The sequence below is a fragment of the Ursus maritimus genome, assembly GCF_017311325.1.
Source record: "Ursus maritimus isolate PB19 chromosome X unlocalized genomic scaffold, ASM1731132v1 scaffold_X1, whole genome shotgun sequence".
Classification (NCBI taxonomy): Eukaryota; Metazoa; Chordata; class Mammalia; order Carnivora; family Ursidae; genus Ursus; species Ursus maritimus.
The window spans coordinates 11,710,689-11,782,777 of NW_024423319.1; positions in this window are offsets into that span (position 1 = coordinate 11,710,689).

The following is a 72,089-nucleotide window of genomic DNA, read 5'->3' on the forward strand; positions in this document are numbered from 1 at the left end:
CTTTATTGAGCACTTGCCATGTACCAAGTTGAACCAGATAGTCAGTCTGGGCTCTCAGAGCTTTAAACCACTAACAGCCAACCTCAGGAACTTCACAAGGCTCACACTCTCTACCCCTGACTTTCTGTGTGTCATCTAGTTTGCTATTTGTCTTAAGTGTGATGATTACAAAATCAGGGGAATCAGGATCCAGGGGAAATAAGTCACTATTCTGTTCTGTCCTTTGAGCTGCTTCTGAAAGAAGTGTGTATACCCTTGGGGCGCCTGGGTGGCACAGCGGTTAAGCGTCTGCCTTCGGCTCAGGGTGTGATCCCGGCGTGATGGGATCGAGCCCCACATCAGGCTCCTCCGCTAGGAGCCTGCTTCTTCCTCTCCCACTCCCCCTGCTTGTGTTCCCTCTCTCGCTGTCTCTATCTCTGTCAAATAAATAAATAAAATCTTTAAAAAAAATAAAAAGAAGTGTGTATACCCTTGATTACAGATTTCCTCATCTCTGCGTACATTATTCAATTTTCTCAGAAAGCTAAGGAGAAATGGTAAAACACATACAGCTTCCTGCCATCTTAAGAGTAAGCACCCATTCTATGTATGACCCCCAAAACTTATTCCCAGCCCCAACCACTTTCTAGAGCTCTAAGTTTCCGGCTTTCTTCCTGTCATTGTCACCTATTTTCTCATCTTGTGCTCCTTGGACCTATGAATGCCATCCCAGTCATCCATGCCCAAAGACTTGGCATCTTTGATTCTTCCTCCGCTCACTCCCCACCTCTAATTAATTGTCAAGTCTTCTATATTCTACCTTCAGAGTATGTCTCCCATCTGTTCCCTCTCCTCCATCTCCAACATCTGAAGGTACTGTGAGGGCTCATTTTGTTTGTCAGTCGACTGGACTAAGGAATGCCCAGATAAGTAGTAAATGTTCTTTCTGGGTGTGTCTATGAGGATGTTTCTGAATGAGATTAGCATTTGAACCAGTAGACTGAGTAACGAATATTGTTCTCACCAGTGCAAGTGGGCATCCCCCGATCTGTTGAGGGCCTGAATAGAACAAAAAGGCTGAGAACATACAAATTCACTCTCTCCATCTGGGACATCTACCTTCTCCTGCCCTCAGACATCTGTGCTCCTGATTGTCACACCTTTGGTCCAGAATTACACCATGAGCTCCCCCCCAAGTTCTCAGGCCTTCAGAACCAGGACTGAAATATACCACTGGCTTTCCCAGCTCTCCAGCTTGCAGACAGCAGCAGATTGTGGGATTTCTCAGCCTCCATATCACGTCAGCTAATTCCTATAATAAATCACCATATACAGATGTTCTGTTTCTCTGCAGAACCCTGACTAGTACAGGGAGTGAGGCTCAGAGAGGACAAATGACCTGTCCAAGTTCACACAGTTCATAAACAGTAGAGTTGATACTCTAGCGCGAGTATGTCTGACATCGAAGTACATATTCATGCATCGTGACAGGTAAGACCCTTTATTACCTCTCACTTGTCCAACCCCAATGCCTTATTAGACCTTATTTACGGTCTCTTTTCAGTCTTTACCACAAAATCTTTTCAGGTTAATCTTGCTAAATAAAGCACAGCTTTTACTAATAGCTTTTATCATTGCTCTCTACATCTTATCAGATTCTGTTTGGCATATTCCAGGAACGAAAACAAGATTAACGTGCCTTAACCACAGTAGGTGAAAGGATCTATTTTCGTCATCTGGGTATCTCTCTTCTCCTTCCTGGAATAGCATTAACTCATAAAAGGCATTCCAATAATATTTACTCCGGTAGCACCCTTTAATTCCTGATTTGTCTCTAGGTTCATAGATGTGCATTATCTCAACTAGAATGTAAACTCTTGGAGGTCAGGTGCCATGGTTTTATGTCTTTGTATCTACTTCACAGTGTCTGTGGAAATAAAGAAATTTTGAAAATACCAGAGAGATAGGGGTAAAGGAATGCCCAAAAGAGCTACTTTCTTCTTCCAGCTGTTCTGAAGGACTCTTGAGTACAGAACACACCAATGTTGCCTAGAACTTTCCAGCTGGAAAACTTGCAAGCGCTTACTGCCGTAGTTACCCCACACTGAGCATTCTGTTTGTTCCCACTCATCCCAACCTGACCTTTATCCACTGCCTTGTATATCATGAATATTAAAATAAGTTGCATATTGTTAGTTCCTTGAAGGCAAGGACTATGCGTCATTCATCTCAGTGTTCACCCTCCCCCCTAGCACCCAGGGCATTACTTTTCACATACTAGGTGAATAATAAATATTGTTTAAATAAAGTGTAACAACCGTGACAGGTTAATAGCAAACATATCACAGGCCGTGGACTTTCAGTTTGTGCTCATTTGCCATTTTTCCAAATAGATCCTATTCCCAACGGAATTCCTCATTTCCCCAAACCAGCCTTTGTCATCTCCGTTACACTTCTGTCTTTGGCATCAGTGGGACAGAGAAACCTCCAGTCACCAAGGCTACATACTTTATAGAGCTGTCTTTGATGAAAGTAAGATGTACATGGCAATGTATCAAGGCTGAAGTGTTCAACAGACATTTGGAAACTAAGGTGGAGGTGGAAGGACCACTTTTTAGAGAGGAGGACGTTGCCCTTGTTCTTCCTGCGAGAATGGAAAGAACGATAAATATGTACAGAGGCAGAGATAAGTTGAGGCTGAGGTAAGAGGACATACAAGGGACTGAGTCTGTGAAAAAGGTCATCTGCTAAGGCTGGGAGTGGACTGAGACTTGAGGAGAGAAGCGGAGATCTGAAATAACTGGTGGGAGGAACTCCCTTGGGTATCGACAAGCTTGAAATTCTGCATCAGGGATCCTGAATCAACATGACATTCTTAAATAAAGGTCCCATTGTTTGCAGTTTTTGAAAAATGACTGTAGAGACTGACTAAATTAAAAATCAGCCTGCACAATTCATGGTATAAGATGGATGTTCTTTGTGTAGACTGGCCCACTTATACAGGCCCCATTTATAGCAGAGTAGGACACAGTTCCTTTTATCCAAAAAATCATTCTAGATACAGTGTGAGATGATTCTCCTTTGCAATTCCCCCCTTGCAATAATTAGGATGGGATAGAAGGTCGATTCCTAATCATCAGTCTTATTATTAATTTTACTTGAAGACATATGCCCATAACCCATATTTTTGTTCTTCTAACCTCTAGCTTTATGTGGGTCTTTTCTTTATCTTGTTTTTTTAAATTTTTTAAAGACTGTACTTATTTATTAGAAAGAGAAAGAGAGTGACGGGAGGGGCAGAAGGGGAGGGAGAGGGAGCAGCAGACTCTGCACTGAGTGTGGAGCCCAACTCAGGGCTGGATCCCACGACCCTGAGATCATGTCCTGAGCCAAAAGCAAGAATCGGATGCTTAACTGACTGAACCACCCAGGTGCCCCTCTTCTTGTTTTAAAACAGACACAGAAAACCACATAAAACAACAGAGCTCAGTGAATTATTATGTGAATAATAGCCTTTTAACCACCATCTTGACTTAAAAAAAAAAAAAGCCACCCCAGAAACTCCTCCAAATGCCCAATCTCAAATACAGCCCCCTCTTCCCCTCCAAATATAACCACTATCCTGAATTTTGGAGTCATTTTGTCATTATATTCTTTATGGTTTCATCATCCAAGGGTGAATCACTAGGCACCACAGACTAATCTTGTCCAATTTTTTAAAACCTTGATATATCTCGTAAGCCTCTATTAATTTGTAAGCTCTCCTTCCATCCATTTCCTTTTCTGTACAATTTAAACGGCGAAAAACTCACGCCGTTCAGCAGAGTTCCCCATGGCCTGCAAGCTGCTGACCGCGTACTCCTGGTGGAGTTCACCACGATCCTCTGTATATCCTGGTGGGGTCAGGCCTGGACCAGTCTCATGGGTTCACTGGTTAGCAGCCACAGGTGCTCAATTTCAAAATGTTCACATCCTACAGTTTTATTTTCACTCTGACTACAATGGTGTTTTCTAAGCTGTAATTCACATAGCGTAAAATTAATCATTTTAAAGTATGTAGTTCCGTGGGTTGTAGTATTTTCACAATCATCCCCACAGTTTGTTGCTATCGCTGTGTGTTTGTGTAGAGCACTTCCTACACGAATTATGTAAAGTCAGCATTCTTGATGGTGTGTGGTCACTGAAGTCTCTGCTTGGCTATTTAGCGCTCCGTGAATGAGTATACAGATTTCCTTAAATGCCTGGGACCATCCAGTCTCCCAGTCGTCACCCAGAGGTTGTGTGTGCATGTTGGGGCAAACTTCCAACAGTCAGCTGGGCAGTTTTCAAATGCCTCAGTCCTCACTTCTTCCTCGTGCAGAGAACGAATGCAGCCTAAACGAGGCTTTAGGGTCTTCTCGAGCTTTTACCAAGCATGTACCAGCCCTAGAAATGAGTGTGTGCTTTAAATTCCCAGGACTATGTTGGAGATTTTCGTAGTCTCTATTGACCTCTCATCCCCCAGCTGTTTTCCTTAAGCTTTTGGATCAGCCAATGTTTGCCTCATTTGCTGTTCATTAGCTACTGTTTGTGTCATTTAACTGGCTCAGACAGAACAGAAGTTCAACAATTGTCCCTAAATAATTTTAACAAAAATCCCCAGGAAAAAAGTCTTTTTGCAATAGGTGAACTCTGGGTCAATTTTTTTTTTCACTCTCCAAGAATCATCTTTTGCCCCCATTTGGAACAATATTAGCCCCACTGAGAACACCTGACAGAATATTCCACACTCATATAACACACACAGAAATACCTGCATACCAATACTATTACTGCCTCCACCAGTATCATTGACTAGTTTAAACATTTGGCATTTGCCAAGCCCTCTCTATTCCCGTTTGTTTTATGGTTACACTACATACACAATGCCTCATCACTTACCATATTATCTCCCTTTTAACTCTCATTTAGACTTACTTGTAGAATATACTTAATATTCACCACTAATCTTTGTGTTGACATGAATATATAGAGATCCTTTGGTTATCTGAAGTTCATTCTCAGGGCATCTAGCTGGCTCAGTCAGTACAGTGCGCAACTCTTGTTCTCCATCTTGGGGTTGTAAATTCAAGCCCCACGTTGGGTGTAGAGACTACTTAAAAATTACATCTCTTTTAAAAAGTTTATTCCCCATTATTTTCCTCAGGAAGGGTTTATTATCAATATTCTTTTTTTTCCCCAACTGGTTTTGACTTAATAAGTTAATAACTTTAAAATGCCACAACATTTTGTAATTCACATAAAAGCAAAGTTATGGTATTGACTGAGCATGTGAAATTACTGTCCTCAGGGAAAAAAATTTTTTTAAACATAAAAGTATGTCCTCAGATACAGATAGTATTCAAAGGCAATGTTGTTTTACCATGCGAAATTTAGTTAATATTTAACCAATTAACTCATCCCTATTGATTATCCCCTGTAGGTTATCAATAAACATTTGGGTTATGATTATATGCTTCTTTTTCATACATTATTTTGAGGGTTTTATACTAATCTTAAAAAACTAGTGCCTAATCTTAAAAATTTTGAGGGTTTATACTAATCTTAAAAAATTAGAGGGGTGCCTGGGGGGCTTCTTATAGTTTTAAGTATCTGCCTTCGGCTCAGGTCACGATTCCAGGGTCTAGGGATCAAGTCCCGAATCAGGCTCCCTGCTGAGCAGGGAATCTGCTTCTGCCTCTCCCTCTGCCCCTTCCCCCTGTTCACGCTCTCTGACCCCCCTCTCTCAAATAAATAAAATCTTCAAAAAAAATAATGAGAGATAAATACACTGTCAATATTCTTTTAGTTCCTACGTTTTGTGAACAATTTGTGCCCATTATACTGGAAAGTCAGTTTTCCTGGATATAAAATTTTGGGCTCACGTTTGCTTTCCTTGAATACCTTAAAAGATTACTCAATTCCCACAGGGCATAAAACATTCTTGTTAGAAGTCTATGATCTGATTCTAATTTTGCTTGTAAGCCTCTCTCTCTATCCAGGATGCCTAAAGAATTTTCCTTTTTCTCTAAAGGCTAGTAATTTTACCAGAATATATTCCTGGCGTTGGCCATTCTGGGTCAATATGCTCAGTACACAGTATTTTTTTAATGTTTTTATATACATTTTATATAATGTTGTGTGTGACTGTGTTGTATTTGTTTTGTCCCCTTGCCTACTTTCCTTCTTCACGGGCTCTGATCATCTGTATGTTGAACGTTCTCTGCTTACCTTCCATATGTGCTATTTCTACTCAAGTCATTTCAGCTCTTCGTTTATTTTTTTTTTCAAGATTTTATTTATTTATTCGACAGAGATAGAGACAGCCAGGGAGAGAGGGAACACAAGCAGGGGGAGTGGGAGAGGAAGAAGCAGGCTCATAGCGGAGGACCCTGATGTGGGGCTCGATCCCACAATGCCAGGATCACGCCCTGAGCCGAAGGCAGACGCTCAACCGCTGTGCCACCCAGGCGCCCCTCTTCGTTTATTTTTTATTTTAAAAATCATCCTCAAAAATTTGCTAAGACGGAAGTGTTCTTATCACAAAAATTAATAATAAATAAAGAGGATGACAGGAAGCTTTAAGAGGTAAAAATAAAATTTTCCTCCTCTTAATCTTCTGTTTCTCTTAAAGCATTATTTGTTGTGTTTATTTGCTCTTGTATTTCTTCTAGTTTATTATTCATTTCTAGATTGAACTTTCCCCACTATTTCTAGTTATTTTTCAAGTTTGGTACCCTAATTTATGAGTTTGTCTAATTCTGATTTGTATTATTCTTTCATGTTTTGTATTATTTTTATATATTTTGGGCTTAAAATAGTATGTGGCAATATTAATGTATTTTCAGATCATGCCTTTCTGATGTGTTTCCATGTTCTGAAGGGGTATTATTTCACTCCTCATTCTCTTTTCTTATCGTAACTATATATGAGATTTTTAACATGAGACATTCTTTTGCTTATTTTAATGTCAATTTATTTTGACTCAACTTTTAGAAAGAGGAAGAATTCATAAAGATTTTCTAACTTTAGAGTCCCGAGTTCTGCTGTCTGTTAAACAATATGGCTTCTTGCTTTCTAAGATTTCTTGTATCTGTTTCCCTCCCCAACTTTTATTTGGACTTTCTCTTTCCCTCTTCTCTATTATTCCTCATATGTTCAAATTTTATTCAACTTCTAAGATTTTCTCCTCCCCTATGAAGCTCCACCATGGATGCGGAGTCCTAGTAGGTCAATTTTAATAGATCATAGGGAATACACAGCTCCAGCCCCTTCAGACCTTCTTAACATGGGCTCTTATAATTTGTTATTATTTCGTTTTTAATTTAATATTTTGTATATAATTTTCTATGTGTCTCAAAAATGTTCGTATTTATCATGTTCATTGGTTGCATGCAAGTCCATTAAGTTAAAATACAATAATTTTATAACCTTCTCTCTATTAATGGCTATTTGGGATATATCCAGTTTTCCATAATGAATAACACATAATGCTTTTCTTCTTCTGAATTATGTCCTTAAAACAAATACCCTAGAGTGAGATTATTCAATAAAAAGGTATGAACATTTTTATGACTCTTGCTAAAAACTGCCAGATTGTTCATCAAATTGACTGAAATAATTTACTGTGTCACTAAAAATGTATAAATGTTTCAATTTCCCCAAAAGCTGTCTCACTAGTTTAAATAATGTCCCTTTATTGTCGCTAATTTTAGAGTTAGAAAGTGACATTTCATCATTGTTTTAATTTGCACTTCTTTAATTGTTGGCAAGACTATACACTGTTTCCTATGTTAATTTACTAATGGTGTTTCATCTTAGGTAATGATTCTTCATATACTTTGACCATTGTCTACAGTGAATTTAATTCAAATTTATAAAAACTCAGTATATTTTGAAATGTCATCATACGTATTAAACATTTTCTATTTGTCACTTAACTTCTATCTTGGTTTCGTTGTATTTTAGTTATGTAAATTTTCTGTTTAATCACACTTATCTTTTCAATTTATTTTTCTCCTTTAATCAAACATTATCTCCCTCCATAGACTGAATAATTGCTCTATTTTCTTTTTCCCTGTAATTAAATTTTCCTAAACATTTGACACTTTAATTTTTATGTTGTTGATCATGATATATTACATGAGATATAGGTCTAAGTTAATTTCTCCCTATGGTAATGTCAAGTTATCTCAATAGCATTTATGAAAATGAACCCCTTCCCTGTTGCTTTGTTAAATTTAGCTGTACATGTATTGAACTCATGCATATTGATTAATATCTATACTTATACGTCCCAGAGGGCACCTAACTAGATTTAAACAGGCTATGTTATTTATACTTTTTGAGAAACAGGCAGTGTTGCAGTGTCATATCCTCAAACCTTACAGGGGCACAGTGCAAGTGTTCACGAGTAGCCCTTCATCCTTTCCTTCACTCTCTTCCCTTCCTTCTTTCTATGGAGAGCTCCATTCATCTCTTACCTGTATTCCCACTACAAACATGAGTTACCAGGAGACAGAGAGAGAGAGAGAGAGAGAGAGGCAGGCAGGCAGACAAAGAGGGAGGGGGCATACCTACAAAGAGATATAGGTTTCCTTATTGGTTCTGTGTCTCTGGATAACAACTGACAATGCAGTAATGTGTTCAAGATGGAGTTACCAGTCCTGCTCTCTGCCAAGTCTTGTCCTCTTGCCCCAGTCTGATGTTCCTTTGAGTCTCAGTCTAAATGTCACCTCCTTTTGAAAGAATTAACAGCTTTCTATGCTTTATGGATGGACAATGGGTGGAGGGTGAAAAGAACCACTATATGTACTCAAAATCCTTTCGCAGAAAACTCCTTCCCTCATGGCTTCCTTGTTCTCCAACATCCAACTCTTCTCTGACAGAAGAAAGAAAATAACGGTGACTGGAAAAAAGAATGCTTTGGAGAGCTTGTAGTGACAATCACACTTCCACACATTCCTTACATTAGGCAGTAGATATGCTTCCCGAGTGTGAAATGAGTCATTATAAATTTAGCTGTATTTTCTCAATGAGAGGAGTTACAATATGTACCTTCCCTGTGGCATCATTGACAAGCAATTTGTAAACCAAAACTTTGGTAAAGCAAATACATTAGGAGTGTTTCAGAGTCACCTGCGATTTTTTGAATTTTTAAGCTTCTCATGCTGCTTCCTGAGGAGGTATATGCCTGACTGCCAGAATACTTCCAGAGATAGTACAAGAGGAGAAGAGGAATATGGAAATGTGCGTCATTTTACAAAGCCCTCCAGGATAATCTTAACCTGCCTGCTAAACACACATACACACACACACACACACACTGAAAACCCCTGAAGCAAGGTACACTGATTCTATTCTATAAGTTCAGATTTTTGGCTTTACTAGGTTTTCTTAAAAGTGGAGCCCATCTGTGGAGCATACGGCCAACCAAACCCTCTGATATGCTCAAGAACGTAGACAGATATAAAGAGGTCATCAATCATTTTTAAATTAAACTGAGTCTTCAAAAACTGTATTTCCAAAAGAAGGGTTTTTACATTTGGCAGTCTTTGTTTTGCTCTGTAGTTTAACTAAGCTGGCACACTTTTGAGTTTAGGTGGCAAGAAAAATGAATGATCAAAAAACTGCTTCAGAGGCAACTTCTAAGCTCTGGATATTCAGGCTAGGACTCAGGAGACGTCACTTCCTACTAGGCAGTGGGCCCGCAATTAAGGCAAACAGCAGCTGCGTGAACACAGTATCATTTCTTAAGGACCAAGTATCCAGAGATATTTTGGACATGGAAATCTGTATTTACTGAGCTCCCATGACGACTCTGACACTATTCTACAGGTCTTAAGACATTCTGATTTTCACAGAAACCTTGAGAAGTAGGGAATATGTTGACAGATTAGAAAAATGAGGCTTGGAGGTTAGAAAGCATCCAAGTTCATACAGTAGTATGTGGTGAAGATTTGGAATCCAAGTCTTTCTGACCATAAACTGCTGCCTTTAGCCACCAAGTTTCCACAGAGCAGAAACAATCTAGCAGCATTCTAACTAGACAGGAGCAGAGGATGAGCAGCAAATGGCACCAGGGATGGTTTTAGCGATGGTGACATTTAAGCTTCTTACTGCTTTCTATTTACCAGTAGCAGTGGAATGGTGGTGCTAGGGGCAGGTCAAGAATGGAGACAGTAAAACAGAAAGCAATCACAACCCACGGTGTCGTTGTCCTCATGCCTACAATGACCTGAAGAAACAAGAAGGCCACTATCAGTCAGTGTTGAATTTGATGAAGGCCATTTCTCCTAAGAGAAAGGAGAGCAGTAAAATAAAAATTAACCAAATCAGCCTTCTTGACACCACTGCTTATCATATGCCATTTGCCTTAGGAAGAATGAAGGGGGCGTAAACAGAAGGGGGAATGAACCATGAGAGACTGTGGACTCTGGGAAACAAACTGAGGGCTTCAGAGGGGAAGGGGGTGGGGGAATGGGATAGGCTGGTGATGGGTAGTCATGAGGGCACATACTGCATGGTGCACTGGGTGTTATAGGCAAATAATGAATCATGGAACATTACATCAAAAACAAAGGGTATACTGTATGGTGACTAACATAACATAATAAAAATTATTATAAAAAAAGAAAAGAAAAGAAAAGAAAAGAATTAAACCCGGGGCACCTGGGTGGCTCAGTCAGTTAAGCGTCTGCCTTCAGCTCAGGTCATGATCTCAGGGTCCTGGGATGGAGCCCCATGTCAGGTTCCCTGCTCGTGCTTCTCCCTCTCTTTTTCCCCCCCACCCCCACTCCCACTTACGTTCTCTCTCTCAAATAAATAAAAATTTTTTTAAAGATTTTATTTATTTATTTGACAGAGATAGAGACAGCCAGCGAGAGAGGGAACACAGGTAGGGGGAGTGGGAGAGGAAGAAGCAGGCTCCCAGCAGAGGAGCCTGATGTGGGGCTCGATCCCATCACGCCGGGACCACGCCCTGAGCCGAAGGCAGACGCTCAACCACTGTGCCACCCAGGCGCCCCTCAAATAAATAAAATCTTAAGAAAAAAAAATTAAGCCCATCTCTTCTATTCTCCAATTCAGCACTGATAAAAGCACTTCAGTCATGCTCTGTCTTCTTTTGACACTCTCAACTCCATCTGAGCTTTAATCTTCCTGATTTAATCTCCCTTTCTAGAGTCTTGGGCCATGGATTCATACTTCACTTTTTATTGAACTCTCTGAAATCACAGTCCATGATGGGCTTTTGTGCACAGCTTCCCCTTTCTTTGCTCTTTTTTTTTTTTTAAAGATTTTATTTTTAATCTCTACACCCAATATGGGGCTCAAACCCACAACCCCGAGATCAAGAGTTGTGAGTTCCACTGACTGAGCCAGCTGGGCATCCCACCCCCTTTCTTTGCTTTTATAAACACTATGGTACTCCCCATCTTTCACAGTTACCATTACTTCTCTTAATTTTAGTACAATGTACCCAAGCTGAGGATCTTTGAATCTGTGTATCAGTCCCACTGTCAATACTGTACTAAAGAACATAATATTAAAGTCAAATACCTATTGGTTACACTTAGCTGGAACACTGTCCCACATCTGTGTGTGGGCTCTCTCTCTTATCTGATTAGCAGGGTGAAGCTTTAAGAATTCCTTTTGCTCAGGGGCACCTGGGTGGTTGAGTTAAATGTTTGACTTCAGCTCAGGTCATAACCTCAGGGTCCCAGGATCAAACTCTGCCAGACCCCTCATTCATCTGCTTGAGGATTCTCTCTCTCTCCCCTCCTCCCTTCAGTTTCTCTCAAATTCTCAAATGAATGAATCTTAAAAAAAAATAAAAATAAAAATAAAAAAAAGAATTCCTTTTGCTCGGATATGGAAAAGGCCATGCAGCCTAAACCTATGCCTTTCTCTTGAACAACTCACCTTTCCACCCACCAAATCCTGGCCTTCTTTTGTTATTATGTTCGTCACCATACAGTACATCGTTAGTTTCTGATGTAGTGTTCCATGCTTCATTGTTTGCATATAACACCCAGTGCTCCATGCAATACATGCCCTCCTTAATACCCATCACCATGCTGACCCCATCCCCCACCCCTCCCCTCTGAAACCCTCAGTCTGTTTTCGAGAGTCCATAGTCTCTCATGGTACATCTCCTCCTCTGTTTATCCCCCTTCATTTTCCCCTTCCGTCGCCTAATGTCCTCCATACTGTTCCTTATGTTCCACACATAACTGAAACCATATGGTAATTGCTTTTCTCTGTTTGATTTATTTCACTTAGCATAATCCCCTCTAGTTCCACCCATGTCAATGCAAATGGTGGGGGATTCATCCTTTCTGATGGCTGAGTAATATTCCATTGTATATATGGACCACATCTTTATCCATTTGTATATTGAAGGGCATCTCAGCTCTTTCCACAGTTTTCTTATTGTGGACATTGCTGCTACGAACACTGGGGTACATGTGTCCATTCTGTTCACTACATCTGTATCTTTGGGGTAAATACCTAGTACTGCAAATCCTGGCCTTCTAATTTAATCTTCCATGGGTAGTACAGAAAAACCAACCCTGAGAATTAGAGCACTTCTCCCTAGCCCCATCCTTGTCCTGACAGACCATTCTAAAGTGGCTGATGTGTAAAGATGAGTTTGAGGATGCACAGGGAAGAAATTCTAATAAAGGGGTCTTCTCTAAGAAAGAATGCGGCCTAAATTCCTATTCTGATTGGAAAGCATGAGGAAAAAGAGAATTCAAAGTGGACACACCATCACAAAGAGAGGGGTCCACCATTTGCAAAACGATGTTACCGGAAATCATGAGATAACTTCTAGAAATTAATTCATATTGCTATTTTGGCCAATACTTGCCTATTTTTGAGGTAACAAGTTCTGTTATTTATGGGATGCCTTTCTCAACCTCAAGCACATAAAGCCCTCTTTTTGAGAGTTAAAACTGCCAGCAAGGTGAATAAGAACCTTCTGGGTGCTATGCAATGGAAGGAGAACTCTAGCCATTATAAGTATAAATGAAATGTGCCATTGCTGCTGTATCTTGCTTTTATTTTTTACTGATACCATGTAAGCATCATCCAAAACAGACACCTATCAGTTCAAGAAGTTCATAGTATTCTCCCAGAAACATCACTACCTACTTGCTTTTCATCATGTTTCTCCTTGTGTCTTTGGATTTAGATTGTGAGGTACAACATCTTCCAACCCTTAACCCCTATCAGATGAGTTTTTTAGATACAGTACATACATCTAGTACAGTATTCTAATCATGAATTCTACTCATATATCAGCAAAACCTAGGAGATAATATTAACTCCAAATATGAATCTTTAAGGTCACTTTGGTCATGATCCATTCTACATACAGTGGAAATTAATATCTGAAGCCATGAGAAAGTGTCTTCACATATTTACCTTGTGAATTACTGGGTACCTTATTCCATTTTCATTCTTCTACAGCAAGCTTTTTAAATTTTTTAATGTCATAATTCTTCTTCAATGAACTATTAAGCAGAAGCTCAAAAGGCAAATGGATAAAAATTATAGTTGTTCTGGGTAAGCAGTTGGAAGAGTTCTGAAGCTTCACCTATACCAATCCCCTCCCACTCCTCTACCATCTGTGTTGAGTCCCAGAGGTATTTCCTCATACTCCACACTTCATGTGGTACAACTTGGCTTTATCTGTTTTCCTCCACAGTACCTAAATTTGATGTGTTTTTCCCATGTTTTTAATTTCAGTCCATAACATTCTCAGTCTCATCAGTGGGACTGATGTCTCCTGCATCTTGGTGACTTACGTATCCATATGACTTGGCAGGTGTAAATATCCCTACAATGTAAAAGGGTTACGTGATAGGGGCGCCTGGGTGGCGTAGTCATTAAGCGTCTGCCTTCGGCTCAGGGCGTGATCCCGGCGTTGTGGGATCGAGCCCCACATCAGGCTCCTCTGCTAGGAGCCTGCTTCGTCCTCTCCCACTCCCCCTGCTTGTGTTCCCTCTCTCGCTGGCTGTCTCTGTCAAATAAATTTAAAAAATAAAATCTTAAAAAAAATAAAAAATAAAAGGGTAATTTATCTGGTCACAACAGCTGTGACATTATTTTAATCATGCATCCTTCTGCTCTTACAAAGTTTCCATCATTTTCTTTTCCTAAATTTTTAATTATTTTGTGTTTACAACATACACAGATGTAATATATATGAAAGCTATAGGACAGAAGACGAGGTTAAAAATTGTGCAGTTACAAATTTCTTATATTTTATGTGAAATAATGCAGCATTAATTCTATGTGGACCACCGAAATTAAAGATTTGTGTTGCAATCTGTAGAGCAATCGTTGGAAAATAGCGAAGAGGTAAAATTTCAAAGTCAACAGGGAAATGAAAATGGAATACCAAAAATATTCAATGAACCTCCCCAAAAAAGGAAAAGAGAAATATATGGGAAAAAGATAGGAGACAGATAGAAAACAAAAAAGCAAAATGGTAAACCTAAGCTAAAATTAAAAACTGCACTAAACCAACCATCTAATACTATTCAGCCATTAAAAAAGAATGATATCTTTCCATTTGTGACAACGTGGATAGACCTAGAGGGCAACATGCTAAGTGAAGTTTAGTCAGACAGAGAAAGACAAATACTATACGATCTCACTTATATGCGGACTCCAACCGAGCTCACAGATACAGAGAACAGACTGGTGGTTGGCAGAGGCAAGGAGTGGGTGAAAGGGGTAGAGGGAATCAAAAGGTACCAACTTCCAGTTATAAAATAAGCAAGCCATGGAGATGTACAGCATGGTGACCACAGTTAATAATAGTGTATTGCGTATTTGGAAATCGCTAAGAGAGTAGATCGTAAAAGTTCTCATCACACGAATAACAAATTCTAAAATTATGTGTGATATGTAGTGTTAACTAAACTTACTGAGTTGACCATTTCATAATATACAGTTATCAAACCACGTTGTATATGTGGAATTAATATGTTGTACATCGACTATACCTCAATTAAAAAATAATAAAGGAGATTCGATTCACATGGCAACTAAGTACAATGCATGATCCTGAACTGTATCCTAGTAACAGGCAAAACATAGCTATATAGGACATCATTAAAATAATTGGCTAAATTTGAAAATGGACTGTGAATGAGGTAACAGGTTTGGATTGTATCAACGTCAAATTTCCTGATTTGGGTAATCGTGTTGTAGTTGTCCTTGTTCTTAGGAAATACATACTGAAGTATTTGTGGGGCACCATGTTTGTAACTAACTGACAAAAGATTCATGAAAAAAAATACACGTGTTTGTGTGTGTGCGTGTGTGTGTGTATAACTGTGTGTGTGTCTTGTGTACAGATATACTCTAGAGGAAAAGAGTATATATGGGGCAAAATGTAAATAGTTGACAGATCTGAGTAAAGGATGCAGGCTACACGGTAGTTCCTCACAATGATTTTATATTTGTAAAATTTTGTTAAAATAAAAAATTTAAATGAAATAGCCAACCAAACGTTCCCTGCAATGCAGCAGAGAAGGGTGCTCCTACTATGGTTTTCTCCCGGGAAGGTAAAGCATGAACGTGAGTCATCATTTGACAGTTATATTTTCACCGTAAATTAATACATTGATTTTTCTATTTCAGTTTGAGCTTTGGTGCCATAGTCAGCTCTCGTGGAGCTCAACTGTTAAAAGAATGAGCTGCTCCAGGAGACTGTGGATCTTCTTTACTCCAATATTTCCTGAGCACATCCTCTGTCCTACTTTCGTTCCAAAGCCAAGTAATTCACCCAGGAGGCAGGGCCTGCATGGCTTAGTATAAGACCACGTATCAGTCTCAACCATCCTCACGAGACACAATCCACCTCCGCGCTCCATTTTTTTGGCACAAGACAAAGTGAGATCATGTCATTTAGGTTTCTCACTTCTTCAACGGGTTGCAAAAACAGGCTTTCCCAATTGGCAAGTCTACAGCATCAATTGCCAAAACATTTTGTTGCCACATGCTGTGTGTTGCAATAGCTGCTGCAACTTTGTTGACTCACTGAGTGATTTCTCCCAGTACCGTTTAGAAAACACAGAATTCTTTTTAAGATCTCAAAATCCTTGAAGGAGGATCACTCTCTAAACCCTGATTTCCTCCTGTGCACTTGTTAACCCTGAAACTGTGTGCACGCACACACACACGTAAAACATCTTCCTCACCTCACGCTAAAAGATGATTGTGTTATGGGTGGCAATTTGTGTTTTTGGGTTTTTTGGTATTTTCAAGATTTTATTTATTTGACAGAGAGAGAGACAGCCAGCAAGAGAGGGAACACAAGCAGGGGGAGTGGGAGAGGGAGAAGCAGGCTCCCAGCAGAGCAGGGAGCCTGATGCGGGGCTCGATCCCAGGACTCCGGGATCACGCCCGGAGCTGAAGGCAGACGCTTAACGACTGAGCCACCCAGGCGCCCCTATGGGTGGTAATTTGTGAGAGACTATGCTATTTCCTTGGCTTTGATATTCCATACACTTTACCTCTTTTTAATTTTTCAGCTGCTTGTAAGTGGGCCCCTTGATTCCCACATACCCTAGCTGAAACAGTCCTGTCACTTACCATCCACTTTTCTCTATCTTCTTAACCTGCTTTGTTTTTCATCTTATCACTACCTGATGATACCATAAATATTTGTTTATTGTTTTTCTCCTATCCAGTGAAATAAAACCTCTCTTATAGGAAGTTTTCACTGCTGTATCTCAGAACCCAGAAGAGAGTGTCCAATATATATTCAGTAATCAAGAAATGTTTGTTAAGTGAATGGATGACTAGACAGTGGTAGAGCAATGCCTTGTCATCAATGCATACTACAGGTGAAAAGCGTATCTTCATCCAAGACCTTGTTTGATCCTTATAATAATCCTGTGAGGTAGACAGAAAGGGTGGTATTACCCTCATTTTATGAATTAGGAAGCTGAATTCATATACCCCATAATACTGGAGACACTAAGGGATAATGCCCAAGTTCACAGAACAAGTCACAGAGTTGAAATATATATATCATGGTTTTCCAAGCTTTGAGGCCAAGTACTTTCCACCCCCCTACTGGGCCTTACATAAACCTCTCTAGTCTCAGGATAAACTTGGTGGATGAATGGTGATGGAGCAACCCACAAGCCCTAGGATCATTCTTCCTTCAAGTAACTAGATGATGATATCCTCTTCCACCTGGGACCAAACGTGCCCCTTCACTCAAAGTGAAATATGAAGTGATATATGAGAGGGCCACAGCTTTTTGCCTCAAATCCAAGCCATGGGGGTTTATCTAATTAGAGGGGACTGGGGCTCCTAAAAGTGATCAGAAACTTAGTTTTGGTTTGTTTTTTAAAGATTTTATGTATTTATTTCAGAGAGAGAGAGAGAGTATGAGATGGGGGGGGCGGGGGAGGAGCAAGCAGACTCCACACTGAGTCTGGAGCCCAACGTGGGGTTTAATCTCACGACCCTGAGGTCATGCCCTGAGCCAAAACCAAGAGTCGGACGCTTAACCGACTGAGGCCCCCAGGTGCCCCCAGGAGCTTAGTTTTTATAAGTAGCAGGTTTGGGTGCACCCACCATCTCATGGCAAATATGCCAGCAGAAATGATTCCTGGAGGAACGTGTGTGTACGACAGACTCTTCTTTTGTCATTAACATAAAAAAAGATAAATTTAGAGTATTTTATGACTGTTTATGGTAACATCTTAATTAACCAAAGGTATCTAAAAATGACATATTTAAGACAGGTAAGTTTTTCATATAAGCAAATGTGAACCCTTTTAATCCGAACCTTATCTATTTAATCAGTTTGATAAAAATCATTCCAACATCCACTGTATATTTCCAGGCAGTCTTAAATTAACATAATTAATGATTTATTAAAAGAGCTGGGCACCTGAGTGGCTCAGTTAGTTAAGTGTCCAACTCTTGGTTTCAGCTCAGGTCATGATCTCAGGGTTGTGAGATCGAGCCCTGTGTCCAGCTCCCCTCTCTTCCCCTCTGCCCCTCCCCCCTGCTCACGCGCACTCTCGCTCTAAAATAAATGATCTTAAAAAACAGAGCTACAATCATTACTACGCACAACGTATTTTGATATTGCTATAATTAGATTCACGTAGTCCTACTAATAACAACAACAGCAACAGTAGTGGCAGCAACGGTATTTGTTGAATGTCATATGATATGCAGGCGCTATTCGAAGTACTTTATGTGCATTAATTCATTTAGTTTTCAGGGTAACCATATTATGTAAGTGCCACATTAGCCCAACTTTACAGATGAGAAAACTGAAACAGAAATGTTAAGCAACTTGCCCAAGATTACAATGAAAGAACTCCTGATTTAAATCCAGGTATAATAACAAAAGACAGGGCGCCTGCATGGCTCAGTTGGTTAAATGTTCCACTCATGATTTCAGCTCAGGCCATGATCTCATGGGTCGTGGGACTGAGCCCCATGTGGGGCTCTGCACTGGGCATGGAGTCTGCTTGACATTCCCTCTCCCTCTCCCTCTGCCCCTCCCCCTACTCCCACACACCCCCCCCCAAAATAAATAAATAAATCTAAAAAAAAAGGCAAATACATGACCATAAAATGTAATGTCACAACAAAGTCCAGAAATTTGTATTTAAAAAGGACACTGACACAATCACACACACACACACACACACACACACACACACACACACAGAGGTGTGCATGCACGCACGTGGACTCTGAGGTCACCTGTCCTGTTTTAGATACCTTTTGCTTTAGGCATCATGCTTTTTTACCAAGTCAGGTTCCCCACTAGCACTGAGCAATTCCACTCTCCTGTGAGAATATTTACTGTTCCCCTTCCACGTTAGTGCTTTTCATCTCTGCTACTGCCACTGCGCCCTCTAACTCCAGAACATAGAGCTTAATGTCTACTATTCTAAAAAAAGATTTTAGTTTTAAGTAATCTCTATACCCAACAGGGGGCTCGAACTTACAACTCTGAGATTAGAGTCACGGGCTGTACCAACTGAACCAACTAGGTGCCCCTCTCTTTTTCAATTTTCATCTCTTGTTGGCTGTTTCCCCCACATTTCCTAGGCTTTACACCAAATAACTTTGGGTTAATATTGCCAATCAATAGGGTCACTAATAGGGTGAGCGAGCAAGGCACCCAGAGCACAAATTCTAGGGACCTTCCTTGCTTCACCCTCGCCCTGGCCCAGTCACCCAATAAAAATGCTCCTTTTGGGGACACCTGCGTGGCTCAGTCACTTAAGCGTCTGCCTTCGGCTTGGGTCATGATCCCAGGGTCCTAGGATCGAGTCCCCCATCAGGCTCCTCGCTCAGCAGGGAGTGTGCTTCTTCCTCTGCCTGCTCTGCCTGCTTCTCCCCCCTGCTTGTGCTCTCTATCTCTGACAAATAAATGGAATTAAAAAAAAAAAAAAAAAGAATGTTCCTTTTGCTGCTGTTGGGGAAAGGCATGATCTTGGATTCTAATTTCTCATGTTCATTCCATGATGAATCATCTCCATTTTCTCATTCACGTTCAAGCCCATACAATTATTGATCTAATCCTGTCGTAGTGCCTTTCAGAAGGCTATACATGTGTAAAAGTTACAAGAAGATAGTTGCAATGAATAATCTGATTGTTAGATTCTGGAAACTCTTTCACTGGCTTGCATTAAAGAAGCTGAAACAGAACGGATACTACGCTACCACTGGGGATGGTACAGAATTATATCTGGAATCACTGGAATGAGCCCTGGGCATCCCCCTTTCTACTGAGCTGTAGTATTCTCTTCATTCCCACACTATATATTTAGTCACTTTTGATGGTTCCCACTTAACTCGCCAGTTCCTCTGCTGGGACTAGAACCTTGTCGGGAGAGTCAGCCCACTTGACTGACATCTACCAAAGTTCTTGACAACCTCTTCTCCTCTGTTACTCCAGCTTTGTTACTGTGTCAATCCAGCTTGTTACTCTGTGACATTCTGTTACAAACAGGTGGATCACCTGGAATTGTAACACTGGTTGCAGCCTCACATTACCTACTCCACTTCTTGAGATACCAGATGTCATGGTCATTGCAGTTCACAGAAGCCTGACCTCACAGAAGACCTTATAACAATACACACTGCACCTCTGGCTACTACCTTCCTCGCTGCCTCTGCCCCAAGTTCCCTTAGTCCCAGCTTCCTATCATTCACTGAATTCTCAACATGCCTCCTAGCTGAGCTCATCCAAGATATAGCTGTAAGCATCCTGCAAACACATCTCAGCACAGTCTGGGGCCACAGAAGGGCGATGTTGTAAAAGGAGAAAGTTTTGTTCAAACACAAGATTACGTAAAGAAGCAATGTATTCTAAACATGCCAAGGTCTCTTACATTTTTATATCAAGTTACTACTGGTATTAGCATCCTTCAGAGAAAGAGAATGTATATTAGATAAAGAGTTTTATAGGAGTTATGGACTCACATGATTATGGAGGCTGAGAAGTTCCAAGATCTGTAGTTGGCAAACTGGAGACACAGGAAGTCAATAGCATAGTTTCAGTCCAAGTCTGAAGGCCTGAGAACCACCAGACCCAAAGGTTTAAGTTCCAGTCTGACTCCACAGGCAGCAGCAGATCAGTGTTCAGCTGGAAGATAGTCAGACAGAGATAATGAATTCTCACTTATTGAGCCTTTTAGTTCTAGTCAGGACTTCAAAGGATCTGATAAGGCCCACCTACACTGGGGAGAGAGTCTACCAAATCAAATGTTAATCTCATCCAGAAACACCCAAACACACTCAGAGAGCTTAACCAAGTATCCGTGCCCTACTCCTGCTGACACATAAAATTAACCATCACAAACCCACCCCTTCTCAACTTGGCACCCATAGGCTTCTACTTAAACCATTCTTAATCTCCAAATAAAGACAATAGCAAGGTCATAACTTATCAGAAGGTGTAGAAGCCCCATAAACATTAACTCTTACCATTATCATTTTCATTAATATTGATACTATTAACATAGCTTAAAATGGTGTTCAAAATCTTGCCCTGAATCCCTCCTACATTGTTGGTGGGAATGCAAGTTGGTACAGCCACTCTGGAAAACAGTGTGGAGGTCCCTTAAAAAGTTAAAAATTGAGCTACCCTATGATCCAGCCATTGCACTACTGGGTATTTACCCCAAAGATACAGACGTAGTGAAGAGAAGGGCCATATGCACCCCAATGTTCATAGCAGCAATGTCCACAATAGCTAAATCGTGGAAGGAGCCGAGATGCCCTTCAACAGATGACTGGATTAAGAAGTTGTGGTCCATATATACAATGGAATATTACTCAGCTATCAGAAAGAACGAGTTCTCAACATTTGCTACAACATGGACAGCACTGGAGGAGATAATGCTAAGTGAAATAAGTCAAGCAGAGAAAGACAACTATCATATGATTTCTCTCATCTATGGAACATAAGAACTAGGATGATCGGTAGGGGAAGAAAGGGATAAAGAAAGGGGGGGTAATCAGAAGGGGGAATGAAACATGAGAGACTATGGACTATGAGAAACAAACTGAGGACTTCAGAGGGGAGGGGGGTGGGGGAATGGGATAGACCGGTGATGGGTAGTAAGGAGGGCACGTATTGCATGGTGCACTGGGTGTTATACACAACTAATGAATCATCGAGCCTTACATCGGAAACCGGGGATGTACTGTATGGTGACTAACATAATATAATAAAAAATCATTAAAAAAAAAAAAAAATCTTGCCCTGAGTTCCTACCACACATATCTACCTTCCAGCCACACCAAGTTCCTTGCTATCAGCTAAACATACACAGATTCATAGTTTCATGCCTTTCCCTGAATTCTTAACTCCTATGCCTACACTACAGCACTCTCTTCTTGTGAGAGAATACGGTCCTCCTGTGAGCACTTCCCACAATACTCCTAAAAATGTTAGGACTCCAGCCCTGAGACTCCTACAGAACTTCGCACTTGGATCTAGGGTAGGATTTCTTAACCTGGGCGCATGGATGGGCGCATGTGCTTTATTGTGCATGTGTTTGCAATGAGCACATTCTAAACCAACAGCTTTCCTGGGATTCTCAAAGGGATCCATCACACTGTGGAGATAGGAACCAATGAATACTAACTGGATAAAGCACTGGCCACAGACTTTAATTACCGGAAAGTTCGTGTGTGAGCTCCTCAGTGCTAAGAACCATTCTCTACCCATCATTATGTCCTCAATACCTGGCATGATGCTTGACACATTATCAGAGCTTATTAATTGTTGGCTAAAAAATAAAAACACCTTAAGTAGGTGTAAAAGGTAACTTAAAATCTGAGGATCTTTGATAACTTCTTTTCCCATGTTCCTTCTTCCCATTCCGAAATCTAGTAAGTCAACTCTCCAAAATCTGCCCTAACGATAGCAGTTCCATCAATTAACTCCTTTTTGTTCCAAGTGCTTTAGTCCAACTATTCAAGGTATCGTTGAATTTTCTACTTGCTTCCCCTTAGTCACATCTCTGAAAATACTGCTTTGCAAATATCCTCATGCTCAGCAGTTTCCTACAGGTAAGTTCAAAAAACTCAAGGCAGACATTCAAGATCTTCCACAATCTAGCCTCCATTTGCTCCCCTTAATAACTTTCCAATCCAATCAAACAGATCAGCTGTGGTCTCCTAAACATAACTCATGCAATCCCTTGTCCAGGGTTTTGTTCACTACACTCCTTTCATCTAGAAGGAGATGATGAATTCTCCCATCATCTCCTCTTAAATAAGCTAAATTTATCTCCCATGGTTCAAGCTCAAGTCCCAACTCCATGAAATCTTTGCTGACTCTACAATTCATTGCAAACTTCTATCTCCCACCAACTGCTGGTAGACTTATGGAAAGTTTCATTCAGGGCACCTGGGTGGCTCAGCTGGTTAAGCATCTGCCTTGGGCTCAGGTCGTGGTAGTGGGATACTGGGATAGAGCCCCGCATATGGCTCCCCGTTCAGTGGGAAGGGTGCTTCTCCCTCTCCCCTCTCCCCACCCTCCACCCCTGCTCATGCTTGCTCTTGCTATCTTTCTCTCAAATAAATAAATAAAAATCTTTAAAAATTTTTTTCATTCATTTTAATCTTCACAAGCCACAGTTACTCCATTTCCATGTTCTTCCTTTCCAACTAGATTGTCAGCTCTTGAGAGCCAGTATATAATGCCTTAAGGTTCCCTGTATTCCCAAGACATTAGCTACTTTACACAGCAGATCCTAAATAAATGACTGTTGATGATGACCCTGATAATGACGACGATGTTTTGGATCCTTTCTTCTTTGTGTTTGCCAACTTTGAAAACAAAACAGTTGGTTTTTTACTTGTACGTAATAATGGAGGAAAACCATTCACGTAGTGCCTCTTGCAAAGACGACCTAATGCTAAATGGAAAGAGGAACACGGGTGCCAAACAGATCAGCTATGTTCTGTAAAGGGGGGGTGTGGATGAACATGCTACATACAGGCTGAGAGAAACCCAGGAACATGACTTTGTTTTTATTTCATCTTGTTTAGACAGGGAGTTAGAAAAGGGTCGGTCCCTGATTTCGGTCCATAGTGTAAAGATTCAGCACAAGACTGGCACGACTTTTATAACCACGCCCCTACAGCTGGCAACCCTGCGGTACAAGATACCTAGGGTTGATTACCTGTCTGATTTTCTGTGCTCATGACTAAATGTTACATGTTTCGTGATAGGAAATCCTGAAACTCTGGAATCCAAGTTTTAGTTATGTTGCCTTTGTACCATCACCGAGATTTCCGAGTGGATTGCACTGCATTGTCTTATTGACATAGATGCTGTCATCATTGCTATGGTACCAATCTGATTAGGGGACTTAGGGACTGAGAACAAGATGCCCAACGTTAGAAAATGAAATTGCTATGGGAAACCAAGTCCTCTCATTGACCATCAAATTCACTGAGGTCCCTTTCATATCTGCTCACAATTCTTTGCTTGTTGTCTAAACAAGGTGGGAACCATCAAAACAAAAACAGTCGCCTCCTGGGTTTGAAACGTATGCAGAGTTCCATAATTAGAGATTTATCAGGCAATATACTTCGTTGTTCACCAAATTATGCCTCCATGTAGGCAGTTTTAATGCATTTTAGAGAGTAATGTCCTGCCTGTTTTTCAGTAGCTGGATCTGTTTCCTAGGGCCACTGTAACAAAGCACCATGAACTGGGTAGCTTAAAATAACAGAAATGTATTCTCCCCAAGTTACGGAAGCAAGAAGTCTGAAATCAAGATGTTGGCAGGGCCATCTTCCCTCTGAACATTCTAATGGAGGGCCCTTCCGTGGTTGGCTCTTCCAACTTTTGGTACCCCCATTCATTCTTTGGTTTATGGCAGCATAACTCTAATCTCTGCCTCTGTGTTTGCATAGCCATCTTCTATGTGTGTCAGGGTCCCTTCTCCCATTACAAGGAAAGCAGTCATACCAGATAAAGGCCCATGATACTCCAGTAGGACTCCATCTTAACTTGATTACATATGAAAAGACCTTACTTTCCAAATAAGGTCATATTCACAGGTACGGGGGTTAGGACTTGAACATATCTTTTTGAGGGACACAGATTAACCCATAACCGTAACTAAAATATATATATATATATATCCTCACCACTCTTTGCTGAGAAAAATACATCACAGTTCTATAACCTGATTCTTATTTAACATGACCATGGCATTTTTTTTCAGACCTCTTAGAAATACTTGTGTATATATGGAACAATTTGGAGTCTTTAGATAGTGTTTTATAACTGTAATCAAGTGCCACATAACTACATAGAAATACAGTCTCAGTACTTTTCAGCTTACTAAGAAAACACTTCTCAGATAGAGGTTTATACATGGCAAGAGGGAAAATAAGAACGCTTCATCAGTTCTTCAGTTTTCAAAGTCCTAGTGCTTGGTTGCCAAATAAATTCTAACAATATGTGTTTTTTCGGAATAAATGATTTGCCCCCAGCACAACACTTTTTACAGGTTAGTCAAATAAGATAATAAATCAAAAGGCAAAAAAAAAGTGATGATTGCACCAAGGAAAGTGTTTGCAGGATGAATTTTTTATGGAAACTGTGATGTCCATAGCAGTATCTTTGATTTCCAAGTCCTACCAATTGCTGTTTGACGCGAGGTTACTTTCTCTTCCACCTGATGAATATGAGCAGTATCCTTAAAGGTCCATTTTTATAGGCCCAAGGGATAAGAGATCCTGACAAATTTATCCTCCTCATTCTTTATCACTTGTCTCTCCACTTATACCCACAACATATACCTGGAAGAGATTCTAAAGAGTAGAGATACATAGCAGTCATGCCAACTGCTGTTCCAAATCCTCCTTACCAATAAATATAATTACCCCATCATATTAGTGCCATTTAAGTCTTAAAACTAAACATCCACTGCACTTCATTGCAAGGTTAAAAGGTAGCCAACCGTAAGATTTGTCAGTAAGCTTTGAAAGTCAGATCTGACATCAGAAAATTACAGAGGCTTGTAACAGAGTGACCCTGCAGGCACATACATGTTAAATGAAGAGAAGTCAATTGAAAAAAAAAGTTAAGAATGAGTTTAATTAGTTGGAAGCAATGTTGTTAACTGTAAACACACAAGTAGGTCTCCGCAGGAATTAAGTCAGGATTCGACTGTAAGTATTTGTTAAATGAAACATAGTGCAAATAGACGTGTGCCAGACCAAAGGCAATGGCTTTACCCAGCAGGATGAGGGAAACTGCAATCTAAATATTGCTTCTCCAAACTAAAGCAATGTTTTTTGTTGAGTAGTAATGTTCTAACTGGTGGACGAGGAGTTCCAGAAAGAATATTCAAATAGAAAACTGACTGAATGTGCCCTCTGACCACTCATTTGTTGCTCTGCTAACTGGAAAGCACGAATATACTCATATTTCCCAGATGCCCAAGAATGCTCATGTCAGCAAGAGAAAACCCTTGGTGTTTGTGCAGAGCAGGCTGAAAGGGTAAGTTTTCACATATGTGGGAAGGAGCTATGATGTGAATCTAAAGGAGCTAATGTCCTATCTCTTCTCCTTGCTGAACACATAAAAGAAGAGTCAAGGAAAAGAATGAAGCCAAAATACAATGAAGAATAAAGAGCAGGAGCCTGGGTGGCTCAGTCAGTTAAGTATCTGCCTTCGGCTCAGGGTCCTGGGATGGAGCCCCATGCCTGGCTCTCTGCTCAGCGGGGAGCCTGCTTCTCCCTCTCCCTCTGCCTGCCACTTCCCCTGCTTGGATGCACTTACTTGCACTCTCTCTGTCAAATAAACAAAATCTTTTAAAAATAAAAAAAAAGTTAAGAAGAATAAAGAGAGTATTTGGATCTGCTAGGTGCTCTTATAATTTCAACATTCAGAAAATGTATTGCTTAATTTGTGAACTCAGGGAATTCAGCTCTACACATTTGAGGGCCTCCTAATCCCAGGTACTGCTAACATGTATCAGAGAAATCCGAGTAGAGGGCAACTGCAAGTACAAAGGCCACGGGTATGAGTGTGTCTGTCATGTTTGAGAAATAGGAGGCTAAGGAAACTGGCATAGAATGATCGAGAAAAAGAAAAGCAAATGATGAGGTGAAGTAAGACAAGGAACCAGATCATGTACGCCACTGTAGAGTTTTGAGTAAAGAAATGCACCAGTAAAGCAATCACTCTGAGAAAAGACTACAGGGGGCAGCAGGGAGGAAAGGAGAGAACAGTGGGGAACCGAATGCAATAAATTCAGATAAAAGATGGTGGTGGCTTGGACTAGGACAATGGTGATGGGTGGGAGGAAAAGCTGTCAGACTCCAGAAAGAAATGGGGGGAAAAAGGAAGGAGGAAAGGGAGGGAGGGAAGGAAGGAAGGGAGAAGAAAAAAAAACAATCAAGGTAAAGTCAACAATTTTCTGCTGGACTGGACATAGGGTATAAGAGGTTATGAGGCAGAGAACAATCAAGGTGAAGTCCAAGGTTTTTGGCCTGATCTAATAAAAAGGAAGGATGGAGTTGGTATTAAATTACATGCAGAAGACTGTTAGTGGAGCAGGTATGAGGGATAGGTGGCGGTCAGGAGTCCTATTTGCAGCATGTTGGTTTTGAGATGGTTACCAGATATCCAAGTAAGTATGTCAGGTAGGAAGTTGTATAGCATGGAGTTTAATAAGAGATTCAGGCAAGAGATACACACCTGGTAGATGAAGGCACATGTAAGGTATTTAAATCCATGAGACTGGATACGACTATCAAGGGAGTAAGTATAAAGGGGGAAAAAAAGATCCAAGGACTAAGCTTTAGTCACGCCAAAGTCAAGAAGTCAGAGGATAATACAGAACAAGCAAAGGAGACTTAAAGAGTGGCCAGTAAAGAAGGTAGACTCTATTGTTCTAGAAGCCACGTGAATAAAGTGTTTACAAGAGGAGGTGATCAATTTGTGGCAAATGCTGCTAACAGATCAAGTGAAATACAGACTGAGAACAGAGCACTGAATTTGAAATAAGTCAGTCAACCATCTTGTGAAGGGCAGTTTAGTGGACTGGTAGGGGTGAAAGCCTTTCTGAAGTGGGTTCAAGAGAGAATGGCAAGAGATGAATGGGAGACAGTATAGACAACTGTATGAATTCTTATGTAAATGGGAGGTGGAAAATGGGATGGTATAAGTGGGATCAAGAGAAGACAATTTTTTAAAGATTTTCTTTTTTAAGTAATCTCTATACCCACAGAAGGACTAGAACTTGCAACCCCAAGATCAAGAGTTGCATGCTCCACCAACTGACCCAGTCAGGCGCTCCAGAATATTTTTTTTAAGTAAGCTCCATGCCTAACATGGGGCTTAAACTCATTACCCTGGGGTGCCCCTGGAAGACTATCTTAAACTCAGAGGACTATAGCATGTCTTTATGTTGCTGAAACTGATCCAGGAGAAAAGGAAATATACATGAGGGAGAAGGTAGAATTGCTAGAGTGATGTCCTTGAGTAGGTAAGAGGGCTGACAGAGTTTAATGCAGAGATGGAATGGCTGGCTTTCAAAGCAATGGAAATTCATCTTTAGTAACTAGAAGGCAGAAAATATGAGTACACATGAATGTATGTGGGTAGATGTTTTGGTAGAAGTCTGTAGAAGTTTTCTTCTGATCGCTTCAGTTTTCTCAGTGGAGCAGGAAACATGAACACTATCTGAGAGAGAACTTGAGGGAGGAGGTGTTGGGTGTTTGAGGAGAGAGGAGAATGTGTGAACAGTCATCTGGGAGAGTGGGTGCACAAATGGACTAGAGAAAAGTAGTGAGATTGTTAGGTGGCACTAAGGACCCACTTGAGGTCCATGAAACCAGTCAGCAAGGCTATGTTTATTCAGACATGTTCAGCTACACAGGTGAACGCACAGAGAGAGGGCAGCATTGCGTTTAGCCAGTACTATGGTTTTGCCACAAGACAGATGAAGGCAAGTGATTAGAGGGTATCTACAAGGACCGAGAGAATGATTTAGCATGTAATTTAAGCTGGGAATGGTAGGAGGAAAAGATATAAGACAGGTAAGGGATAGTGAACCTTAGCAGAGCATACCCTCGCTGGGCTCCTAACCCCAATCCCACATCTCAGAAACAGAACTGAAAAAAGAGAAGTTGAGTCCAATAAATCAAGAGAGTTTTATTAATGACCTTCAACTTATGGAGAAATGGAATGAAGCGGCACATTGGCCCCCGTGGGACCTCAGCAATGGCAGCAAAAACCATCAGGATGCATCACCTTTTACAAAGTAGTGTGTTGAGAGGAGGAAACAGGTCAAAGCCCACACTAGTGAAATACACCCCCGACTGGGTAGAGGGGCCCTGACATATTTAACAAGATCTTAGAAGGGAGTCCTCACCACAGCTTTTCCTGCAAATACTCATGCTGCACCAGTCAAGCTCTCCACCTGTAATACCACTTCACCTGAAAGAACTTTCCTCCGGCAGTGAGGATACAGAAACCAATATCCAGAGCTGTACCTGGGGTTTAAAAGATGGACCTAGGTAAAGCAGGAAGGGCATCAAAGACCATCATCACTTACTACTGCAGAGTAAATAAAAGGTCTGGACAAAACTGCCAATAATAAGTAGGAATGAGATGTAAAATTACAAAGCAACTATGCAAGAAAACTACTGCAGCAAAGGAGAAAGGGAAGGGAAAGANACTGGAATGGAAGAGAAAAACTCAGCATATCTGGAGGAAACCAAAACTTAAGGAACCAAAGCAGTTTTTTAATTTTTTCTGAAAGTACTTCATGCAGATAAAAAAGGGGGGGAAATAATACAAGTATTAAAATATAAGATAAATCAGAGGAGATAGAGGAACCAAGAAAATAAAATGAAAACTAAAATGGTCCTAATATAGATTATAAAAAATAAATAGGAAATGACAAGAAAACAGAATCAATTGCCTGGAGGAAACATTTGAGATTAATGAAAGTGGGTAACCATCCAGATCCCAATTCCAATTCATGGACAGGAGGGGTTTCCCAACCACCACCAAGCAATTCTCCTGACACCAAATGAGTGTCCTGCAGCTCAACTCAATTCTGACACTACCTCCCCAAAGAGAGCATCAGATTCCACAGGTTGAGGGCTCCATCCTACAAGATTGCCCTAGCTCCCACTACTTCAGAGGCCAATTGCCAGTCCAGGTTGTTACCTACACTTCTGACCAACTGGCTATAAATCAGAGGTTCCCACAACTCCCTCCTCTGGGTAGATTACTTTGCTAGAGCATCTCACAGAACTCAGAAACATTTTAAGTACTAATCACTGACTTATTACAAAGGGATATAGCTCAGGAACAGCCAGATGGAAGAGATGCATAAGGAAAACTATGTGGGAAAGGACATGGAACTTCCAACCCCTCTGGGAGCATAAATCTCCCCAAATTCCCATGTGTTCACCAATGCAGAAGCTTTCTGAACCTGGTTCTTTTGGAGTTTTAAGGAAGCTTCATTACACAGGCATGACCAATTAAACCATTAATTAGCAACTGATTCAACCTCCAGCCCCTCTCCAGGCCCCAAGGTCATCGGGGTTGGGACTGAAATTGCCAACCCTCTGATCACCAGGTTAGATCCTCTGGTGATCAGCCCCCATTCTTAGGTAATCTAGGCGGATTCCAAAAGTCACTATTAACATAAACAAAACACACACAACTCTCTTCACTTAAGAAATTACAAGGGTTTTTAGGAGCTTTGTACCTAAAACTGGACAAATATATATATACATACATACATACATATATATATATATATATATTTCTTATTATTGTTAAAAAGAAAACCATCGGAGGGGCGCCTGGGTGGCACAGTCGTTAAGCGTCTGCCTTCGGCTCAGGGCCTGATCCCAGCATTCTGGGATCGAGCCCCACATCAGGCTCCTCTGCTAGGAGCCTGCTTCTCCGCTGGGAGCCTGCTTCTTCCTCTCCCACTCCCCCTGCTTGTGTTCCCTCTCTCTCGCTGGCTGTCTCTCTGTCAAATAAATAAATAAAAATCTTTAAAAAAAAAAAAAGAAAACCATCGGCCCAAGATGGAGTCATCTGCCACTAGGACAGCAAACCAAGACTTGGTTGAAAATTGCAGTTTCAACGACTGCAGGAATCAATCTGGAATTTTCTGGTCAGCACCAATGAGATCATCTGTCACATGGGCCTTCTCCACTCCCCAGAGACGAAGTACCTACATGATAAGACCTCCTGCGATTCCCCCTAAGGTAAGGTAAGGTGACCTCGCCTGATACAATCTTTTCTCTTTTTCTTTCTTTTTTTCTTTTCTTTTTTTTTTTTTTTGTCGCTAATAACTGCTTGCCCCACCCTCTTTCCTAATAAAACCTTCCATTTTGGGGACGCTTGGGTGGCTCAGTCAGTTAAGCGTCTGCCTTCGGCTCAGGTCACAATCCCGGGGTCCTGGGATAAAGTCCCACATCAGGCTCCTGCTCAGCGGGGAGCCTGCTTTTCCTTCTGCCTGCTGCTCCCCCTGCTTGTGCTCACTCTCCCTCTCTCTGATGAATAAATAAATAAAATCTTTAAAAATAAATAAATAAATAAATAAAACCTTCCATTGTGTACAACTCTGAGCATCTCTCTACTTGCTAGGAGGAAAGCTGCCTGATTTATCAATCACTTAATAAAGCCAATTAGATCTTCAAATTTATTTGAATTGTTTTTTAACATTATAAATCATGATATCACAGTGTATGTATAGGAAAAAGACCTTAAACAACTAGAGAAAAGATAACAGATATGAAGGACAAATAAAGATGACCCAACAACTGGGTCTGTGAAATAAGACACATTTCCAAGAAGGAAAAACTGGATCTTCCAGTCAGAAGGGCACACTATATACCAAGAAACACTGACACAATGCAACCACCATCAAAACATATTCTGAAGTATTAAAACTCCCCATGAAAGGGGTACCCCGCTGGCTCAGTTCGTGGAGCACACAACACTTGATGCTGGGGTTGTAAGTTTGAGCCCCATGTTGGGTGTAGATTTTACTTAAAAATAAAATCTTCGAAAAAAACCTGAACTATGAAGAAAAACTATTAAGTATCCAGACAGAAAAAAACCAAGTTATCTACAAGGGTGGGGTGGGAGGGTAGCAGTGGGAGGAGTGGGATTCTTTCTGGTCTCAGGCTCTTCCCTGGAAACTTTCAGTGCTAGTAGAACAAAATCCTAAAGAAAAGGTATGACTCCAAAATACTTTACCCAGACAAACTGTTCAAGTATAAAAACAACGGGCAGATATTTTAAACACTTAGGAAAATGTAGCCCTAATGAGCTCCTCTCCAAAGAAAGTATTTGATAATGAAATTCAGCCCACCAAGGGGGAAACCTAATGAAGATCACACGACCACATAAGATCATGGGACAGTATGGGGCGCCTGGGTGGCTCAGTTGTTGGGCGTCTGCCTTCGGCTCAGGGCGTGATCCCGGCGTTCTGGGATCCAGCCCCACATCAGGCTCCTCTGCTGGGAGCCTGCTTCTTCCTCTCCCACTCCCCCTGCTTGTGTTCCCTCTCTCGCTGGCTGTCTCTCTCTGTCAAGTGAATAAATAAAAACAAACAAACAAACAAAAAAAAGATAATGGGACAGTAAGCACTGAATCCAATTAAACCCAGATTTTAAACAACTAAGGAACCTGTGATTTCAAAAGAACATATAAACATCTATAAGCCTTGATGACATAAACCAATTCAAGCAACAAATACTGAGATGTGGAGGGAAGGAAGCGAGACAAGTGGTAAGAGAACTAAATATGTAGTCTTTTCAGGTGGTAAACTCATTCATACTGTTAAAATTAAAATATGGGGTCCTGTAACAAATAATAACTTCAGTCGCCTAATGATCTTTAGAATCTGTTTTCTTAATTGTAAAGGGATCATTTGAAAGGGGTCTTTTGGGCACCAAGATCTCTTATGGCAAAGAAAGTTATCTCACATTCAGTGATATCTTCAGCTCTATCTTATTTTTCTTGTGTTAAATTCAGAAAAAATAAAATCTAATACTTTTTATTATTAATAACATGCTTCTATATGAGCCAATTCTTTTAAATTTGTTTCTGTCTGCAGACCTACACATCCATTCATACTTCTATCATTATAGAGAGAGCTAGCTATAATAATAGCCACAAAGTGTGATAGTATCATTCGTTTCTGAGCACTGAGATTTTGGATTTTTAAAAAATATATTCTTTGTACTTTTTTGTATTGCTGGAATTTTTATAGCTAGCCTATGTCATTTTTGTATTTTATTCCTTCTTATTAAAATGAATTAGAGGGTCAACCTATGATAAAGAGGAAAGGGAAAAAGACAGCCAAATATTTATTTTTGACCCTAAAATGAGGCTTTCACTGCAAGTCTCCCACGTCAAAACAGCTTTACAGGGTCATCACTTAGGGCAATTTCCAACTGATTTAAGTTATTGAACATGTGCCGCCTGTACCGTTCCAACATGTAATTCTTTCTCCTCCTGCTTGTGGTGAAACAAACTCTGGCCAAGAGAACGCTTGACAGAAGCCATAAACTATCTGATGAGTTAAAGAAGCAACCAAGCCTTTTATTGTCTGCAGCAGCCATTTAGGAGCAATTCAGAGATAGAAAACGAAAGGATCCTGGTGGCAATAGCTCTGCAATCCTCTTGCAGGCTGCTGGAGACCGTGGTAGCTGTCCCGGCCTGTTACCATTCAACAAACAAGAGCGTACCACGTGTCATTACCATTCAACATACAAGAACATACCATGTGTCACTACACAGCCCAAAGCAGAGCCTGAGAGAGACAACACCTATTTAGAAGCAGGCAGAAATGAGGTTCTTGGTCAAATGATACAAGATCATTTTTACTTATAGACTTATCTGGAGATTACTAACCTACTGAAGATATAGCTAATCAGTGTGTGTGTCCTATGGAAATATTCATCAAGCTCAGAATCGAGTTTCTCCCCTTGAAAAACAGGCAAGTCTTGCCCTCAGGATGGGACTAGAGATATTTAGAAAGGAATTTCTCAGCTGAAAAACTGCAGAAGCCATAGAGGGTTCACATCTACCCATTATCTAGCTTCCCCTAATGTTAACATCTTACATAACCATAGTACAATCATCGAAACCAGGAAATGAACATGACTGAGATACTATTAACTACATGCCTTATTCAAGTTGCATCACTTTTTCCACTGATGTCCTTTTTCTATTCTAGGATCCCACCTTGCGTTCAGTTTTCTTTTCATTCCTCTCCAACCTGCAACAGTTCTTCAGTCTTCATTTGTCTTTCATGACCTGGACACTTTTAAAGACAACTGAGCAATTATTTTGCAGAATGGGCCTCCATTTGGGTTTGTCTGACTTCCACATGGCCAGGTTGAGGTTTTGTAGTGTTGGCGTGAATGCCACAGAAGTCATGTTGTGCCTTCCTTAGTGCACGTATCATGCACATTCTGTACATGTGCCTTATTAGTTGATGTTAATCCTGATTACTTGGTGTAGGTGGCTTTCGACTGGTTTCTCCACTGTCAAGTTAATATATTTTTCCCTTTTGCGACTGGTAACATCTTTGAGGTATTTTGAGACTATACCAATATCTTGTCTCTCCTCAAACTTTCACCTGCTGACTTATTTGAATCCATGAGTGGATCTTACAATAAATAATTATCACTATGGCGTTTGCCTAATGGTGATTTTCTATTTTGCTCATTCACTCTACATGTATTAACTGGAATTCTTCTGTAAGGAAGAACTACCCATTCTCTTGTTATGCACTGATGGCTTGCGTCCCTCTGAAATCCATGTATTGAAATCTATCCTCCAATGTGATATTAGGAGGTGAAGCCTTAGGGAAGTAATTAGGATTAGATAAGTCATGAGGAATTAGTGCCCTTAAGAGTCAAGAGAGAGCTTGCTGCTCTCTTTCTGCCATGTGAGGAGACAAGTTAGGAGCCTGCAATCCAAAAGAGGGTCCTTACAAGAACTTGACCATGTTGATACCCTGACTTTGAGCTTCCGTCCTCCTTCTTTCCATCCTTCCATCCTTCCTTCCATCCTCCTTCCATCCTCCTCCATTCCTTCCATCCTTCTATCCAAAGGTAAGAAATCAATGTCTGCTGTTCATAAGCCACACACTTTATGGTACCTTGTTATTGTAGCCCAAACAGACTGAGATACATTCCATTTATTTGTTCAATCATTTATTTATATCAGTATGGACAAATGGGTATTTTGATATTTGGGACCAGACCCAGCTCACAACAGGCAGAGAGGCATTGCGGACAGCTGGACTAAAGGAAAACATGGCGCAACCACAACAACAGGGCATGTACAGCACACACAGGAAACACCCCCAAAGCGCCAGGTTCTGGTGACAGAGGATGCTGCACTGCGAGCACTACAAGACCTCCTCTTCATCAGGCCACTACTTTCAAGAGCAGGAGATGTAGCTAATTTTCCTAACACTTAGAAACAGATATGCAGAAATAGACAAAAATGAGGAGACAGAGGAATATGTCCCAAATGAAAGAACAGGACAAAAATCACAGCAAGAAGCTAAACGAAACAGAGATAAGGACTATGTTTGAGAGAGAATTTGAAGTAATGGTCATAAAGATACTCACTGGAGTTGAGAAGAGTGGAAGACCTCAGTGAGACTCTCAACAAGGAGATACAAAACAGAAAAAAAAAAAAAAGAACCAATCAGAGGATGAAGAACTCGATATCTGAAATTAAAAATACAATAGATGGGTGCATCTGGGTGGCTCAGTCAGTTAAGCATCCGACTCTTGATTTCACATCAGGTTGTGATCTCAGGGTCCTGAGAATAAGCCCTGTGTCAGGCTCTGCACTGGGTGTGGAGTCTGCTTAAGATTCTCTCTCTCCCTCTCCCTCTCCCTCTGCCCCTCTCCCTGCCTCCCTCTCTCTCTCTCTTCCCTATCTTAAAAAAAAAAAAAAAAAGAGTAAGCAAGGAAGAAAGGGTGCCTAAGACTGACACCTCTGTCTTTTGTATTCTAATGTCAAAGGTAACATCCCATCACCTCTGTCACATTCTTTTCCCCAAAAGCAATCACTACATCTAGCCCATTCCAAGAGATCACACAGGGGTACCTGACGGGCTCAGCTGGTGGAGCATGTGACTCTTGATCTCAGGGTCATGAGTATGAGCCCCACACTGGGCACAGAATTTTCTTAAAAGAACAAGAAAAAGGAAAGGAAAAAGAAAAAAAAAAAAAAAAAGGAAGGGATTACACAAGGGATGTAAAGCCAGGAGGCAGGGATCACTCGGGGGCCATCTTAGAGGCTACCTACCACAGTTAACTGAGGTCAGTTTTTTTTCTCACCATCCCATTCAGTGTGGTTGTATCATTCATCTAAAATATGATTAGGTTCATTTGTTACTACTTGTATTCCAACTGGGTTCTCCCTCCCACCCATCTTGGTTGATTTTAATTATTCATATTTGGCTGGGTATGCAGAACATTAGCAACATTCTAAGAATCAGAGCCTTACAAAAAGATAAATAAGAAATGTCATGGCCTCCTCATCCCTACTGCCTCATTTCCATTCTTCTCTTCATTCCATCCTTTTCTCATCCAGACCCTATAGATACTCAGTCTCTTCAGCTTCCTGTATCCATTGTACAAATGAGCAGATCTCTATACATTTTCTTCTATCACTTTCTTCCTTACATGAAGAATAGCATAGTATAGATAGATTTCTGTGCTTTGTTTTTTCACTTAAGTATATCCTTGGGGCCCCTGGGTGGCTCAGTTGGTTGGGCGTGTGACTCCTGATTTTGGCTCAGGTCATGATTTCAGGGTTGTGGGATCAAGCCCAGCATCAGGCTCCATGCTGAGCATGGATCCTGCTTGAGATTCTCTCTCTTCCTCTGCCCCTCCCCCACCCCCATCCTGCTCCTGTGAGAGGTCTCTCTCTCTCAAAAAAGAGTATATCATTGAAATTATTCCAAATCAGTTCATTACAAATCTTCTTCATGAGGGAGTGGGGTGGAGGGATGGGGTAACTGGGTGATGGGTATTAAGGAGGGCATGTATTGGGAGCACTGGGTGTTATAACCAACTAATGAATCACTGAACACTACATTAAAACCTAATGATGTACTATACGTTGGCTAAACTGAACATAGTAATAATAATTTTAAAAATCTCCTTCATTCTTTTTTACAACTGTGTAATACTCCATTGTATGGATGTGCCAGACGTCATTCAACCCCTTGGGGAGAAGAATTTTTCACTATCTGTTTTTGACCAAGAAACAGTCTGCATATATTTGATGATAATTTTTAAGCAATAGCTAGGGAATAGACCATGCTTATTCCAGGCTTCTCTGCAGGTCAGAAAAGCAAAGTTTTCATTCTCAGCGCCTGATAAGGCTCCAATGCAACTAGAATCCCCACACCCTGCTGACGGCCTTGTCAACAGAGACATCGTTTTGAAAGCAGGATAGCAGTATGTAACAGCCATCTTCTTTGACTCATTAATTCAACTTTTGAGGATTTACTCTAAGAAAATGATTTAACAGGGGCATAAATGTTGAAGCAGAAGAATGTTCGCAGAAAATGTACAATTCTCAAAACCAGAAAAATAATCTAAATGTCCAGTAAGAAATGACCTCCAATTACGATTCATCAATAGAACAGCACTAAAAATAATCATGCAAACTATGCAAATAGGAAAGGTTTTAATATATGAAGTGAAAAAGTAAGTACACAATGATTATAATTGCAATGATGCCAAATTGCAGACAGTAGCTGTGTGCAGCTGCACCAAAGTAAGTCGATGCTGGGAAGTGGCTGCCCCCTCAGTACATTTCCCAGTTCCTCCTCCATCCTTGTAGAGCCATGTGGTTGACTTCTGGCCAATTGACCTGTGTAGAATTTATGTCAGCAGCCTCCCTGCCTGGTCCACACACATCTGCCACGTGGTTTCTTTCCTTGACTGCCAGCTGGATGTCAGTAAGAAATCACGTATTGAAGACGGCAGATTCTGTAGGTCCGGGGCCCTGAGTATGAGACAGAGCCTCACCCCTACCATTGCCAACTGGGCTTTAATAATCAAGGAACAAATATCTACTGTAACAAGCCAGTGAGATATCAGAGTCTATCTGATTTGAAATTTTCTTTAATGCTAATATTTTACCATCTGTTATAAAAAAAATAAGATGACATTCACTCCAATCTGCAGGAAAAAACTTCAAAAAAGAAAGTGGCTTTTCACATTCCTTCCTATAGTACTTCACCAGGAAGATGGCCAACGCAAGCCAAATGTTCACTGTACAGCTGATTATACTAAGCAGTATCTCAGAACACTCGTGGATACGGGCTAGAAAGTGTATTTATGTTCCTTTTGACTCTCAGAATGCTGCACTCACAGGGCTGCCACAGCCAGCAGGAATACAATCATCTAGGAAGCCAAGAACGTCAGAGATTTGGGGCTATAGAAGATGACTAGCAATATATCAAAACATCACCTTAATCCAATTGTTCAAGCAAAGATGTATTAGACAGAACAGCTGCCTTGGGCCTGTCGGAGATCAGCTGACCCAGACCTCCAGACCCTGACAAAAGGAGGCCATGGGGCTGTATATCATCAGCCTTAATATTTGCAACCACATCTAAGAACAGCTTCGCTTCTCCCGTTAGAACTCCTGCTACCAGTTTGCCTCCTGTGCCTTTGTGCTGCCAGGGCTGGTGGTTTATGACACACTCAGAGTCAAAATGTGGATAAGCCAAAGAAGTGTATTTCTAAATATATGAAATTGTCTATGTATTATGGTGTTTGGACATCCCAAAAAAAACCTTTCTTGCTGGAAAAAGTCGCCCCCCACCCCCAGACTAGCGAGTCTTAGAGATAACAAAGGGCCCAGCCACGAGCATGCCTTTGACATGCAAATCAACTAAGGCAGAGCCCTATCTCCTCTGTCTGGTCCCTACATCCCAGGAAACAATATTCCTGTGCCTTCATCATCCCTACTGAGCAAAGGCTGTGGAAATTATTCAAATGAGCTGCTCACCCTCCCTTGCCTTTCCCTCAGAAATCCCAATGAAGGCCTCACCTAAAACTTCCCTCACTCCTGTCTTCTGCCCTCTAACCACCTGGTGCCCTCTCCTTGTGGCCCTACGTGGTGAGCGGTGACTCTTGTCCCTAGCACCTATGAGCATAATAAACTTTACTTCCCTGAGCCTCTCCTCCGCTTCCCCTTGTGACCACACCTGACTGACCATTTCATCGAAGAATACACGTAAGGAGCCTACATCGTTTAAAAGCCCAGATGAAAGCCCACTCCCTCTAGAATGCCACATCCCCCATGTCTAACCCACAACTATAGCAAGGGGAAAACTCTTGCAAGTTCCTTCAGAGCAGGGCCCATGTATGTTTTATTTATCACTCACTCTTCCACCTTCCCATTTCATGGCCTAGAAAGAAGCCACCCAAGTCCTCTGTACTTACTCATGCATTTGAAATAGATTTGCAAGCACCCAAATTGTTGATACATTTCAACTAGAGAACGCTTTCACTTTAGTAGGCCACTAATCTAAAGATGCTAGTGTGTTGGTAAACGCGATAAATAATTCATTTGTTTTAACTTAGAGAAATTTTCCACACAAATGTCTCTCCTGATTAAACTGACTATACTAGTCAATTCTAGACTAATTAATTAGAAGTACCTAATAACATACTTCTTTTATATTTAATACCAAATAGCTGATTTGCCTGTTTTTTTCCCATTGCGGGTAATCAACTGTGCACATAAACAGCTGTTCAGCCTTTCCCCCTGCCTTATATAAATATAAGAAGTCTCCTTCATTGTATGTTATAGCATTGGTAACCTGTAAAGTGTTGCTAAACTCTCGAAGCATATAGTTGTAGAGAAGCAAATTTTGCCACCCTAAAGACATGCCTTTTTAGCATACTGGTTATTTATGTGGCTAACTTTTTAAGAAACAGCAGACACAGTGGAAGCTCTGAAGACTGAGTAGAAGTTACCCCTTATATGGGGGACATTTACATTATAAAGGAAATCTCCATTTGTAAGGCTGTACCAGGAGAGGGGAATGACTCAATTTCTAGAATCAGTCATCAAGGGAGAAGGCAACGACTTAAATCTGCATAACAACCTTACCCGTGTTTACCGTGCTTTTCCTGGCCACCTCCCAAAACTGACTTCCCAGCCCAACAATTTCTTTTGTCTTTACCTGGAGATGGTACTTAAGGCAGTGTCTTAGCCATTTCAGGGAGTTAACTCAGTTTTCTTGGGTCCTATCCAGGTGTACGGGACATATACATGTTATTAAGCTTCTGTTCGCTTTTCTCCTATTAATCTGTCTCATGTCAATTTCATTCTTAGACTAGCCAGAAGAATCTTGAAGGGTAAAGATAAATTTTTCCATTCCAAGAAAGCCTCCCTGAAACTCAGATAATGGTATGTCCATTTTACAGATAGAAAAACTCAGGCTATGGGGCGCCTGGGTGGCACAGCGGTTAAGCGTCTGCCTTCGGCTCAGGGCGTGATCCCGGCGTTCTGGGATCGAGCCCCACCTCGGGCTCTTCTGCTGTGAGCCTGCTTCTTCCTCTCCCACTCCCCCTGCTTGTGTTCCCTCTCTCGCTGGCTGTCTCTATCTCTGTCAAATAAATAAAGAAAAAAAGAAAAACTCAGGCTCAAAAAAGTTAACTCTTCTGTGTGGTAAGTAACTGACTGTACCAGGAGCAGAACTCAATCCCACCCAATTCCAAAATCCACTAGGCCAAGACTTGTACGGGGAGAAAAACAAACCAAACCTGTATCTGAGTGGTTTCTTTGTGCGGAGCAGGTCCTCTCCTTCAACAGTAGCAGCTAGGATAGCAGAGAACACAGTCCAGCAGGCTGGAATTAACATAGGGCACTAAGTCTGATAGAGTCATTGAGTAGATGCAGAAGGAACCTGATCAGTCTCTAGGAAAGGCTAAAATGGTGTATGTTGGGAGACTTCCAGTTGTGGCAAACTGAACCACACATGGTTCCTTCCCAAACACCATAAAATGAGAATAAAAGACTAAACGTAGAACACATGTACAAGACACAATGCTATAAAGAAAAGGAACATTCAGAAAACAAAATACACTCCTGTGGATTAAATATTAATAGCAGGATTTGTTTTAAAGACCACAGAAAGGTTGGAAGCTCAAGTTGCAACAATCTGATCTCCTCACTTGCAGATTGGCTGCCAAGGTAGGCCAAGGAGGAGGCTTGAAATGGTTCACCTTTGAATACAACAGAAGCACTTGGGGTGCCTGGGTGGCTCAGTTGGTTAAGCATCTAAGGCCTTCGGCTCTGGTCATCAACTCAGGGTCCTGGGATCCAGCCCCGCATTGGGTTCCTTGATCAGCAGCGAGTTTGCTTTTCCCTGTCCCTCTGATCCTCCTCCCCGCTTGTGCTCTCTGTGTGTGTCAAATAAAATCTTAAAAAAATAAAAATAAAAAAATAAAAACAGTAGAAGCACTCAAGCAGTTGTCAAAACAAATGACTACTATCATGGGTATCTCCTGGCTGGTAGCACAAGAGTCTCTAGAGAGCAATACTATCTTATTTCTATGTCCACAGTGTCTACCATTGTTCTGTCAATTCCCCAGGCACAAATACAGATACTCAAAAAGATGCTCTCTCTTCTCCCGGCTCCAATACCTGGCCCTACCTTGACCACCTCAGTCTAACCACTGTCCAAATAACTTGATCTTCATGAAGAACTTCTCAAGGCATGGACCAGCACTCTCTGGCATCTCTAACTGTGTAGAGCAGGTAAAATACAAATCCATTCTCCTACAAGAAACCTATCCCTATAAAATGGACACCTAAAATCCCAATACAATGCTAGTCTTGAAGGAGAACATTGACATCAGTTTCAGTACAGAGCTGTTTTATCTGGAGTGCATGCTTTGGCCAGCAATACAACTGAACCTATGTTACAGAAAGACTGGGGGTCAGAGAATTTGTCTTAGTCTGCAAAGACCACTATAACAGAACACCATAGAATGAACAGCTTAAAAACAAACATTATTTCTCACAGTTCTGGAGGCTGGTAAGTCCAAGATCCAGGTATTGGCAGATTTGGTTCTTGGTGATGTGTCCTTTTGTAGCTTAAAGACAGCCACCTTCTTTTTTCTCACTGTATCTACACAGGGCAGAGAAAGTTCTGATACTTCTTCCTTTACTTACAAGAGTACTAATCCTATCACTGGGACTCCACCCTCATGACAACCCAAAGGCCCCACCTCCCAATTTCATCACACTGGGAGTTGGGACTTCAATATATGAACTTTGAGGAGACACTAAGTCAGTAAGAGAGATCTCCTTCATTTACTCTATGCAGAGGCAAGGAAATCTCACCCTTTATTCTCCTTGTAAGATTGAGAACAGAAAGCAATCTTTTCACATTTATTTATTTACTTAGTAATCTCTACAACCAACGTGGGGCTTGAACTCACAACCCCAAGATCAAGAGTTGTATGCTCCTCTGACTAAGCCAGACAGGTGCCCAGAGAACAGAAGACAAATTTATAGTCAAGACATTTTAATTCTAAGAGCTTGGGTTAGACTACAATTATTTTTGGAGACTATTCAACACTGTATCTCATACAGATTAACTAATTCAAGGAAGATTTATCCCTCTCCATTCTTAATGCAATTATAACCAAGCTCTCAAATTAAAATGTGTAAGAATATGGATGATAGGGGCACCTGGGTGGCACAGCGGTTAAGCGTCTGCCTTCGGCTCAGGGCGTGATCCCGGCGTTATGGGATCGAGCCCCACATCAGGCTCCTCCGCTGGGAGCCTGCTTCTTCCTCTCCCACTCCCCCTGCTTGTGTTCCCTCTCTCGCTGGCTGTCTCTATCTCTGTCAAATAAATAAATAAATAAAATCTTTAAAAAAGAAAAAAAAAAAGAATATGGATGATAGTTCAAGAACTTAATACTCAAGTGAGATTGTCTTCATTGAGCTTGCTTTGCAAAGTAGTAATGGGGCCAGACAATGTAAGTAAGTGACCACACAGAAAGTTCATGTTGAGTCATGGTTCATATCAGTCTGACTTCTTTCCTAAAATCCCAACCAGAAGGTTGTGGAAGTTACGTCTTGTTGTTGTTGTTGTTGTTGTCGTCATCATCGTTGTTTCCTTGTGGTGAGATATATTTTGTATCTCTTAGAAACTAGAAGAAAAACTAACTGGTGTCAGTGCTGTGTTCCCTATCTGTAAAGATGCTTCCCAAGACCACAGCAGCAGCATTCACCAATACTGGCCTGAACAGAGCCATTTGAGGGAGGAACTCACAGAATGATAAGAGGAATAATAAAGATTTTATCTACCAGCTTACATTTCCTGGAAACCCACTTTTCGAGGCTTCAGTGTTCGAACACAGTTGGCCATTATGGTACATAGGAAATAAATGACTCCCCTTAGTTTTTATTTGACTAGAATCAGATTAATATTCAAAATATTTAACAATCAGTGTCCTACAAACATTGAACAATCAGAAAAGATGCAGGCCTGAGGGCTGGACCTAGGTGGTAGCGGATGTCCCCTGCTTCACCAGAACTTAACTCCTGAATTGCTAGATGGCAGAGAGGGGGGCAATGGATGAAAAGGCTTGTCCTGCTCCTGGAAAGCAGCTGAATATAGCCCTGACTGGAAGTGGAAGTTAGACTACTCAAAATGACTTCAGCACAGCTAGACAGTACAGAATTACCATTACTACTTACTGGTGGAGGGGAAGGCCATGGTCATAGCAGTGGTAGGCGTAATGCAGTAGTAACAAAAGCAGCAACCGCAGCATGTAAAGCTGCTTAAGCAATTAAGCAAGTGAGCCAGGCTTATCTTTATTATCTCTGATCATCAAAATAAACTCGCCAGACAGGTATCATCTATAGTCTAGAGATAACGACACAATGTTTCAGACACTTTAAGTGACTTGCTCCAAATCATACAACTAGGACATAACAAAGTCAAGACTGGGGCCCAGGGCTCTCAAGCCTAGGTTAGGTCTCTTATGCAATATTGGCTCCTCCAGCCACCTGGAGGTTCACATTTCACAATTCTGACACGTGCTTATACAACTTATAATTCTATAATAAGCTTCTGCAATGAAAGAGCAAAACTGTAGTTCACATGGAAAGGTTTATCTGCAAGGTCTAGTAAGTTTCACCAGTAAAACTTTAGAGAGGGGAAACATGATAAAACCATTGTTCAGGATGCTATGTCACTCTACTTTTTTTTATCTAAAGATACAGGATTCAACCACTTTAAGACAGCCAAAGTTCCACTTTTGACTAGCCTCTAGTAATTTCCACAAGAATGATTAGATGATGGACTTGACTGACAGGTATTTTGACTAAGGTTTTTCTCATAAATAATTCATGCTCATTTTTAAACTTTGGAAAACACAGAAAATATAAAGACTGAGAGTCACCCACAGTCCCCTTGCCCAAGGATAACCACAGCTGACACTGTGATACATTTTCTTCCAATCTTTTTTGTTATGCATATGTATATATATACACATATATATGGGGGGGGTGTGTGTATACACACTCAAATTGAGATCACTTCTATATATATTTAAAAACTATATTATGAGCATTTTCTTATGGTCATTAAAAATTCAGAGAAACAAAATTTAAAGCTTTCTTAATACTCCAACATACAGATGAAGCATAATTTATTTAACCATTCCCCTATCTTTGGAGAACAGCAGGCCTTGTCAGGAAATAAATGGTTATGTAAATAACAGGACCCGAATTAAGTGCAGAAGATTAAGAACCCCAGGTTATTCCTTGGTCTCTGCAAGTTAATAGAATCCAGGGAGGCAGGACAATCAAATGCGGTATTTTCATCACTTAGAAGGATCAATTCATATATGTATACATTTAGAGTTTCTGCTGATGTGTTATGCTGAAAGGTGACCCCAGAGTGAAGTGTTTAAGACAGAGTCTCCTTACCAAAGTGTGAGTCACTCTTGTATATGTTAAGTGTCAGAAACCACTACCCAGAGAATACAAATGGAACTCAACTGGGCCCATCAACACCCAGCTTCTAAGAAAAGTAGATCAAGCTTTTATTCCACAAATTCATGATAGTAAACAAATATGAAAATCTAAGCAGAGGGGGGTAGGGGGTTGGGCTAGCCTGGTGATGGGCATTAAGGAGGATACGTATTGCATGGTGCACTGGGTGTTATACGCAAACAATGAATCATTGAACACTACATCAAAAACTAATGATGTACTGTATGGCGACTAACATAATAAAATAAAAATAAATAAAAAGATAAAAAAATTGAGCTGAAATTATTGTCAGCTATTGCATTTGGTTATTTTTATCCTCTAAGTGATGGTCCAATTTTAAAAGCGGGCTTTCTGGTTCCAGAATGCATAAATGGTATGATGTTGCAGCTATGCACATGAAGAGGCACCCATTCTTCTCCATATACATTACTTAAATTCAAAGAAAGGACTGCATTTCTTACCAGTGGCTTTGACTTGTGGAGGATTTTGTGATTACACATACATCAGCTGGAATACAAACAGAGCAGCTCACTTAGGAATCAGAAGAGAGCTAAGGCACTCTCATGGAACAATGTTTTCAAAGGATGGTGAAAGAGAAACAGCCAGCAGCACACCAAAGTGTACTGTTGTCATTAGAAAGGAACTGCCCAGCCAAGGGCTACATTTCCCAGTCTTTCCTGCATCTATGTGGGGCCATGTGACTTGTTTTGGCCAATGCAATAAAAGCAGAAGTGGAGTATGTACCACTTCTGGACTAAGGGTCAAGTATTCCATCCTTGCACTTTCTTTCCCTAATCCAGTTACTATGGAGACTCATATTGAAGACGACAGCATCACAAAGAGGAAGGAGACTGAAGAGAGCTGCCCATGACAATACTTGCCAGGAACATCAACACTAGATTTTGCATGACCAAGAAATAAAGATTTATTGTGTTAAGCCATTGTCATATGAGAATTGTTTGTTAATGACCTGATTTGGCAGAGACAGAGAGTATGGAAAAAGTTAAGTGTGGAGTACTTCTTCAAGATGGAGAACATTCGGCCGCAGAACTTCTTGCTAAACACGTCTCCAAAGGCAAGGGAACTAAAGCAAAAATGAACTATTGGGACTTCATCAAGATAAAAAGCTTCTGCACAGCAAAGGAAACCGTCAACAAAACTAAAAGACAACCGACATAATGAAAGAAGACATTTGCAAATGACATATGAAATAAAGGGCTAATATCCCAGATCTATAAAGAACTTACCAAACTCAACAGCCAAAAAACAAATAATCCAGTCAAGAAATGAGCAGAAGACAGGAACAGACATTTCTCCAAAGACGACATACAAATGGCCAACAGACACATGAAAAAATGCTCCACATTGCTTGGCATCAGGGAAATAAAAATCAAAACCACAATGAGATGCTACCTCACACCAGTCAGAATGGCTAAAATTAACAAGTCAGGAAATGACAGATGTTGGCGAGGATGAACAGAAAGGGGAATCCTCTTACAGTGTTGGTGGGAATGCAAGCTAGTGCAGCCACTCTGGAAAACAGTACGGAGGTACCTCAAAAAGTTAAAAATAGGGGGCGCCTGGGTGGCACAGCGGTTAAGCGTCTGCGTTCGGCTCAGGGAGTGATCCCAGTGTTATGGGATCGAGCCCCACACCAGGCTCCTCTGCTATGAGCCTGCTTCTTCCTCTCCCACTCCCCCTGTTTGTGTTCCCTCTCTCGCTGGCTGTCTCTCTCTCTGTCGAATAAATAAATAAAATCTTTAAAAAAAAAAGTTAAAAATAGAGCTACCCTATGACCCAGCAATTGCACAATTAGGTATTTACCCTGAAGACATGAATGAAGTGGCCCGAAGGGGCACCTGTACCCGTTTATAGCAGCAATGTCCACAACAGCCCAACTGTGGAAAGAGCTGAGATGTCCATTGACAGACGAAAGGATAAAGGATAAAGAAGATGTGGTGTGTATATACAATGGAATATTACTCAGCCATCAGAAAGGATGAATACTTACCATTTACATTGACATGGATGGAACTGGAGGGTATTAAGCTGAGTGAAATAAGTCAGAGAAAGACAAATACCTTATGATTTTACTCGTATGTGGAATTTAAGAAACGAAACAGATGAACATAGGGATGAACATAGGGGAAGGGAAAGAAAAATAAAATAAGATAAAAACAGAGAGGGAGGCAAAACGTTAGAGACTCTTAACTCTAGGAAACAAACTGAGGGTTGCTAGGGGAGAGATGGGTGGGGGGATGGGGTAATTGGGTGATGGGCATTAAAGAGGGCACGTGATGTGATGAGCACTGAGTGTTACATACAACATGAATTATTGAACTCTACATCTGAAACTAAGGATGTACTATATGTTGGCTAATTGAATTAAAGAAGGAAGGAAGGAAGGAAGGAAGGAAGGAAGGAAGGAAGGAAGGAAGGAAAGGAAGAAAGAAAGAAAAGGAAAAGAAAGAAAGAAAAGAAGAAAGGAAGAAAAAGAAAAGAAGAGATGGAGAACATTATATCTTAATAAAAAGGAAGAGAAAGAAAAAAGAAAAGAAGAGAAAATAAAGCTTAGGGGGAAAAAGCTGGGGAACACAAATGGGCGACAAGAGAATAAGTTGGAATTTCAGCAAATCAAGGTGGTAGAGGGAACTCTAAAATCAAATTTCTTTTTGAAATGACACAGGTTCTTGATTTGTTCTGCGGCCTACATGACCGATGAAACAATAGTTACATATATTTCTGTCAACAAGTTCTGCTTCTTTGGTATTCCAATCACTTCTGTTCCCCAATAATCTTCCTTTTTGACTGATGACTCTTTGCTCTTGATTTTAGGTCACATTCTAATTCACTGGGTTCTCTTGAGATTTTGGTTACTGAAGCAATAAAGGCATAAAAAATAGTTTGAGATTTCATTACACAGATTAAAGATGTTAATGAAAGCTTTTTGATCCTAAGCAAGATTATTCAGGGAATTTTAGTCAGCTACAGATTTTTCATAGCTCTGAAAACATTCGCAGTGACAGGAAGCTGCAATCTGTTTACTGATATCTTGAGTGTTAAATGCTCCTTGCATGATTCTCCAAGGATGAAAGGGTGTTTAATTGCTAAAAACTGTTAAGCCCTTCCTTCTGCAACCCCACTCTGCTGGGATTCCTGAGCTTCATTTCTGTCCATGTTATCTATCTACCCATCTATCCATCTACCTATAAATTTTAAGCTACCGATCTATGAATTTTTTAAATTAATTATTTATTTGACAGAGAGAGAGAGAGCACAAGCAGGGTGAGCAGGGAGCCTGACATGGGGCTCGAACTCAGAACCCTGGGATCATGACCTGAGCCAAAGGGAAATGCTCAACCAACTGAGCCACCCAGGTGCCCCTGTCTATAAATATTTATTTCTCTGTAAGTTCTAAGTGTGATAATGAGCTAGGCAGGGAATATGCTAAACATTAAAACCAATCCTGACTAGGGTTCAGAGTCTTACGGGAGCCCCAGCTACACCAAGAGATGGGAGCAAGACTGTGTCTTGCTGCCCTCGTATGATCCTAGGTCAGCCTGGTACGTACTATATCCACTGGGCTCTCACTTCCTTACAGTCTACGGGCATTATAACCTCAACGCCTGGGTCAGAATTCAGCACACTGTAAACACTTCGCAAATGTACACTGAGTAAAACTAAGTTCTGAAATGCTTGGTCATAATTTTTTAGAATTCTTTCTGAATTGGTAGTCTCTCTTGGATGGGCTTCTGTCCCAGTTTCCTATCTCACCTTTGCAAACCAGCCATACCCCTCCCCACAACAGATCAGGCTTCTCCTATTAGATTTTAAACCCTGTTCTCAGTTGATCCGTCTATTGCTTGAGGACCTTCTCCAGAAGAACCAAAAGATATTCTCTACTTGATTTAAGGGCATCACGCAATCCTGCCACATGCCCCCCTCCGATCCACATGTGCACATACAGGCTGGAATTTTGAAGATTTCCATATAACCTCTGGTCAAAGAAGAGTTCACCCCACTCCACGAGATACTGCACTTGCCATTATTAGATAGCCGTGCCTTAGGAACATAGCCTGTAACTCTGCCTTGTCTTTCAACTTCTACTATTTCCAGGGCTTCTCCCTCAATACCTGCTCACTGTACAGGCTCTAGTAAGTCCCTCAACATCGACCCTTCATTCCTCTAACCCCAAGATATTGCCTAAAGCTAGGTGAATTAAACTTTCAAGTGATTTCTGCTACTTATCAGAACTGAGGTTTGCTACATACAATTAACTACACGCATAATTAGAAACTATCAGAAAGAGAAATGAAGAAAACAATACCATTTACATCAAAAAGAATAAAATACTTGGGAATAAATTTAGCCAAGGAGGTGAAAGACCTATACACTGAAAACTTTAAGACACTGATAAAGTAATAACTGAAAAACCGTGGAAAGATATTTTGTGCTCATGGATTGGAAAATATTGTTAAAATGTTCACACTACCCAAAGCAATCTACAGATTCAATGCAATCCCTATCAAAATTCCAATGGCGTATTTCACAGAACTGGAACAAATAATGCTGAAATTTGTACAGAACCTACATGAAAGATCCCGAATAGCCAAAGCAATCGTGAGAAAGAAGAACAAAGCTCAATGTATCACACTCCTGATTTCAAACTATACTACAAACCTACAGTAATCAAAACACTATGGTACTGGCATAGAAACAGATACACAGATCAATGGAACATTAAATGAGTCCAGAAATAAACCTACACATACAAAGACAATTAATTTATGACAAAGGAGCCCAGAACATACAATGGAAAAGGGATAGTCTCTTCAATAAATGATGTTAGGAAAATGGTCAGCCACATGCAAAAGAAAGAAACTACAGACCATCTCATGCCATACACAAAAACTAAAACAAAATGGATTAAATATTTGAATGTAAGACCAAAACCATAAAATACCTAGAAGAAAGCATAGGCAATAAGCTCCTTGACATTGGTCTTAGCAAAGGTTTTGTGGTTCAGACTCCAAAAGCAAAGGAAACAAAAGCAAAAATAAACAAATGAGACTACATCAAACTAAAAATCTTCTGCATAGTGAAGGAAATGACCATCAAAACAAAAAGGCAACCTACTGAATGGAGGAAGATATTTGCAAATCACCCATCTGATAAGGGGTTAATGTCCAAAACATACAAAGAACTCATAAAACTCAACAACAAGTAATTAAAAAAATAGAAGATCTGAATAGACATTTTTCCAAAGACAACATACAGATGGCCAACAGGCACATAGAAAGATTTTCAACATCACTAATTATTAGGGAAATGCAAATCAAAACCACAATGAAATCCCACCTCACCTGTCAGATGACTATAGTCATCATAAAGACAAGAAATAACAAATGTTGGAAAGGATGTGGAAAAAAGGGAACCCTTGTATACTATTCGCAGGATTGTAAACTGGCGCAGCCACTATGGAAAACAGTATGGATATTCCTCAAAAAATTAAGAATGGAATTCCTAGTCCACCTTGGTGGCACACGGGGTTAAGCATCTGACTCTTGGTTCCCACTTAGGTCATGATCTCAGGGTTGTGAGACAGAGCCCCACGTAGGACTCCGAGCTCAGTGCAGAGTCTACTTGAGATTCTCTCTCTCTCTCTGCCCCTCCCCCGCTCACAGGCTCTGGCTCTCTCTAAAATAAATAAATAGACTCTTTGGGGCAGGTGGCTCAGTTGGTTAACCACCTGACTTCAGATCAAGTCATGATCTCAGGGTCCTGGGACTGAGCCCCACATCAGGCTCTATGCTCAGCATGGTGTCTGCTTGTCCCTTTCCCTCTCCCTCTGCCCCACTCCCTGTTCATGCTCTCTCTCAAATAAAATCTTTACAACTCCCATATTATACAGCTATCCCACTACTGCGCAATTATCTGAAGAACACAAAGAGGCCAATTTGGAAAGATAAATGCATCCCTATGTCCACTGCAGCATTATTTACAATATCCAAGATAGGGAAGCAACTTAAATGTCCATCAATGGAAGAATGGGTAAAGAAGATGTGGTGTGTCCATACCTTGGAATACTATTCAGCCATAAAAAAATGTTGCCATGTGCAACAACATGCATGGACCTTGAGGGCTTTATGCTATGTGAATTAAGTCAAAAGGAGAAAGACAAATACTGTATGACATTACTTAGATGTGGAATCTAAAAATAACAAACATACAAACAAAAGAAAAACAAACTCACAGATGCAGAGAACAGATCTGTGGTTACCAGAAGGGAAAGGTGCTGATAGGGTGTGCAAAAAGGGGTGAAGAAGGTCAATTTGTAGGGTGATGGATGGTAATGACACTTTGGGGTATGATCACTTTGTAGCATATACAAGTGTCAAATTATAATGTCCACCTGAAACCTATATAATTTTTTAAAAAGTCTTGTGTACACATTCAGAAAGGCAAACTTCAGCTGAAAATGACTGAATTGATTTGCTGATAAGGAAAATTTCAATAAAACACAAATCAGGTAATTCTTAGTAAGGAAAATGAAAAGCAAATAGAAAAGAAACATCAGAACTTTCTAGAACTCACCAGAACATGAACCACTGAATGTCTCAAAACAATACAACCAAAACCCCCCTAGAGCAAAACATTTATTCATTTCAGTTTCCACACTGTGCATGCCACAGTGAGATCTAGAGGTGTAAAAGAATAGTCTTTCCTTTCTACCACATTCCATTTCGAAGTCTAGCATATAAATTAGCAAAATGAATCTCTCATTCTGTTATAAATCATATGACAGTCCATAATTAAAAATTATGATGCATGATGACCAGAAAAGTAATATTAGGCTGCACCCTGAAAGTCAACTAAATAAATCCATAACATTAATTCTGAATTCTTCTTGACAACTGCAACATAAACCAAATTATTAATGATACGATTGCTCATATGCGGCAGTCCCCTGGGTAGTGATGCTAAGTTACTCTCCTCACAGGTACATTCACTAGGAAATAGTCATCATGACTTTTAGTACAGCCCTGAGCTATCATTAGTGATAATCACGATGACTGCATTCAATGTTATTGACTACATGAATGATACTACTATTATCAAATTAGATTGAGGGTCTAATGGGAAGAAGTAAAATCCTTTCAGTGAGAGGCCCAGAGCTACTTACAGGTTGCCAGTACTGTCTCCTAAGAATTCTAATGGTGTGAGGTGATGAGTGTCCAATTTAACAGATACTCAGGTCCCTGTTCTGAGTTGAGAATGAAGAATATCCTAGTACTTCCCATACGCATTAATTAGCCAAGGCTTCCAGCTTCCTGGAGAGAGACCCAGAGAGCTGGCACTGGAGGCACCCAATAAACTGAGAAAGATCCAAGTCTTCAAGTCAATGTTACTAGATTTTCCATATCCACACCCAAACCTTCACTTTTTTTTTTTAATCTTGTACTGTTTCATTACATCACCTCAAAACCTTTTTTTGGATAAAGTACAAATGAAAGGATAAAAATAATGGTCAATAATTCACTGGCCTTGCTGGCTGGCGATTTGTGCTGCTGTTAAAGGCCTCCACCAGCCTTCCTTCACTGTGACCCCTTGGCTATCTAAAAGCAGCTTATGTGAGTCACCGTTAACCAATCATTGATTTGCACATGGGCATTTCTGGAGAACTGTCCTGATGGGAACACAAGCCATCTGATCCCAGCTAGCACTGGTCTCTGAGAGAGATGTCCTTCTTAGAGAACCACCCCTGTGCTCCTGGCTCCCAAAGACAGTCTCATAGAGCTGACCTGGACCAAGCAATACCCCTATCAATAAACACCTACTGGGTACTTTTATCTTTTTAAGTAACTTGAACTAGAATCATTGAATTATTTGAACTCTACCTATTTCACATTCAACACCTATAACTACCTGCAGATAAAAGTGGATGGCAGCGAGTGGGGGGGGGGGAAGGGGGGGAGGTTAGTCGTTTTTGGAATTTTCTCTTAAAGCCCTATCAACACATGCAGAAAGGTAAAGAAACTTCAGCTCAAAATGACTGAATTAACTTAATGAGAAGGAAAAAGAAGATTCTTTCACACTCTTAACCACATCACGCATGTTTCTACGCAGCCTTTATCCAACTTCTTTTGCAACTGTACCCTATGCCAACACGGAATATCCACCAGTTCGTAGACATGCTTTTCATTTTCTAACTCCACGCTTCTATGATATTTGTTACTCCTTCAGATTCACGGATTTTTGAGCACTGTATCAGATACACCTTGTACCACTAATCTAATCTTCATAACCAATCTGTCAAGGAATTGGTATCATCACCCCCATCTTATACATGAGGAACCGAGCCTTTGAGAAGTTGAGTGATTTGCCCAAGGACACGATCTAGTGAGTGGCAGAGCGTGAATTTGAACTCAAATCTTCTGGTTCAAAGTCCTGTATTCTTCCCACTACACCATACAGCCTTCCCTGGATACAAAGTACCTTAAACTGCACCCCATTTCAAATCTTCACCTGAAAATTGAAAGTATCTTTCTAAACTTTTTTTTTAAAACTAGGTTCCATACTCAGTATGGAGCCCAGTGCAAGGCCTGAACTCACAACCCTAAGATCAAGACCTGAGCTGAAATCAAGAGTCAGATACCCTACCGACTAAGCCACCCAGGGTGCCGAAGACATCTTTTTAAATGTCTGTTTCAAATACTATCTCCTCCATAAAGTCCTCAATGATCACCCAATCCAAAAATGAGCTCCCCTTGCTCTGATTTCTTTAATGTTTTCTGTGAATTCAGTCATTCAGTAAACAACTGAGCCCATACTGTATGCTACCTTCTATGGCAGATGCTAAAAAAATTGCACTGAATGACACAGAAAGGATACTGATCTCATGGGTCATACATTTTATGGTACTTATCATAAAATCATTTAATAATAATTTTAAATTTCATGTCATCTAAAGCCCTTATTTTACAGGGGTGCCTGGCTGACTCAGTTGGTAGAGCATGTGACTCTTGATCTTGGGGTTGTGAGTTCGAGCCCCATATATGGCACAGAGTTGACTTTTAAAAAACTTTTAATTAAAAAGAAAGCCCTTTAAAGATGAGTAAACTCATACCCATGCCTTTAAGCAGAGCCCAGACTATAGGTCTCCATCCATGCTTCGCATCGCCACTGTGTCCATAGTTTCTTTTTCCTAATAGGCTGTCAGCAAGTTGAGGGTACTGTGTCTTAATCATCTGTATACATCCTTCAGCATTAGCACAGGCAATCCAAAAACGGGTGGAATGTGTGATAATGGTAACAAACAAGAAAAATGGATAATCTACACCCTTAGCTCTCAAATGGACAAAAGGGCTAGATATTTAACATTTATAAAGTATGTTACAATTTAAAGTACTCCCCACATCATTCCTCAGCACAGGAACTTTCATAAACGACAGATGTACACTGCAGAGCTAAGCTTGTGGAAAGGATCACATATTTTTAGAAAATGTTGTTTCTATTACAACAACCTGTAATTTTTTTCATTGTTTCCCCTCTTAATTTAATCCCTGGAACGACAAATAGTATATACTCATACCTAACTTATCTAAAAGCCATATAAAAATCAACTTCAATCATGAAGAAGTTACCTAAAATAAAAGAGGAAGGAAAAAATTCCTCCGGGCAGCCAACATAAATTTTACAAAGTATAGACACTTGAGAAATACACTGCATTAATTCTGTAATGTTTGGTCATTCCATAATTCCAGAGTGCCCGTGCCTTCCCTGTGCCAGGAACTCACTCTGGGACCCTTTGCTCTTGAGTTTGGGCAAAGTTCTAACAGGCATGAACATCTAATTTTCATATCCCATACCCAGTGAAAACCAGCAAACACAGGCAGAAAAGGTCAGCCAGAAGTAGGTGTAGGGGCTGCTTTTAGGCACGAGGCTTGAGCAATGGAAACTTGTACAAGGCAAAAGGGCCCACAGTGACCACGGACTGAATGCAAACAGGTTCATTATGTGACCCACCCTGAAACAGCCATAGGCCCTACCTGACCAGTTACAACCAGGCACAGTTCCTAAGATTACCAAACAAGGGAAAATTCCATCCATCCCCATACTCCCTCACTCCACCCTATAATTGTGGCCCCCCACCACTTCCTTATGGCAGTCAGTTCTCTCCCTTGCTGTCCTGCCCATTGCTCCCTTGTGGTGTATTCAATAAACATCTATCTCTTTTGCTCTGCTTGGGGTGAATTCTTTCATTGCCAGCGCCCCGGGGCCTCCCCGTCCCATCAGGTCACCCCACAGTAGGGTATCCCATCCCATCTCATGGTCCATTGGAATTCCAACAGCCACAAGCGTATGTCATAAAAGCCAAAGTACACAGCGTCAATCTAGGGATTATGGTGCTTCATGACATTGGTGAAATGTGTTATATATAAATCCACTGTGCAAGAGAAACCCGGGCTCCTTCTTAGCAGCAGCCAGGTAATGACCAGGTAATGGATGGTGGAAGAAATATTCATTTATCTTTCTGTATTTAAAAGGCAAAAGCATTACCTTTGTGTAAGTGAAAGCATTTTGTTACCATGACACTCAAATTACCTGCCCTTCGATTTTCAGCTTCTGAAAAGAATGTGTGTGGACTATTTTTCACCAGCAGGGGGAGGTTAAGACAAGGGAGTCCTAAAAATGTCCAAGTCTTCACCAAAGGGGCTGAGTCTTTTTGCAGCATGACTGACTGGCTCCCTTTAGCAGCATGGTCTAATTTAGAAAGGTCAGGAAGTAATGTTTTACATTGAGTGAAGCAACAAACTTGGGAAAACCAAAGTGACAAGAAGGAAACTCTCAGCTGGACTGGCCCTTGCTAAATGGCTTCCAGATAAAGAGCTGAGGGAGAAACAGCGATTTCTGCACCTCGGCACACTGACAACAAATATTTTGGAGGGGCGCCTGGCTGGCTCAGTTGGTGGAGTGTGCAACTCTTGATCTCAGGGTCATGAGTTCAAGCCCCATGGTGGGTGTAGAGCTTACTTAAAAAATACATATTTTTTTTGCCATGACATCACATTGGGCATATTTTCAACTCAAGAGCTGAGTGCTTGTTACTCTTCATTACAATGAAGGTGATGATGTAAAGGCAACTGTCATTGTTGTCTTTATGTGGAAATCATTATGGATAAATCCAACTCCTTGGTAGGACCAGGCAGAGGGATAAGCAGAGGGCAGGCAACTCCCCCAGGGCACGGGCCACTGAGGCCAGCAAAGATGGGCTTGGGGGCCTGGGAAGGAACATACCACTGAAGATTCTTCCCTTCCCCTTAGCACAGCACAGAAGAACCAACAGACAAAATCACCATCAAGGGGAGAGAGGGGACTTCTTTGAAAAAAGCAAAGTCTGCCAAATTATTTGCATCTCCTGAAGGACCAGAATAGCACTGCAAATGACCGGGAAGTCCAAGCTGTACCGTGAACTTCTGTGACCTTGAACAAGGCACATCCACACGCCCTCTTTGCTTCAGTTCCACTATCCACAAATTGAGGAAGGAGTATGGACTAGAGAATCTCTAAAATAATCTCACTCAGTCCTAACAGCCTGAGCTCAATGATTCAATTGCCAGATTGAAAATACACGAGTGGCATTATCTTCCCAACTAACGTTACCACATTTGTTTATTGATCATAAGAAAGATGGGCCAACTATTATAATCATGGGTCAGCCCCTCCCTTCATGATCTCTGCTCAATGTCTGGCTACACAACTGTATTGAACAGGAACATTTTTGACTTTAAGCTGGCTGCACTACGCCTCTCTAGGAGAGAACTGTTTTTCATTTTAGACAAAACAAAAAACAAAACAAAACAAAAAAAACCCATGTCTGCTTATGACCATGAGCTCCTAGGCAGAGCCTGAATGGTCTGGGCTGAGGTCAGCCTAACAGCTAAACTGTTTTAAAGAAACCAACAAAACTGGAGTGGTTAGAAGAAAAGGCCCTGAAGAGGAAGAGTAAGGGGCAGAGGCCACGCAGCACAGCACACAGCTGAATCGCAAACATTAAGGGAGGTCTGAAGAGGATCTCTCAAAGGCAAGGGTTGCCGGTGAAATTTAACTGGACCTTCAATTTTAATTTCAGGTGAACAAGGAATAATATTTAGTATAAATATGTCCCAAATGTAGTTTGGTACATACTTACACGTCTTAAAAATTTCACTGTTTCTCTGAAGTTCAAATTTAACTGGGTGCTCTCTATTTTTAGGTGCTGAATTTGGCAATCCTACCCGGAGCAGAAATGATAAATATTTTAAGAATTTCTGTCTGAGGTTGTTTAGAGGTACCAAGAGCGTTAATCCTTCTCCTGGCTGTCCCTAATCCATACCAAACGTTTGGGTTAACCAGAAAAGGGCACCACTTCCTCCAAGTGATGTAGGAAAGATGACAGGGTTCAAAGCCGACGGCCAAGAAAGAATTCTTGAGACGTCTTTGGTGCAAATGGGTGGTTTTATTAAAGCACGGGGACAGGACCCTTGGGCAGAAAGAGTTGCACCGGGGTCATGAGGAGTGGCCCATTATATATTTTCAAGTTGGGAGGGGGTTAGGGATAGAGTAAGTCTCTAAGGAGTTTTGGAAGCAAGATTTCCAGGACCTTGAGAGGGCTGGCTGTTGTTGGGAAAAGGTCGTTTATTACCGTCTAATAAAACCTTAGTCATGAGACCCTTCAGATGTGTATCTGTGGGCCATATGCTTGGGGGATGATTGTCAACACATATCTTGGGGGGTTTAGAGATAAAAGAGTTTCCAAAAGGAATTTTTATACACTAACGTCGACTTACAGGATCCTGGGGGGAGGGAGCAGTCAGGCTAGGACTGCCTTTACGAAGTATTAACATGGAGGAAGTTGAGTCCCTAGAGGAATATCACTCTGCCTATTTCAAGGACTTGGCAGTGGGCTCTAGGTAGTGAGGAAATTTATTCATTTTTCTTCTGCCTTTGTTTCCCCCATCATTCCCTGCTGAACAATTTTGACCTTTAAATCTTTAAGCTTGCTGAGGGTGGAAGGTCTCATCTTCTGTACCTTCTTCCTGCTGAATAAGAGCGTGGAGATGTCCCTACCTAGGGGTCAACATTGGTCAGTTGGGACTTACATAGATGTAGAAGTTACAAAAGGCAGAGGCAACTGAATCCACAGGAGACCGCATGTGTGGATCCTCCCAAGTGGAAAGGACACCTGGTGGCTTAAAGTTATGGCAGTGAGGGGGCGCCTGGGTGGCTCAGTCGTTGGGCATCTGCCTTCGGCTCAGGGCATGGTCCCAGCGTTCTGGGATCGAGCCCTGCATGGGGCTCCCCGCTCAGCAGGAAGCCTGCTTCTCCCTTTCCCACTCCCCCTGCTTGTGTTCCCTCTCTCGCTGTGTCTCTCTGTCAAATAAATAAATAAAATCTTTAAGAAAAATAAATAGTTATGGCAGTGAAGGAGTCTCGACACCAGGTTGAGGGACATGGGAGAAAACAGCAGAACATGGTCAGTGTTAACAAAACGAAAAGGAAACCCAAGTAAGAGTTCTTTGATAGTTGCCAAAAAATCCTCTTCCAGTCCAGAAGTTTAACCAATCATTAAAGGAAAGAGAAGGATCATTTAAAACTCCAATTTGAGTATTCATGTCAGAAACCCAGAGATGTTTTGTGATCACCTGGAACGTGTACGTAGCACTCTGTTTTTATGCTAGCACACATTTCACCTTGTGTAGCAGTTAAAACATCTAATGTATCGGGGCACCTGGGTGGCGCAGTCGTTAAGCGTCTGCCTTCGGCTCAGGGCGTGATCCCAGCGTTCTGGGATCGAGCCCCACATCAGGCTCCTCTGCTAGGAGCCTGCTTCTTCCTCTCCCACTCCCCCTGCTTGTGTTCCCTCTCTCACTGCCTGTCTTTCTCTCTGTCAAATAAATAAAATAAAATCTTAAAAAAAAAAAAAAACTTCCATGTGCCAAACACCACCCTCCAGTCCCAAAGGGAGAACAAAAATGGATGTTAGTTGGTCATACCAATGAGACACAGAACATGTCCACCATTGTTTTAAATTTGGAAGGTTGGCTGGGTTGGTAATGGGTTTTAATAACACATCTGTGCATGCAGGCAAAACCCAGAGTACAGTGGCCTTCCAGCCTGAGGGAGGCTATGGACACAAGTTAGAGCCCTACAGCCATTGGGTCCTGTTAGGAGACAGTCATATAATTCTGGGCCCCTTTAACTGTAGTCAAGGTATCAAGGGCTATTCAGTTTTGGAGGGCCATCTTTTGAATTTGTGTAATAAAAGCCAGTCCATTGCCACCTTGTAGGGACCCGGGGAGTCCAAATCTAGGGACAATTTTTCTTAGCAAAGTTTTTGTCACCTCTGTGGCATTTTTTACCCAAATCAGTAGCCTGGTGTAAGCCCTGTATTACCTTCAATTGGTTATTTTTGGGTATAAAGATTTTTTCCTCCACTATTAACAAGCCAGTCCTGTGTATTTCTTGGTCTGAATAGACTGGACTTATGGACTTTATTGGAGTTAAGACTGGTAAAAGACTTAAATGTTTATTTTGTGCTATGTGCTTGGCTGCTCGGTTTACCAAAACTGTTTCCTCTAGGTCCTAAGGTCCTATCCTTTGATGTCCTTTGAGGTGAATTACAGCTACCTCCTTAGGTAGGTATACAGCCTTAAGTAGAGTAGTCATTTCAGACCCGTATTTGATTGGGGAGTTATGGCTTGATAATCATCCCTTTTCCCCAAATTGCTCCGTGAGCATGCAGGACTAGGGAAGCATATTTGGAGTCTGTATAAATATTAATTTTTAAGGCTTTGGCAATTGCAAAGCACGAGTGAGCACTATAGCATACCCAGTTTTTCTTATTTCCTTTTCCATGAGACTATTGCCATCAGTAAACCAACTGTCATCTGTATTTTCAATAGGGGCGTCTTTTAAATCTGGTTTACTAGAATAAATGAGATCAATAACCTCTGAATAGTTATGCTCTACAGAAGTACAATGGTCAGGTCCAGGCATAAGGGTAGCCGTATTCAAAGTCTGACAGGTTTTATGTGTTATTTCAGGCATATCTATAAGCATAGCCTGGTACTTAGTAAGTTGGCCTCCTATCATCTATCGGTAGCCTTTGGTCTCTGGTCTCTAAGAAGCTCTGGACCTGATGTGAAGTCATTACAGTCAGGGACTGTCTCGTAGTGAGCTTTGAGGCTCTACCAAGAGGGCTTGACCAAAGCCTTTGTTTGCGATTGTATCTCAATACAGGTGGCTTCTAGGATCAGTATGACTATGAGGGATAAAACCAAGAAGACCTCTTTGTTTCAAGTCCAGCGTTAATAATATCCTAATTATAAGGAATCACTGTAAAGCGGGAGAAGACTTGTCAAGAGATAAGGGCATCCCCTAGTGCATCATCCAATCCAATCATAAACAAAGTGGGGTCATCCGTTATCTCCACAAGCCCATAGTTAACCCTATGCAGTGGGGTATGCTCTGGCTTTTAGGGAACAATTTCATCATCCTAGCCACACAGAACTGGTCACGGTGCTAGCTGAGTTAAACAATCCTTGGGGAATCAATCCCATTTTCCAGCTGCTTAAATAATCTTGTGCCCATGGGGTCCTGTTATTATCCCCACAGAATAAAAATCACAAGATTATCTGTATGAGCTATTGTGCAATTTCTCTTAAGTTTACCTCAAGTTGTCTAGCTTACATAAACATCATCTAAAGACAATCATATCTAGAATTTAACATCCACAAAGGTGTGTTACTGAAACATAATTTTTCTCTCTAAAATCAGAGATAGCCAAATGAGGACTAATTTATTTGAAAAACAAGTCTGATTTTAACAAACCCGGCGTGATTATTTACATAAGCTCAGCAAGAGTAACTGATCATACAGCTCTTTTATTTTTTTTTAAGATTTTATTTATTTATTTGAGAGAGTGAGTGTGAGAGGGAAGAGGGTCAGAGGGAGAAGTAGACTCCCTGGTGAGCAGGGAGCCTGATGTGGGTGGGACTCAATCCTGGGATTCCAGGATCATGACCTAAGTAGAAGGCAGTCGCTTAACCAACTGAGCCACCCAGGTGCCCCATCATGCAGATCTTTTAGAATCTGCTTTCCTGGAATTTTTGTTAGGAATCTCTAGGTGGAACTTCTAGTAGCCTCTCCAGGCCAGAGCCAAGCCAGGTACTTGCCATCAGACATTCCTGATTTGGGTGGATTCTTCTTTGTGAGGTCCCCAAAGTATCCTGAGGTTCCTGCACCTGCCAGGAAGTGACATTCTTTACTCATCTGGTGAGGTTGCTGGGAACTCTGTAAGCAAGGTTATCAGGCCAACATTTCCAAGGGGCTTTACGGCTCCAGGTATCATAAAAGTCAACCTTAGTTCCTTAAAGCTGTCTGGTCATATCTGAGTCTATGCATGTCTCTCAAATATGACATTCCAGGCAAAGCCCTGGTAAAATAACCAATGTTTCCAATGGTGTCCTGTTACAGATTCTTATTGAACTTATGCAAATGACTATGGTTGCCATGGAAGAAAGAATACCTACTGAGACCTTTTGAATTTCAGAGGGTTCAGGTACAGAGATAAGTTAAATGCTTTAATTTGCTTACAAATGAATATTTTATCACATTCTTGTAAGTCATAGATATCTTAAGAGAAGGTTTCCTTAATCTGGAAGAGTAAACATTAGAGAACCAGCAATGTTTCAAACAAGAGTCACAAAACTATAATCATCTTTTTAGTTCATTTAGCTCAATGTTGCAAATTCTTGTTCAGTTTGAATGCAGCTTTTTAGTTAGATCTGGAAATTCTTATCCATTTACTTTTCATGATCTTAAAGATACTGAATACCTGTTTTGTCCTAAAGTCCTATATTAGAACTTCCTCGAAGATGAAACTCATTTTACAAGATAATAAGAACAATTATAAATGACAAAACTCAGAAATGGACATTGTTAATGATCTGAGAGATCATGATCCAATTAACCAGGAAACTCAGTTATTCTGTGACACATAATACTTCAATAGCCAGTTCTGAGTGATGATGACCTTATGCTAGAACATAATATACCAAACAAACAAGCCTAATTAGACAAGAAGACTTTGTTCATGATTTAAACCTTGGGGAACTTTGTTAAAACCTTGGAAAGTTTTAAAGTGAAAGCACGTGCCTAAATAGGATGAGGGATGTTGAAGACCTGATAAAAGCAAAACATAGAAACTGGTTTTTCTGGGCAGGCAAAGAGAAAACACGTCTTTATATTTTCTTATCAAGGGCAGACCAACAATTCGAGAAAGCTTTGTCTTTTTGAACAGAGAGAAAGCCGACTTTCAATCTTATACTAATCTACTTTAAAATCCATTCGTTTCAATCTTAGTCCATCCTGACCACACCTAAAATTCCATTCCAACGTTTTCCCATCACAAACCTTCTACAACTTTCCTCTGCATTCAGATTTTGTCCCAAGTCATTTCTTCCCAAACAACCATCTCATTTAGGACAAAATTACCTTCTTTTACCTTCAACAAAAATGTGTTCCCATTCCTTATCTTTCTTACACATCTCCTACTTTTCTACATACAGAGTTGTTTCCCTTATTTCCATCAGTCTTAATTACTTTTAGCAGAATTTTGCACTCTTAGAAACCTTAGTCTCCAGTGAATACTAAGTAGTAACCAACTGTGAACTGTTTCACCAGAATACTTTAGATGGCAAATTTATGAATCAATTAATCACAAAACATATTTACCAACAGATTTAAATATCCTTAGTTTCTTTGCAATGTCAAAAAGCACAAACCTATGTCCAGTTATCAATGATTTAGCATTTTATCCTATTTGGAAAAGACCCAGATGTCCGAAGAATTTAATCCCATTTATCATTCCAAGCAAAACTTTAAAGTTTCAGGTTACTGAAGACTTTGAAAGCTATCTTAACAATTACCCATGAAAACTTTGATGAGACAATTAACCATCATTTTAAGTCATCTTTTGCTAACAAACTGCAACAGAGATAACATGAGCTTACTTGACCTTCATATACATACTGAAATTATATTTCACCTGGATCCTCCCCATTGTCAATTTTTTACCTGAGACACTGGTGGGGAAATCTGGAGTAGGTGGCGTTAGGTCCAGGGGGTGCTCTTCTTGCTCCCTGACATTGAAGGGAGAAGGAGCCATGGTGCGTGAGGCACCAAGGATGGTGTAGAAGCCAGTTAAGCAGGCTGAACCCAAGATGGTGCAGTAAACAGGAAAAGGGGGAGGGGGAGACACACGAGGCAACGTGCTGCCAGAAAGCGGAGAAAGGGTTTCCGGTTCTAGAGCTCAGCAGCTCCAACAGAGCAGCAGACGCCATGTTTTCCCGCCAACAAGGGGGGATAGGCAGTCCATGTCAGGCCAGAGAAGACAGGGAATTTCCCCAAAACAAAGGGAGTTTCGGCAGTTGCTTGGGAATATTCCTTAAAGTCCCCATCCCGAGGAAGACTAACCACAGTTGGCTCCAGTTATAGCCATGAACCCAGGAAATGAGTGAGGGAGAAGCCCCCACATCTATTAGGAGGAAAAGCGAGAAAAAGAGTCAGAGTCCCCTTTGATAGGGATGGCCTGTTTCCTCCAGCAACCTGGGTTTACTTGGAGGCCTATTTAGATCAAATATGTTCTACAAGAGGCCGTTGGGGTGCCGGTGTAGAGCAAGGAAGGCCTAGGTAGGAGCAATGAAAGTATTCTAGGTCTATTTGCCCTAGAAGAGATCTGACAGATCCCACAGAGGCCATGCAGTGTTACAGGAGATCAGTACTTTTCTAAATTTTGCAATCTGAATGGTTTCCAATGGGTTAAAAGGCATCCCAAGGGAGAATCCTTGGGGACTGGAAAAGCTCCCATCCCATGCTGGAGAGGGTCCATTACCAAAGAAAATCCCCTCCTGACTCCCAGGTAGAGTCCCACGCACAGCACATGTCAGAGGTTCCTGGTGTCAAAGCAACCCAAGGCGTCCCTTAACAAAATCGCTATGATCACCGCCACCATTAAAGGCCCTTGTAGGAGGGAGGCCGGCCCCTCTCTTCCCCATCACATTCTAGACCACAATGCGTGCAGGCGTATGGACCAGAATGCCCTGCCTTTAAGAACCCACTGTTTTAAACCCATGGAAAACATCAGGAAAGTTTTACAAGGGAAAAATTACCCAGTTTTGTAATTTAAATAGTTAGTAGAGGACATTGATGGAAAGCAGTAAAGATAGAAATCCATCATGATCTAAGCAACATTCCAATACACGTGATCCTTACAGCCAACTTCCCTAGGAAACGTCCCCGGTTGAGTTTTAATTCCACTGGGTACTGGTTTCGGCCAGCTCCCAGTGGAGGTCCCGCAGCCAGAAGCGGCTAGATCAGAGATGTGGGGGGATCACATTATATCAATTGGGAGAAAACCTCACATGGGAGTCTTAAGATTGGCAGCCATGTTAGTCACTTAGGTGGCCGTCCCGTGCCCAAGACAGACAACTTTGTATAAGGACAGCAGTAAAAAGAGGGCATCAAGTTTCTGGGTCTTATTACCATCCCAGCCAGGGTACTAACTTCCAGCCAAAAGACAGACCTTCTCCTCCCCATAGAGTAGCCATGGGCTAGAGGATTGCAGCCTGACCTATCGACATGAAAGTGCTCTAATAAGACCGTACTCCTTGAAGAGCCCCTGGAATGAGAGTAAAGGAAGAGGTATGTACTCACCAATTTTGCACTGAAGTTCAGAGTCCAGATGTAAAGACTCAAAGCCCCACGTTGGGCACCATATGATGGGATTTTGAAATATATGTGAAGTTCAGTGGGGTGGAGTCCCGAGCCGACGACCAAGAAAGAATTCTTGAGACCTCTTTGGTGCAAAATGGTGGTTTATTAAATCACCGGAACACGACCCATGGACAGAAAGAGCAGCTGCACCACGGCTGTGAGGGTTGGCTGATTATATACTCTGGGGTTGGGGGAGGTAAGGAAAAAGGGAGGTTTCAAAAGAATTTTTATATGCTAAAGAGGAACTACAAGATACCTGAGGCCTTGCCATTGTTAAGGTTGTTTTCCCCTCTAGCAAGGCATTAACATTAAGATAGTTGGGAGATTCCTGGAAGAAGGTCACACCTGTCACACCCAGGAGTAGGGGGTGGGGGGAGGTTGCAGGGTGTCAGCTTATACTTAGTCTTGGGCCAGCCTTCTGCTCCGTTATCACCAGGACCCAGCTAGGGCACAGGGCTTAGTGAGTGGCTCATGGGCTGAATTTCAGTCTTGCCTCCTTTCCAGGTCTTCAAACCTTTAGCAAAGCGTACTGCACACAGCCCTAAGTCAAAGGTTTAGGGGGTGGGGGCAGTGAAGCCCTCCCCAAACCCAGTGCAGAATTTTCATGGAGAAATACCAGAAGAGAGAAGCAGGTTTACTTCAGGAGATAAGCCTCAGAGGAAAGACCAAGGATTCAGTGGCCACCAGAGAACAGGATTCAGAGGCACCTTAGTAAACAGTCCTCAGCCCTCACCAAGACTCCGCAGAGTGACCGGAGGTACTCTAGGCTGCCCACTTTGTACCGGGGTGGGTGAGGGTCCACTCTAAAGGATAGGGTGAAACCTGAAGATGGGAAGCTTTGGGCATATGAATGTGGTTATGTAACTAAAGAGGGAAGTAGAGTTCATGAAGATTCAAAGATCACAGACAGAGAGGAACCCAAATTCAGAAATTACGAAATTGGGACGCTGGGTGGCTTAGTCAGTTAAGGGCCTACCTTTGGCGCAGGTCATGATCCCAGGCTCTTGGGATCCGAGTCCCACATCAGGCTCCTTGCTCAGCGGGGAGCATGCTTCTCTCTCTCTCTCTCTCTGCCTGACCCTCCCCCAGCTTGTGCTCTGGCACGCGCGCACGCGCGCGCTCTCGCTCTCTGATAAATAAATAAATAAATAAATAAATAAATAAATAAATAAAATCTTAAAAAAAAAAAAAAAAAGAAGGACTGAGGTTAACTGTTATCAGCTCTGTGAAGCTTATCCTGATGGCTCCAGGCAGAATTCATTCCTTCTCTGTGATGAGGGAACAGAAGGCGAGCTGAGGACAAAGCAGAAACTGACACCCCGCAAACCCCCCCCCACCATGGGGTGTACGTGACATTCCTCAGCACTCCTGGTTGCCCTAGCAGACAAAGAAACAGTTAACCTATAGATACCACAATCCTGCAAGACTTGAGTCTCCCTCAGTTTGCAAAGGTCTTAGCAGTTTACAAAAACAAGGCATTTCTATCACTAACCTAGTTTCCAGAAGGGAATGTAAATACCACTAAATGTCTTACAGCCTGCAGACCATAGACAGATACTTCTAGGAATCCAGGAAGTTCCCAACTATCTTCATGTTAATGCCTTGCTAGAGGGAAAAACAACCTTAACTTGACAATGGCAAGGCCTCCGGTATCCTGTGAGTCTTCTTCAACATATGAAAGTATTTTCTCAACCTCCGTTTTTCCTTACCTTCCCCCAACCCCATAGTAGATAATCAGCCACCCCTCACAACCCGAGGCAGCAGTTCTTTCTGCCCACGGGTCCTGTCCCGTACTTTCATAAACCACCAATTCTGCACCAAAGACGCCTCAAGAATTCTTTCTTGGTCGTGGGCTCCGGACTCCACCCCACTGAACCTCGCCTGTATTCCACAACCTCCTCATTTGTGCTCCACAGTTCCTGCACCTGCCACTGTTAAGCCGCAGGGAAAAAACAGCAGAATGTGCGACCCTCTCCAACTAGATGATGAGTTTGAAGGGGAGCAGGATGTGTCACCCCAAAAGATGTCTCTCTGGTAATATGGATTATCTTGAGCTGGTTATTTTTCAGAAACAGCAGACACTGGAGAAGGTACAAATACCTGTAGAAGTTACCCTTTTGTGAGAGAAATCTATATTTATGCAGGAAATCTCTGTTCCTAAGGTGTCTGCCCAGCCCCAGGAAGAGGAAGATGACTAAATCTCTAAAACTCTTACCAAAATGGAAGAGGCAATGACTTAAATCTGCATAACAACAATGCCCTCCTTTACTGTGCTACGCCCTGAAAATCTCCTGTATCGGGCTCCCCTCCCCACCCCTATCTCATCTTTAGTTGGAGATGGTATTTAAAGTGATCTTTTGGGCTATTTGGGGGAGTTAGTTTTCCTGGGAATCTCCCATATATACAGTGTGGTGTCAAAATGGGGGTGTCTGTCCGATCGTTTGGGGGCCCGCAAAGGGGAGGAGACGATCGGGTAGAAGCCGGTGGTGCAGGGGTTGAAAGGATTCACCTGAGTCAGAACAAAGTAGAGACAAGTTTACTGAATACACTGCAAGGGAGCTGCGGGCAGGAAGGGGCAGAGAAGGGGCTGCCTGCAACGAGGTAGGGGGTGGGGGCTGTATTTACAGAGGGAAGAGGGGGAGGTATGGCAACTTTGGTAACTGTGTCTAATTGTAAGTAGCCCATTGGTCAGTTAGGTCCCATGGATATTTTGAGGTGGGTCCCCTTCTCTACATTCCATTGCTCAAGCCTGTTGGCCTGAAAATGGCCTGTACATCCAGGAAGTGTAGGTGTCATTAAACTTTTTCTCCAGGGGTGGGGGTTCAGGGTTTCAGCCAAGAACCTAGAGGCGCGTAGGGAAAATTATTTTTCCTCCCCTACAAGTTCTGTGAAAGCCGACTGATTTATTATTATTTTATAGCCCCAGTAACTGGCACATATTAGCCACTCGATACACTTGTGGTAAACGGAAAAGATATTCTGAGTTTGAAATTAAGACTGTAAGACAAAATAATAATGGTCTTCACGTATATAAAATGTACAGTTGTTCTCCATGTCCACAGAGGGCAAAACAAGAGAACAGACATTTCAAATGCAAGATGAGTGAACTAGGCTAGCAAAAAGGTGGTGGAGAAGCAACTGGGTAATGGGCCACTGATGTAGGCTTTTAAAAATAGAAAAATTGTTTTTCATTTACTTTGGTCAGTTTAGTATGGTCCTACCTCACCATCCCTTGCAGACGTAGAATCCTGTTGCTCTTAACTTTGAATTGTTAAGTACAGTGGAAACAATAGCATTACCATTTCCCTAACCCAGAAGGGTTATTTACTATTCATAAATATATATTTTTTAAGATTTTATTTATTTTTCAGAGAGAGAGAGAGCACAAGCAGGGGGAGTGGCAGGCAGAGGGAAGCAGGCTCCCTGCAGAGCAAAGAGCCCGATGTGGGACTCGATCCCAGGACCTTAGGATCATGACCTGAGCCACCCAGGAATCCCGGATTATTCACTATTCACACTGTAACAATATGCTAATAATGGCCAGGAGAGCTGCCACTTTGGAAACCCCCTGCACACGAAAAGGTAACCCAAAAAGAAAACATCAAACTGCCACTCCATAGGCACCCCTGGAGTAGCTGCTTTGATTCAACTCTGAACTTCACCTTTAAGATGAGAGAGATGCTATTGACTCTTGAAATGCCCTGCTAATTTAGTCCTGTTGACTAATCATCTCGGGTTAATTTTGGAAGTGCTGGAACTGTCTGAACACTCATATGAAAGAATTGTGAATAGAAATCTGGAAAGGAGAAAGGAAGGACAGGTCAAGTCTCAGAATAATATTGCTAATGGTGATGGTGAGAATTTGTGTGCCCTACAAAAGCTCACAGGCTTCGTTCTCCCTCTTTCTGTTCACATTTGACTCTAAAGAAGAAACACAGCCCTCCTCTCCAAGGTAAGCCCACCCTAAGTGGGGCTTTTGTGCCCATCCCTCTTTCAGGACTTTACCCTATTCATTCTTGCTTTTTCTCACCCTCCTCCTTTCCCCTTTCAAATTCTTCCTCCTCTCCCAGCCTTCTCTTGGCCCACACACATGCTCGGTTCCCTCCCAGCCTAAACCACTCTTGGGCTTCTCTGCACCTTCCAAGCAAACCTGCCACATTCTCACCAATACCCATTTCTCCTCTTCTCCCAGGCGTATGAAGTCTGGATTTCCCACTCCCGTGCAGCTAGGTAAGATCCTGTGGCTAGTTCTGGTCAATGAATTGTGAGCGGAAGCAACATGTCTTTCTGGGACATGAGCTGAGAAGAGCAGTGTGAAATGTTCCTGCACTTTTTCCTTGAAGCAGCAACTGAAGAGACATCACGTTCCACTAGGTAGAGCAGGATGATTGAAGCCTCTGTCGGCCTGAGTCAAATACAGACCTCTCCCCTGGCTTATGATGGTCATACAGTATGAGTGAGAAATCAGCATTTCTGAGAAATGGGTTAAAAAACACTGAAATTTAGGATTTACTTACTACAATATTACCTAACTAATCCTGATGAATATGGATAGCATATCTGTCTCTATGTCCAAATGTCCCATTTCTATACGGACACCAGTCATATTAGATTAGGACCCACCCTAATGACCTCATTTTAACTTAATTACCTCTGTAAAGACCCCATCTCCAAATAAGGTCACACTGGAGGTTAAGACTTCAACGCATGAATTTTGGAAAGATAGTTTGAAAAGTGATACTTCCACAGTCATTTCACCTACTCACTGGCTTGAATGATCACTTCTGTGAATGTGACCCATCAATCTTGGCCTTGACCTCTCTCCCAATCACTAGTTCCCTGATTTAAACAAAAAACAGTATTGTGAACCTATGATTTCTCAATTACACGCCAAACAAGCAAAGGCCTCTCCACTCACAGCTAACAGAAACTCATTACACAGATAGGTGCGAGGGAAGGTGGCGAGTATAGAGGTAGGGGGGTGCAGAAAGCAATGGGAACCTATGGCAATGGGATCTACCCTAGTCTTGCTCTACACTTTTTTTTTTTTTCAAAGATTTTATTTATTTAGTTGACAGAGATAGAGACAGCCAGCGAGAGAGGGAACACAAGCAGGGGGAGTGGGAGAGGAAGAAGCAGGCTCATAGCAGAGGAGCCTGATGTGGGGCTCGATCCCATAATGCCAGGATCACGCCCTGAGCCGAAGGCAGACGCTTAACCGCTGTGCCACCCAGGCGCCCCTGCTCTACACTTCTGACTGCTGTTGGGGGGGGGGGGGTCCTCTGTTTAGATGTTCAACCAGCACTGCAAACCCAACATGTTCAAAGCCAAGCAAATCGCCTTTCTCAAATCAATGACTGCAGCTGATTTCTTTATTTCTGTGAGTCACCCTACTCATCTAGTCATCTAGGCCTGCAAACGTACTGTCATCTTTGTTTCTTCTCTACCTTATTGCCAACAGTCACAAGTCAAAGCCAATTTAGCTCTCCAATATGTCTATCAGTCCTGTCTCCTCCAGTCTATTGCTATGGCCACCAGAGTAAGTCAGTCCCGCTTCGTCTCTACTTAGACTATGGTAGTAGCCAGCTGCCTTCCACACTTCTATACAGTACTAGCCAACTAGCATTCTAAGTAATAGCTAATCTGACTAGCAATGGAGCCTCCCCGACATAACTTTCCAGCCTCATTCCCTATCACACCCCTCCTTTACCTGGCACTCTCCCTGGAATATGACAGATGTTTTCTAATCTCTTTCCCTGCTTTTATTATCTGAGACACTGTATTTACTGAGAACATGGAATGTCATACCCATTTCCATACTTTCCTTACTCTAATTAGAGTGTCTTCCACTCAATAAATACAGCTCCGTAAATAATTGATACAAAGAACATCACAAAGGATATCATATCATTAATCTTCAAATTAACACTTCAACATAAATACTGCATTTGGCAGGGGTCTCCTAATCCTACTCCACCCCAAAACATGCCATTTTTCAGGTTTGTCAGCCCTGGGCTAACCTGACTGGGCCAGGAAAGGAGGAAAGACAGTGATTCTAGAGCTTTAGGAGCGCGCCCCTTGCCGGTGGGGCATAACAGGCCATGCAGAGGAAGGCTGTGCTCATGGAATGCCTCGTGAGACCTGTCTCAGCCCCCTGCAGTGTGCTCTCCTCTCTGCCCGCTGCCTTCTGCTTACCTGGCTTCTCGCTAACAGTGCCCTTCCAGTGCGGTGACCTGTTGGGTCAACCTTGTGGCTCTGGATTCTCCTGCTTTCTTTCCCAGCTATAAACTGTCTTCATCTTCCAGACTCAGAACTTCCTGAGACTCAGTTCCAAGATACCATTTGGCTTGGCTCCAGGACCTTTCAACTAGGAATCATGGTTCTATCCCATTCCAGGAAGGCTCCTACAGCTGTGTGCTTAGGTCTGAGCAATAACTGAAAATAACTGTCTTGTTTTAGCAGGAATAGTATAGCTTGAAAATGCCTGGGTACACCACCTTCCATCAGTCATTCCTGAAATGCTTGGTCCTATTGTGGACAGATGTCAGGACCAGAGGTGATTAGTCTCTTAGCAAAATTTCCATGTTTATCGACCACAGAGGGACTATGAATTGATTCCTCTGCCATATGTGGTGTTCTTACCACCTCCCCAGCATAAAGCGCCTTGCTGGTACTTTTTCTACACTGAAAAGGAAAACTATAATCTGCTTTTCTCCATTCTTGCCTGCTAAAAATCCTGTCATGGGGCGCCTGGGTGGCACATCGGTCAAGCATCTGCCTTCGGCTCCAGGCATGATCCCAGTGTTATGGGATCGAGCCCCACATCAGGCTCCTCCGCTATGAGCCTGCTTCTTCCTCTCCCACTCCCCCTGCTTGTGTTCCCTCTCTCGCTGGCTGTCTTTATCTCTGTCAAATAAATAAATAAAATCTTTTAAAAAAATAAAAAATAAAAAAATAAAAATCCTGTCATGCTTTCATGCTCCTCAGATGGGTGATAGGAAGGTCTTGTCTAAAGGGCTTCAGGACACTAATCTGGACAAATGGCAGCTCTGGTATCAAATTCTTTGCTCTCCTCCTCACGGTTCCTGAACACAAAGCACAGGGCCATGAGGAAAATATTTTCTCTTTTATTCCACAAATATCTAAGGAGTGCAAACTCGGCACTAAGTGCAGGGATTCCAGAGGTTGCCTCGCTCGAGTAGCTCACAGTCCAGTAGAGAAGAGCCACACAGAGCCTTTTTTATCATGATCGTGGAAAGTAAGCATTTTCTCACATTTGGGAAGCCCTTGCTCAACTTTTTCTCATCAGCTTCTACCTTCTTTTTTTTTTTCTTACAAGAGAAAAAAAATGGGAGTTTTCCTTAGGGAATTTTGCATATAGATCCAATGGGCAGAAGCTAAAAGATTTCCATGGCTGTGGTTTATTATAGCCTTTTCTTTGCAGAGATTATTCAGCCACAGACAATATTCCATTCACAGAAAAGTTTGCTTAATTTTCTCTTTCCTTTGTCTTGTGGAGACCATATCGTCAGGTAACATGAACTGGAGGATGTCCTACCTCCACAAAGAGATCACTTCCACACACTGTGCTTGGCGCAGAAATAGAGGTGAGGTCGTGCTGCAGAGGACGCACAAAAGGCCAGGCCTGGTACCTGGCCCAGGCTGAGAA